We start from the raw sequence: 72089 nt of genomic DNA on the forward strand, positions 1-72089 counted from the left end.
GGCCAGAAGAGACCATTGTGATCATCTAGTCTGACCTCCTGTTTAACACAAGCCATACAATTTCCCTGAAATAATTCCTCCAGCATAGCTTTTAGAAAAACATCCAGTCTTGATTTAAAAATCATCAGTGATCTACCACAACCCGTGGTGAACTGTTAATTTTCTCTCTCTCTTAAAAATTCATGCATTATTTCCAGTCTGAATTTGTCTTGCTTGAAGTACCAGACATTGGATGGTGTTAGACCTTTCTCTGAGAGATTGTAGAGCCCATTAATAAAAAGTTCCCCATATAGGTACTTTATAGATTGTAATCAAGTCACCCCTTAACCTTCTCTTTGTTAAGCTAAATAGATAGACTCAAGGAGTGCAATCACTATAAGGCAGTGGTTCTCAAACTTTTGTGCCAGTGGCATCTTTCACATAGCAAACCTCAGAGTGCGACCCCACTTATAAATTAAAAACACTTTTTTAATATATTTAACACCATTATAAATATTGGAGGCAAAGTGGGGTTTGGGGTGGAGGCTAACAGCTCATGACCCCCATGTAATAACCTTGCGACTCCCTAAGGGGTCCTGATCCCAGTTTGAGAACCCCTGCTATAAGGCATGTTTTCTAATCCTTTAATCATTCATGTGGTTCTTCTTTGAACCCTTTCCAGTTTATCAATATCCTTCTTGAATTGTGGGCACCTGAACTGGACATGGTATTCCAGTAGTTTTTGCAATGATGGGTGGTGACAGGCATTAGCATTTTAATCACCGTGTCATCTAAACCTGAAGCCAGTTTACACTGGTGCTGCCACTATTGGAGGTGCACTGGAAGTAGTAACCAACTCATTTTAAGAAAACAATCATAGAAATGTAGGGATGGAAAGGACCTCTACAGGTCATCTGGTCCAGCTGCCCATGCTGAGGCAGGATTAAGTATACTTAGACCAACCCAGGAGGTGTTTGTCTAAACTTGTCTTAAAAACCTATACCCTTCCTCAGTAATCTGTTCATAGAATCATAGAACTTAAGATCAGAAGGGACCATTATGATCATCTAGTCTGACCTCCCGCAAGATGCAGGCCACAAAAGCTGACCCACCCATTCCTGAAATAATTCTCTCCCTTGACTCAGATGTTGAAGTCCCCAAATCCTGATTTAAAGACTCAAGTAGCAGATAATCCTCAGCAAGCGACCCCTGCCCCATGCTGCGGAGGAAGGCGAAAAACCTCCAGGGCCACTGCCAATCTACCCTGGAGGAAAATTCCTTCCCGACCCCAAATATGGCGATCAGCTGAACCCCGAGCATGTGGGCAAGACTCTCGAGCCAGACACTCAGGAAAAAGACTTTCAATATCCCAACATTGACCCTCGGTACTAATTACCAGTGGTGGCACGTTATTGACCTATTGACTAAATCACATTATCCTATCAAACCATTCCCTCCATAAACTTATCAAGCTTAATCTTAAAGCCAGAGAGGTCCTTCACCCCCACTGTTTCCCTCGGTAGGCTGTTCCAGAATTTCACTCCCCTGATGGTTAGAAACCTTCGTCTAATTTCAAGCCTAAACTTCCCGACTGCCAATATATATCCATTTGTTCTCGTGTCCACATTAGTACTGAGCTGAAATAATTCCTCTCCCTCCCTGGTATTTATCCCTCTGATATATTTAAAGAGAGCAATCATATCTCCTCTCAACCTTCTTTTGGTTAAGGAAAACAAACCGAGCTCCTCAAGTCTCCTTTCATACAACAGGTTTTCCATTCCTCGGATCATTCTAGTGGCCCTTCTTTGTACCCGTTCCAGTTTGAATTCATCCTTCTTAAACATGGGAGACCAAAACTGCACACAGTACTCCAAATGAGGTCTCACCAACGCCTTGTTAGAATATCAGGGTTGGAAGAGACCTCAGGAGGTCAACTAGTCCAACCCCCTCAAAGTAGGACCAATCCTCAGATAAATCATCCCAGCCAGGGCTTTGTCAAGCCTGACCTTAAAAACCACTAAGGAAGGAGATTCCACCACCTCCCTAGGTAACCCATTCCAGTGCTTCACCACCCTCCTTCCTAATATCCAACCTAAACCTCCCCTACTGCAACTTGAGACCATTACTCCTTGTTCTGTCATCTGGTACCACTGAGAACAGTCTAGATCCAGCCTCTTTGGAACCCCCTTTCAGGTAGTTGAAAGCAGCTATCAAATCCCTCCTTATTCTTCTCTTTTGCAGACTAAACAATCCCAGTTCCCTCAGCCTCTCCTCGTAACTCATGTGCTCCAGCCCCCTAATCATTTTTGTTCCAGTACTTGAAGTTAGAACATTTTGCCTTCTAGCTAATCTTAATCTCCCTTGCTGCAGATTAACCTGATTCCTTCTTGTCCTACCCTTGGTGCTCATGGAAAACAGATGACACTGTCCTCTTTATAAGCTTTTACATATTTGAAGACAGTTGTGTTCCCCCTCAGTCTTCTCTAGACTAAACATGCCCAATTCTTTCAACCTTTCCTCACAGGTCATATTTTCTAATGCTCTGATCATTTTTGTTGCTCTCTGGTCTCTCCAATTTGTCTACTTCTAAAGACTGTACAGAGTACACCAACTGAGACCTCACAAGGGTCAAGCAGAATAGAGCAATTGCCTCCCACGTCTTATATACAACATTCCTACTAATAGACCCCAGAATGACATTGGTCTTTTTTGCAATAGCAGCGCATTCTTCACCCATAATCATTGATTAAAAGTCTCCAAGTGATAGAGAATCCACCCTATCCGGGGGTTAGTTATTCTAATGGTTAATTCACCTCCCAATTAGACATTTGTATTTTATTTCTAGCATGAATTGGATAGCTTTAGCTCCCAGCTACTGCATTTCAGTCTGCCCTCTTCTGTCAGAAATATCCCCTGGGATGTGCTTATAGACTGTGATTAGGTTACCCTTATCTTTGATAAGTTACATAAAGTGAGCTCCTTCAGTCTCACTTTTCACCTTCTTCCTCCTATGCAATATCCCTCTGCTTATACATGAGCTTTCTGAGGGTATGCCTTCACTCAAGCCAACTCCTCTGGAGTTAAGCTAGCTTGAGTGAGAGCAGCTACAGTATGAAATAAAATTGGAGCTGCAGAGTGATTGGGTAGGTCTATATGGGAGCTCAAGTAGACATAAGTATATATAAGCTCAAGTAGACATACCCACACTAGTTCATGGTAAAAATAGCAATGTACAGTAACTCCTCACTTAACGTTGTAGTTATGTTCCTGAAAAATGTGACTTTATGTGAAATGATATTAAGTGAATCCAATTTCCCAATACGAATTAATGTAAATGGGGGGGTTAGGTTCCAGGGAAATTTTTTTCACCAGACAAAAGACATTATATACATAAACAGTATAAATTTTAAACAAACAATTTAATATTGTACACAGCAATGCATGAGTGTGAAGCTTGGTTGAGGTGGTGTAGCAAGAGGGTGGAATATTTCCCAGGGAGTGCCTTGCTGCTAAATGATGAACTAGCACTTGGCTGAGCCCTCAAGGGTTAATAGGCTGTTGTTCATGTAGCCTCACATTCTACAAGGCAGCATGGACTGAGGCAGGAAGGAGGAAACACAATAGATGCAGGGCAGTGGCTGCAAACACTTCCAATTAACAACTGAACATGATGATGAGCCCACGCTCTCCAGCTGGAGCGCCCCACTCCTTCCTCCTGACAGCATATGCACAGCTTCACAGGTGCTGACTTTCCAAAGTGCTGGGGGGGGGGGGGGGGGGGGTGAGATGTGCATTGCCCCTTTATGTATGCTGACCCCACTTCAAGTATACTGCTCTTTTAAGCAGATCAGACAGGAAGCTACAGCTTCCTCCTTTCTGTCCCTGAGCCGTGTCACCCTCTGCTTTGTGGAGAGGGAGTACAGAGTGGGGTGGGGGGGCAGGAGCAGGGGGACATCCTGATATCAGCACCCCTGTTTCTCCCTTCCCCAGCAAGCTGGAAGCTCCCGGGAGCATCTCCAAGGCAGAGGGCACAGCAGTTGGGGGAGGGACAGCTGAACTGCTGCTGGACAGTTGTGGAGCCACATACCTTACAGGGAATTTAGGGGAGCAGATGGGGGGGGGCGGGGAGGCTGCCATCCTGCCCCGCTTCTAATCCCACCAAGGAGGGGCTTCTCTTCCAGAGAATCCTGCAAGCAGTGGACAAAGGAGGCAGCTGCTAAACGATGTTATAAGGGGGAGTATTGCACAACTTTAAACACGCATGTTCCCTAATTGATCAGCAACGAAACAATGTTAACTGAGATGACTTTAAGTGAGGAGTTACTGTATCTGCACCTACTGAGGCTCTGGGGGAAGCCCACCCACAACCAACAGCCCCTCCCTAGCATAAGGGGAAGAGCTACCAGACCCAGGTTTCAACTGAATGTGGGGGACAACAAATGAAAAAACAGGGACAGGAGCGAGGGTCACAGAGTCAAAAGCAGGGCTCCAGAGGGGGACACCAAGAAGAGAACGCTAGACAGCACCCACTGCTTCTTAAGGCATCCAGGGAGCCAGTGGATATGGCCCAGAGGAACTCTGCCCAGAGATGTGACTTCAGGGACAATCTGAAATAGGTCCCGCAGTCACAGGCCACTTGCACATCTAGCTTTCTCCTCCTGGTATGGCTGACGCCAGGAGGAGGTTGATGTGAGGAGATCTCACGACTTTGTGGGGTCATAGGTGGGGTATACATATATCAGGAAATGAGGGGAAAGTGTAGTTACAATGTGAGGAGGAGGTTCTGGGAGAGACAGAACAGGGGCTGCAACCTGCGACTCAAGGTAGATGCTTGCCAGGATCTCCCCCTCAATGCTGAAGGAGCAGATGTTGGGAGGTGGTGAACCTCACGTGCTCAGGGCTCTGTGAAAGAGCTGCTAACTAATATGCCAGGCGGGCAGCGGGACCAGGATGGAATACAGACTGGCCCACCAGCATTCCTCACCTTCCATGGGTGGTAGGAGGTCCCGGCTATTGGGGCAAGAGACAAGGGTAAGGAAGTGATGGGTGTGGAGCAGCTGTTTCCTGGGTGCAGTTCACAGGTGTCACAGCCTTCTGAGGTGATGCAGCCAGGGAGGCTTCCAGGGACAGGGGCCTGATGGTGAGCTCTGGAGGGCCAGAAGTGAGGAGTGGACAGAGAGCACCCTCCCATAGGAAAGCACAAGAGACAGGTAGTAAGGCTGCCCTGACCTGGAGCATACACTGGGGGATGCGAGGGGTGGAGCCCAGGGGTCGACCCAGTCCCTCTGATTGTAGTCTCCTGGATCTCCAATACTGGTGATACTAGTCAGGACCAACCTCCAGTGCACCGAGGGGGACTCCACCACCTGTTATAAGGTAAGTCTAAGGGGGTCTAACTTATGCATTCTTTCAACCTCATATGGACAGGCTGTCTACATAGACACTGGCAGACAGAATACAGGAGAAAGGTGTGTGCCAAGCAGTGTTGCTGCAGCTGCATGGGCAGGGGTCTGGTTAGCCACCTCAAGCACAATCCCATCTGAAACCTTGGGTATGTATGTAGGGCAGCTAAACTGTCCTGCCACAGCTACACTGCTGTTTTTACCATGCTCAATCAGAGCAAGAGTTGCCACCTGTCCAGGATTGTCCATTTTTTGAAGTAGCTGTCCTGGGAAATCTGTATGTCTTCCCAAGACATTTAAAGTCCTGTTTTTTGTCACTCTTGTTCCCTGGCTCTTGGCCTGCCTTTCCCTTTGGGTTACCCCTCTGAACAAGGAACCACCCTTGGTTTGGTCTCTGGACAAGTCCCTGCCCTGTGGGTGGGAGGGAGCATGGCCCACCTCAGAATGGGGAGGTGGACATTGCCTGTGGGGGAGGCCAAGGCCCAGGCTAAGGAGACACAGGCAGTCTCAGACCTAGAATGAGGGGGGATGAAGGCCCATTGATGGCTCAGCAGGGGAACATGGGACTGGGCCCAGGTCTGTGGGACCCAGGGTAGGCTTGGCAGGGGAAAGTGGAGCCAGGTCTGGGCCAGCAGGGCCTATCAATGGCTTGGTGGGGGGAAAAGTACATCTGGGTACTGGTATGTGGGGCCCAGTGATGGCTTTGTGGAGGGAAGAGGAGCCACAGCCTGGTCTGCAGGACCCATGTCTGACTTTGCAGGGGAACAGGTGCCAGGGCCCCACTCAGCAAGGCCCATTGATGGCCAAGTGGGGGAAGATGGGGCCGTAGCCTGAACCCAGGCTGCTCCTCAGCACGTTGCCAGCCGCATGTGAAGTGCAGAGAGTCGCACCGAGCCTCCCCTGGCCCGCTGTGGTCAGGGCCAGCTCCAGGTTTTCTGCCACCCCAAGTGGCCAACCAAACAAAAAGCCGTGGCAGCGCAATTGTGCTGCTCCACTCTTTGGCAGCAGGTCCTTCGCTCTGAGAGGGACTGAGGGATCTGCCGCCAAATTGCTCCCGAAGACCCGGACATTCCACCCCTTGGTATTGGCCGCCCCAAACACCTGCTTTTTTAGCTGGTGCCTGGAGCCGGCTCTGGCTGTGGTGCCCTCCCCAGCACAGCCCCAGTCCCTGTTCGTGGCGTTCAGCTGCCACACTGGAGATCCTGCCCCTGCTCCTGGGCAGACGCCTCAGTGCGCAGTTGCTGAATGTTCTGCCAGGGTAGGCTTGGCAGGGGAAAGTGGAGCCAGGTCTGGGCCAGCAGGGCCTATCAATGGCTTGGTGGGGGGAAAGTACATCTGGGTATTGGTATGTGGGGCCCAGTGATGGCTTTGTGGAGGGAAGAGGAGCCACAGCCTGGTCTGCAGGACCCATGTCTGACTTTGCAGGGGAACAGGTGCCAGGGCCCCACTCAGCAAGGCCCATTGATGGCCAAGTGGGGGAAGATGGGGCCGTAGCCTGAACCCAGGCTGCTCCTCAGCACGTTGCCAGCCGCATGTAAAGTGCAGAGAGCGGCACCGAGCCTCCCCTGGCCCGCTGTGGTCAGGGCCAGCTCCAGGTAGGCTTGGCAGGGGAAAGTGGAGCCAGGGGTGGTCCCACCCCGTAGGGTCAGGCGCCGCCACCCTCGGGGACGGCCTGGGTGCGACCAGGTTCCAGCCGGCTGCGCTCCACAGCTCGGGAGTCCGGCTCGGGCCTCGGGCAGCCTCGTGAGGCGAGCACCTGGGGGTAGTGCCTGGATCGTAGCCCGGCGCTGGGAGCCCGCGTCAGGCAGCCCGACACGAAGGGTTTGACAGCTGCATTGCCCCATGTCCCTGCTGAGGCACCGTAGGCTAGCCAGCCTGGGTTTGGTCCTCGCCCTGAGAAGGGTCCGCACATCACCTCCCCGCCGAGCTGCCATCGTCCCATCTGTGAATCGCGTCCGTGTACACCCAAGCCAACCTAACCTGCCTCCTTCTGACTAACCAGAGAGCAGGATATCGCCTTGACTCTGCCTCCCGATCGACAGTTATTTTACCCAATCCCCCCTCCTTGCTTTGGCGTCTAATGACTGACAAATATCTTGACCAATGATCTGTTAAAATCTTTTCGATTGACGTTAATGTCCACCTTTCGCAGTTGAAGCGGTTCTTCTATCCTATGGAAAGTAAGAGTGATTTTGATTGATGGCTTTTTTCTTCTAACGGCAACAGAGCACTGCGGGAAATTTCTCCAGTGGAAGGAGAATAGGGCGGGCGTGGCAGCCCTGGCCACCAATGACTTGCGGGTGGGCGGAGCAGCGCGTCCAATGCGGTCGGGAGGCGGGGCTGGGCAGCTGCCGTTACCGTCTGTCGCAGAAGGCAGCAGCGGGCTGGTGGTGGGAGTGTGAGGTGAGAGTGGGACGTGGAGCTGCTGTCATGAGCTACTCAGGTGAGAGGAGGCTGGGGCCGGGCCCTCGGGGAGGGGGTCGGCTGGGTGCAAGATGGCGGCTGCTCCCGTTTGGGAGGGGGGTTCGGCGCTGCCCCTCCTCTCCTGTCCCTCACGGCGGCCTGCGGGGCCTACTCCGAGCTCTCCCCCCCCCCCTCCGCGCCCGGGGGGGGGCCTGGATGTGGGCGAAGGGTTGGCCCAGTCGCTCGGTCCTTACTGCGCACTGCCTCCTCCGTGGGGCTGAGGTGACGGTGGAAGGGGGCCTAACCGTCACTTTCCACCCGCCTCATAAGCATAGGGCTTGTGGGGTTCAGACCCCATCGCACAAACATGCCATAGACCTGCAGGGGGTGGCGGCTGCTGTTGCCGCCACTGACCCCGACCCCCTACCGCGTGGCACAGGGCTTGAGGGGATTGGTGCTGGCACTGATCCTGATACACTACCACAAACATGGCCTGGGGACTTGGGGTGGGGCTGGCCCTGATCCCGATCCCCTGTTGCATGCCATGGCATTCGGTGCCACTGCGCCCCCCCCCCCCCACTGTATTGCATGGCATGGTATGGGGGTTGGCACGGGCCCTAAGGGGGGAGGAGGCCCTGACCCCCTGCTGCATGGCACAGCACGGGGATCAGCACTGGCTCTGACCCTCTAGTGCATGGCATAGTATGGGCCTGCAGGGGGACAGGTATGGAGCCTGGTGGGGTGTTGGTGCAGAACCCGTTCTCCTACTGTACAGTGTGGGGCCTGGTGGGGCACTGACCCCATACCCCTACTGCATAGCATTACAGGGGGCTTGTTACTCCCCACACACACATTATCCCCACCACACAGTGTGTTATGGAGCTTGGGGAGGGGGGTGTCTGGCACTGACACATACACCCATACATACGTCATCTGCATTGTGAAGTACTGTGGGGAGAGCTGGCACTCACCACTCCACACACACCACACAATAGAATTGCCTGTGGCCTGCCGGGAGGTGGGGGGGAAATCTGCCACTGACACCCCTCACATACACCATCTTGCATTACATGGGTTTTGGACATACGGGAAGATATACAAGGGGCGGGGGACAGAGACACACCCACACCATTGCACAGGCTCTGGGGGGATTTAATAACCAGGAGGAGACATTGGCAGTACTGTTCTGCCATACATAACATTGAATGGGCCTCTGGTGAGTGGGTATAATAACTAGAGGAGGCGCTGACATGCTTTCCCCCTGTATGCAGCATTGAGGGAGGGGGAAACCCTGCACTGGTAATATTCTCTGTCAGTTGTGAGTTTTGGAGACAGTGAGAGTAAAGGTGGAATTGATTATACCCTTACCTTACCGTTACTGCATCGTCTTGTCAGTGGTGGATGGAGGAAGAAATTTACACTGCTTCCTGGCATACACTCACCATTGCTTGAAGGAATGGGGTATTAAAAGGGTGGAGAAGGTGATGGTGATATCTTCTCTCCTTTCTCCCTCACACCCTTGCATGGGCTTTGGAGGTTATGTAATAAACAAAGAGAAGAAGTTGGTACCAATATCCCTGGCTGATGAGCTGGGGCGGGGGGGGGGGCAATAAGCAGGATAAAGCTGGCACAGATTCTTCCCTTCCCCCTGCATCTTTCAACTGATGAGCTTGGGAGAGAGAAATTGAGATTTATACCCAGCCAGGTTGACAAGGCACATGGGATTCTGCATATGAGAGGGGCATCAGTCCCTGCTTCTCCTACCCTCTGTTGAAACAAAGGAAAGGGTAGCTCAAGATTGTGTAGTTGAAGTTGTCCTGTACAGAGTCTCAGGGATTAGGCTGGGAGCCCAGAATTTGTAGCTTTGCTGCTTTTTGCTGCAGGTTTGAGATTTTTTATTTTCTTCTTCCTCAGTGTGGTTGCAATTAACTGCCCTTATGTGCTGGGTTACATGTTTTGTATTAAATAAAATGAGAGAGGTTGGGGTGAGGCAGGGAAAGTACTAACCTTAGTGATGTAGGGTCTGTAACACAGAGCTCAGACTCAATAATACTGTACTGCTAAAAGACTATTAATCTAGTTATGAAATTTGCCTTATTCTGATATACTCAATTGTATTTGGAATGTTCAAAATGTTACCTTCCAATACTGCGATTTGGACAAATTAATATTATAATTGGGTTTGTAACTCCTGCATTGCCTGACACTTTTGTGTCTAAATATAAGGGGTTTGCCTTGATCAGTGGTGACAATCTCTCACTTACACCCATACCTCAACTGTGCACTGTGATAGCTGGCCACCGGATTGCTCCCTTTCTTCCCCAAGGTGGCAGCCTGTTCAGTGCTGTGCATGTATAGGAACGATTCTCAAACTTAGGGTCATGGAACTGCTATTGTTTTCTACAGACTCTAAGGCTTAATGTAAAAACTATTTCCATTTGTTATGGTTTTGAAGGACCTTCTGAATACAAATTGCTCCAGTTATTTGGTTTATTGAATCTATCTTATAGGGGAAAGTTGTACTTTCTTATGGAAAATGTTATGAAGAAATTTTGCTTGGTGTATTTTTAAATATGAAATGATTGACTGTAAAAACTGATTTCAGTCATACATAACATAACTAGAGGGTCATAGAATTTGTTGCTTCTGTATGTCAAGCTCATAACATGCACCTCCAGCTCATTGTATCCCTCTTTCTCCCCCACGAGTTCCCTGAATGCCACCCTCGCATCCCCCTCTATTTTAGTCTCTGCAACCCACCCTCGAACTGGGGGTTCTGTGTGTGTCCCCCTGCCTCTGTGGCTCTGGGTGCCCTCCCCTCTCCACCATATGCGAAGGAACTTGAAAAAGCAAACTGCTCACTCTTGCTGAAACCGAACAAAAGGTTCTGGGATGTGGCATTATAGAAGAAGTGGTTGGTTTGGGGGGGTCATCAGTGGATAAAAATTAAGAATCCCTATTAAGTAGTATGGTAAAGAGCTTTGATGTGGTGTGTATTGGAAGGAACTATAGAACTTTTGCTTGTCTGTTATACAGTTTGTAAGGAAAGTCTTATATTTGTGCTTTCATGTAGAAATAGGGTAAAAGTGATGTGACGCATGTAGCTCTCCTCAAAACGAGAATTCATTTTATATTGGTAGATGAAGGTTTTCAGGATGTAGTCCTTGACTGCAATCTTGTAGGCTGTTGCAAATATTAAGAGCTAATTAATCTGTACTTGACAAGAATCTAGTAAATGGTTTGACTACTAATAGATTTGAAACTTGAACAAAAATATATTGCTAGAGGCTTTCTCAGTTTTCATTTTTGTGGAATCTGAAGCATTAATCTGAGATCTGTGTTAATGCTTGTATGGATTATAGGATTACTTCGTAAGGAGGAGGTGGGGTAGGGGTAGAACATAGTAATGATTCAGTATACATATATTTTTATCATTGTTCGCCTAGAAAACACATTTATGTGGTGACAAGTATCAGTGGGGTAGCCGTGTTAGTCTGGATCTGTAAAAAGCGACAAAGAGTCCTGTGGCACCTTATAGACTAACAAATGTATTGGAGCATAAGCTTTCGTGTGTGAATATCCACTTGGTCAGATGCATGTGGTGGAAATTTCCAGAGGCAGGTTTAAATATGCAGGCAAGAATCAGTCTAGAGATGATGAGGTTAGTTCAGTCAGGGAGGATGAGGCCCTCTTCTCGCAGTTGAGGTGTGAACACCAAGGGAGGAGAAACTGCTTTTGTAGTTGACTAGCCATTCGCAGTCTTTGTTTAATCCTGAACTGATGGTGTCAAATTTGCAAATGAACTGAAGTTCAGCAGTTTCTCTTTGAAGTCTGGTACTGAAGTTTTGGTGGTTTTTTTTTGTTTGTTTTTTTGCTGTAGGATGGCTACCTTTAAATCTGCTATAGCTGTCCAGGGAGGTTGAAGTGTTCTCCTATAGGTTTTTGTATATTGCCATTCCTGATATGACTTTTGTGTCCACTTATCCTTTTACTTAGGGATTGTCCAGTTTGGACAATGTACGTAGCAGTGGGGCATTGCTGGCACATGATGGTGTATGTTACGTTGGTGGACGTGCAGGTGAATGAACCGGTGATGATGTGGCTGATCTGGTTAGGTCCTGTGATGGTGTCGCTGGTGTAAATATGTGGGCAGAGTTGGCATCGAGGTTCGTTGCATGGATTGGTTCCTGAGTTAGAGTTACTATGATCGGTGTGTGGTTGCTGGTGAGAATATGCTTCAGGTTGGCAGGTTGTCTGTGGCCGAGGACTGGCCTGCCTCCCAAGGCCTGTGAAAGCAATGGATCGCTGTCCAGGATTGGTTGTAGATCACTGATGATGTGTTGGAGAGGTTTTAGCTGAGGACTGTAGGTGATGGCCAGTGGAGTTCTGTTGGTTTCTTTCTTGGGCTTGTCTTGCAGCAGGAGGTTTCTGGGTATACGTCTGGCTCTGTTAATCTGTTTCATTATTTCCTCATGCGGGTATCGTAGTTTTGAGAATGCTTAGTGAAAATCTTATAGGTGTCAGTTACTATCTGAGGGGTTGGAGCAAATGCATTTGTACCTCAACGCTTGGCTGTAGATGATGGATCATGTGGTGTGTCTGGGATGGAAGCTGAAGGCATGAAGGTAGGCATAGCGGTCAGTAGGTTTTCGGTATAGGGTGGGGTGGTGTTAACGTGACTGACACTTATTTGTACCGTGGTGTCTAGGAAGTGGACCTCCTGTGTATATTTGTCCAGGCTGAGGTTGATGGTGGGGTGGAAGCTGTTGAAATCGTGGTGGAATTCTTCCAGAGGCTCCTTCCCATGGGTCCAGATGATGAAGATGTCATCAAAGTAGCGTAGGTAGAGAAAGGGCGTGAGTGGACGAGAGCTGAGGAAGCATTGTTCCAGGTCAGCCATAAAAATGTTGGCATATTGTGGGGCCATGCGGGTGCCCATAGCAGTGCCAGTGGTCTGGAGGTATATATATTGCACCAAATTTGAAATAATTGTGCATGAGGATTAAGTCACAGAGCTCAGCAACCAGTTGTGCTGTGGCATCATCAGGGATACTGTTCCTGACAGCTTGTATTACATCTGTGTGTGGGATGTTTGTGTGGAGAGCCTACACATCCATGGTGGCTGGGATGGTGTTTTCTGGAAGATCACCAATGCATTGTAGTTTTCTCAGGAAATCAGTGGTGTCACGGAGATAGCTGGGAGTGCTGGTGGCATAGGGTCTGAGTAGAGTCCACATATCTGGATTGTTTATACTGATAAACTATTTCAAACTGTAGCTCATAGAGGGATCATTCTGGCATGGGGTACTCTCCAGGCTTTTTTATATATTAATATTTTAAAATTCTCAACGCTTTCGGGGACCAAAAAAGTTGTTAAATGTCGAGGGAATTCCTTGCCATTCACAAATGAGAGGTGATTTTGGTCTACAAAAGATCTTGGTTTATTTCAGTTTGGTGTGTCCAAAGCCTGAATTGTTCTAATGTGATAATTACTCCCAAATGACAGAGCCTTCCAAAATATACTCAGCTTCATAATAGAGACAGACTAAGGGCTTGGCTACACTTACAAATTTGCAGTGCTGCAGCAGGGTGTGAAAACACACCCTCTGCAGCGCTGCAAATTGCGGCGCTACAAAGCGCCAGTGTAGTCAAAGCCCCAGCGCTGGGAGCCGCGCTCCCAGCGCTGTCCGTTATTCCCCACAGGGAAGTGGAGTACGGACAGCGCTGGGAGAGTTTTCTCCCAGCGCTGGCGCTTTGACTACACTTAGCGCTTCAAAGCGCTGCCGCGGTAGCGCTGCCGCAGCAGCGCTTTGAAATGCAAGTGTAGCCAAAGCCTAAAGCTCCATAAAAAAGAGCCAGGAGACTAGTAGCTTTTAGGGTACATCTACACTGCAATAAAACACCTGTGGCTGGCCTGGGTCAGCTGACATAGGCTCACAGGGTTCAGGCTGCAAGGGCTATAAAATTGTAATGTAGATGTCCAGGCTTGGGCTGGAGCCTGGGCTGTGGGACCCTGAGTGTAGACATACCCTAAGAGAACATGTGCACTCATTTGCTTTGCTATAACAGGTTCCTACAAAGAGCTTATGTTTTAATGTGGAACACATGATGAATGCTCTTGGACTCAGCCCAGCCGTCAGTGCAAAGCAAAAGGTGGCTAGGCATGAGCTCAAAATGAGTAGCCAGAAGAACTGAATTGCTTCTTGGAAGGAGTTACTGACATATGAGGGCAGAAGTCTATTGGGTGGAGTCCAGGGAAGAAACCCATGGTAGAAAGGAAATAGCGGATGAGTTTTGCTCTGTCCTTCTAGGTGGGGTAGTTTCTTCATATTGAAAACAGCATGGAGAGGCCTAATATTGAAGGTGTATATAATATACATAATATTTAGATAATATACATGCCTTCTGGAGAAGACTTAAAACCAAGGCCTTGATCGTTTGTGGTCATTTAAATGTTGCTGCACTTTTTGCCGAGGAAAGATGTTGGCTAAATTCCAATTTAGCTAATTTAATTCTTCTTACTTAAATTGCCCAAGGAGATCTAATAAGATAACTTATTCTTCCCTTTCCTTCTCTAAAGGCTTAGGTAACCCTTTCCATGTACAGATCTCAAAGTGCTGCAATGGATCTTCACAACAATCATGCAGTTGAATCCCCTTTTTACCCCAGCTGTCCATCCAGACTGTGGTTGAGATCTGGCAGTGAAAACCTGGTATTGAATGACTATAGAGACTGAAACATGCTGAATCTCTATCTAGAACTTGTCCATGATAGCTTCTGAATGAAAAGAAATAGCCAGGGAATTCTGCCCCATTGTGAGGCAAGCAGAGAAATCCCATTCTTTTCATGCAATGGAATAAAGAGAGTATCCAGCAATGGATGTTGGTGCCCTCTTGGAATGGATTCCGTCTAGTGTCCTGATTATAGTACACCTATAGACTTTTAACAACGCTTAACCCTGCCACTTGTTTTCCAGTTACAAAAGACATGGACATTTTCTGAAATCTTCATCCATAAGACTCCTCTTCCCATCAAGAAGAGGCAAGATAAAGTGAATTGCAAGCAAAAACATAATGTACCACATTGTGATCTCGTTTACACTGGTGGTGTAACTTTGAAGTAACTGACTTCATTCAAGTCATTCCAGATTTACACTGAGGTCAGAATCAAGCTCAATAGTTTTTGTTTTTAGACTCTGAAAAATTGTACTTTATTGCAGTCATGTGACCCACCATTCTAAAATAAATAAAAAGCTATTAACATATGGTTTTGTTTGTGTCTAATAAAGTGCATTACAATGCAATACACTGTATCAAAAATATACATGTGGGATTTTCAAAAGTGCTCAACATTGGTCTAACAGTTCCCCGTTAGAGCTTAATCATTGACTTCAACGGGATCAGAATTAGGCCAATGCAGAATACTTTAAAAAATTATGCCCTATATGTATATTTCGCCTAGAAGAGGGTCAGACTAAGAACCTGGAGACGTGAACTCAAGCTGCTGCATGAGATATATAGTGGCGGGGTGTAGTGGAAGGAAAGAGATAAGGTAGATGTTTACTTCACTTTTGGGAGGTCACCATATTGTTTGTCCAGCTCAAGGACAGTTTTGGCCTCTTTGCTGATTCTTGCAACCAGGGTGTTCATTATGGTGCTGGCTTTTGTGATGTGGAAACCTGTCCTGTGAGGAATAAAGCTCAGAACTACCAGCTCATTACTAAAATTATCCCGACCCCAGAGAGGGACAGAAACACAGCTTCATTTTTGTTATCTGCTAATGATGCATTCTGGTGAATATTAGATTTGAACTGGCAGCCTTTAGAGATGAAAGGTTCCATCTGCTATCGCCAGTCTTCTGCGTCACTCAGTCCTCTGATACATCAGCATGTTTAAACAACATCTAATGGGCCAAAATGTACAAAGCAATCAATAGCTATCAACCATGGTCACTAATGGCAGGAATATATTACCCCAACTCCACAGGCATTGGGCCAGATCCTCAGCTTGTGTAAATCAATGTCACCAATTTACACTAGTAGAGAACCTGGCCCATTATCCCTCTTACGGAAGAGAAAACTTGTACCCAGTACCTATTATATATAATAGCCTCAGTCTGTGTACAAAACTGCAATGGACCCCAATAGGACATGAAGTCTAGCATCATAAAGTTGTAACACAGGGTGGAATGCAGCTTGCATTTGTGGCTCTAACCTGAACTTATAACTCTTGGGCTTCACTCCTTTCCAATAAAGATGAATTCACTAAGGAAACAGAGCTCCTAATTCAGCTGCTATCCTTCCCCTGGTGCTTCATGGCTCCTAACACTCATAGAATCCTTTGCTGGGAATCCAGATTACATGGGCTGGCTGCAAGGCTAAGAGACTGTTCACACAATGCTCTGCAGTCCCACAGGGGAGATCAATCTTAGGTTTCAGAACTGACTAAAGCATGAAATAGAAGCATGTCAGTCAGCCTCTGGCAGGGCTAGAAATGCCGCACTATTGCTGATGTAGGAAAATGCTAAAACTAGTCAGGAGACTTGTGTATTCTAGGTTCTAAGAGGAGATGATAATGCCAATTTTAAAGAGCTTTTGGCTCATTTAGCAGATCCTCAAGGAAACCATTTTGAAGCACTTAGTGGAGAGGAAGGTGATCAGGAACCGTCAACATGGATTCCCCAAGGGCAAGTCATGCCTGACCAACCTGATTGCCTTCTATGAAGAGATAACTGGCTCTGTGGATATGGGGAAAGCAGTGAATGTGATATACCTTTACTTTAGCAAAGCTTTTGGTATGGTCTCCCACAGTATTCTTCCCAGCAAGTTAAAGTGTGGATTGGATAAATGGACTACAAGGTGGAAAGAGAGCTGGCTAGATTGTTGGGGCTCAACAGCTCAATGTCTAGTTGGCAGCGGTATCAAGCAGAGTGCTCCCGGGGTCGGTCCTGGGGCTGGTTTTGTTCAGCATAAGAATGGCCCTAATGGGTCAGACCAAAGGTCCATCTAGCCCAGTATCCTGTCTTCCAACAGTGGCCAGTGCCAGGTGCCCCAGAGGGAATGAACAGAACAGGTAATCATCAAGTTTTATCCATCCCGTCACTTGTTCCCAGCTTCTGGCAAACAGAGGCTAGGGACACCATTCCTGCCCATCCTGGCTAATAGCCATTGTTGGACCTATCCTTCATTAATTTATCTAGTTCTTTTCTGAGCCCTGTTATGGTCTTGGCCTTCACAACATCCTCTGGCAAGGAGTTCCACAGGTTGTGTATGATGTATGTTGTGTGAAGAAATACTTCCTTTTATTTGTTTTAAACCTGCTCATAACACATTAATAGTCAGAAGTAGTAAACAACACTTTTATCTATTTTCTCTACACCAGTCATGATTTTATAGACCTCAATCATATCTCCCCTTAGTCGTCTCTTTTCTGAACTGAAAAGTTCCAGTCTTCTTAATCTCTCCTCAAATGGAATCCGTTCCATACCTCTAACCGTCTTTACTAATGATCTGGATAATGGGATGGATTGCACCCTCAGCATGTTCTGAGGGTAGGGATAGGGTCCAGAGTGATCTAGACAAATTGGAGGATTGGGCCAAAAGAAATATGATGAGGTTCAGCAAGGACAAGTGCAGAGTCCTGCACTTAGGACAGAAGAATCCTATGCACTGCTACAGGCTGAGGACAGACTGGGTAAGCAGCAGTTCTGCAGACAAGGACGCGGGGATTACAGTGGATGAGAGCTCCGCTAATGGCATATTGGGCTGCATTAGTATGAGCATTGCCAGCAGATCGAGGGAAGTGATTATTCCCCTCTATTCGGCACTGGTAAGGCCACATCTGGAGTATTGTGTCCAGTTTTGGGATCCCCACTACAGAAAGGATGTGGACAAATTGGAGAGAGTCTAGCGGAGGGCAACGGAAATGATCAGGGGGCTGGGGCACATGACTTACGAGGAGAGGCTGAGGGAACTGGGCTTGTTTAGTCTGCAGAAGAGAAGAGTGAGGGAGGATTTGATAGCAGCCTTCAACTACATGAAGGGGGGTTCCAAAGAGAATGGATCTCAGCTATTCTCTGTGGTGGCAGATGACAGAACAAGAAGCAATGGTCTCAAGTTGCAGTTCGGGAGGTCTAGGTTGGATATTAGGAAACACTATTTCACGAGGAGGGTGGTGAAGCTCTGGAATGGGTTACCTAGGGAGATGGTGGAGGTTTTTAAGGGCCCGGCTTGATAAAGCCCTGGCTGGGATGATTTAGTTGGTGTTGGTCCAGCTTTGAGCAGGGGGGTTGGACTAGATGACCTCCTGAGGTCTCTTCCAATCCTAATCTGTGATTCTCTGATTTAAGATAAAGGCAGTTCACAAATTTTTTTGGTGACAAGTCTCTGAAACGCACGCTCTTTGTAGCAGATCCAGTGTAGTCCTACTCTGGGTCTGGATAGGAATTTGGGAGCCCACCTAGGGGATAATGGTCAGAAGGGACTATTATGATAGTCTAGTCTGACCTCCTGCACAACTCAGGCCACAGAATCTCTCCCACCTGCTCCTGTAACAAACCCCTAACCTATGTCTGAGCTATTGAAGTCCTCAAATCATGGTTTAAAGACTTCAAGGTGCAGAGAATCCTCCAGCAAGTGATCCGTGCCCCATGCCCACGGTGCAGAGGAAGGCGAAAACCCCCCCACAGCCTCTGCCAATCTGCCCTGGAGGAAAATTCCTTCCCGACCCCAAATATGGCGATCAGCTAAACCCTGAGCATGTGGGCAAGACTCACCAGCCCGACACCCAGAAAATAATTCTCTGTAGTAACTCAGATTCTACCCCATCTAACATCCCATCACAGGCCATTGGGCATATTTACTGCTAATAGTCAAAGATGAATTAATTGCCAAAATTAGGCTATCCCATCATACCATCCCCTCCATAAACTTATCAAGCTTAGTCTTGAAGCCAGATATGTCTTTTGCCTCCACTGCTCCCCTTGGAAGGTTGTTCCAGAACTTCACTCTTCTGATGGTTAGAAACCTTCATCTAATTTCAAGTCTAAACTTCCTAGTGTCCGGTTTATGATGTTATGCTTCCTGATGTCAGATTTGTGTCCATTTATTCTTTGGCCAAACCAGACACTCTCTATGCAAAAGAATAAATGGACACAAATCTGACATCAGGAATCATAACATTCAAAAACCAGTGGGAGAACACTTCAACCTCTCTAACCACTCAGTGACAGACTTGAAGGTGGCAATTTTGCAACAAAAAAAACTTCAAAAACAGACTCCAAAGAGAGACGACTGAACTCGAATTAATATGCAAATTAGATACAATTAACTTAGGTTTAAACAGACTGGGAATGGTTGGGTCATTACACTAATTGAATCTATTTCCCTATGTTAAGTTCTCCTCACACCTTCTCTGAGTCATCTCAATTATCACTTCAAAATTTTTTTTTCTCCTGCTGATGATAGCTCATCTCAATTGATTAGACTCTTCCTGTTGGTATGCATACTTCCACCTTTTCATGTTCTCTGTATGTATAAATATCTCCTGTCTGTGTTTTCCATTCTATGCATCCGAAGACGTGAGCTGTAGCTCACGAAAGCTCATGCTGAAATACATTTGTTAGTCTGTAAGGTGCCACAAGTACTCCTGTTCTTTTGGCGGCTCATAGTCATCCTGTGATCAACCAATACTCCGAGGTCCTTCTCCTCCTCTGTTACTTCCAACTGATGTGTCCCCAGTTTATAACGTCTGTTAGTCTATAAGGTGCCACAGGATTCTTTGTTGCTTTTACAGTTTATAACAAAAATTCTTATTAATCCCTAAATTCATGACCTTGCACTTTTCACTATTAAATTTCATCCTATTACTATTACTCCAGTTTACAAGGTCATCCAGGTCTTCCTGTATGATATTCCAGTCCTTCTCTCTATTGGCAATACCTCCCAGCTTTGTGTCATCCACAAACTTTATTAGCACATTCCCACTTTTTGTACCAAGGTCAGTAATAAAAAGATTGGTCCCAAACCCGATCCCTGAGGAACTCCACTAGTAACCTCCCTCCAGCCTGACAGTTCACCTTTCAGTATGACCCGTTGTAGTATCCCCTTTAACCAGTTCCTTATCCACCTTTCAGTTTTCATATTGATCCCTATCTTTTTCCAATTTTAGCTAATAATTCCCCATGTGGAACTGTATCAAATGCCTTACTGAAATCGAGGTAAATTAGATCCACTGCATTTCCTTTGTCTAAAAAATCTGTTACCTTCTCAAAGAAGATCAGGTTGGTTTGGCATGATCTCCCTTTTGTAAAACCATGTTGTATTTTGTCCCACTTACCATTGACCTCAATGTCCTTAACTACTTCAAAAAATGTTTCCAAGACCTTGCATACTACAGATGTCAAACTAACAGGCCTGTAGTTACCTGAGTCACTTTTTTTTCCCCTTTCTTAAAAATAGGAACTGTTAGCAAGTCTCCAGTCATACGATACAACCCCTGAGTTTACTGATTCCTTAAAAATTCTTGCTACTAGGCTTGCAATTTCATGTGCTAGTTCCTTTAATATACTTGGATGAAGATTATCTGGGCCCCCCGATTTAGTCCCTTAAAATGTTTAAGTTTGGCCTCTACCTCAGATGTGGTAATATCTACCTCCATATCCTCATTCCCATTTGTCATCCTACTATTATCCCTAAGCTCCTCATTACCCTCATTTAAACACTGAGGCAAAGTATTTGTTTAGATATTGGGCCATGCCTAGATTATCGTTAACCTCCACTCCATCCTCAGTGTATAGCGGTCCCACTTTTCTTTCTTTTATTTTCTTATTTATATGGCTATAGAACCTTTTACTATTGGTTTTAATTCCCTTTGCAAGGTCCAACTCTACATGGCTTTTGGCCTTTCTCACTTTATCCCTACATGTTCTGACCTCAGTAAAGTAGCTTTCCTTGCTGATCCCTCCCATCTTCCACTCCTTGTAGGCTTTTTGCTTTTTCTTAATCATTTTTCTGAGATGCTTGGTCTACAACTCTTGCCTATGAATTTTTTCCCCTTTCTTGGGATGCAGGCTTCTGATAGTTTCTGCAACTTGGACTTGAAGTAATTCCAAGCCTCCTCCGGCTTTAGATCCACAAATTCTTCAGTCTAATCCACTTCCCTAACTAATTTCCTTAATTCTTTAAAGTTAGCCCTTTTGAAATAAAAAACCCTAGTCACACATCTATTTTTGTTCATCCTTCCATTTAGTTTGAACTTAATTTTAGCGCATGATCGCTCAAACCAAGGTTGTCCCCTACAACCATTTCTTCTATGAGGTCCTCACTACTCACCAAAACCAAATCTAAAATGGCATCCCCTCTTGTTGGTTCAGCAACTACTTGGTGAAGGAATCCATCAGCTATCACATCCAGGAAAATCTGAGTCCTATTATTATTACTAGCACTTGTCCCCCAATCAATATCTGGGAATTTAAGTCTCCCATGATCACACAATTCCCATTAGTATTTACTTCATTAAAAACATTAGAGGTCTCTGTACATATCCAAATCAGATCCTGGTGGTCTATAGCACACCCCAAACACTATCCCAGGGGAGGCTCTAGTAGCTTTCTTCCCCAATGTGATTTTTGCCCAGACAGACTCTGTCTTATCCATTCCATCTCTTCTTATTTCTTTACAGTCTACCTCATCATTGATATACAACGCTACTCCACCACCTTTGCCTTTATTTCTGTCTTTCCTAACCAGCACGTACCCTTCAATACCTGTACTCTAGTCATGACTACTATTCCACCATGTTTTTGTTATCCCTATAATATCTGGTTTCACTTCCTGCACCAATAGCTCTAGTTCCTCCATTTTGTTACCTAGGCTCCTCGCATTAGTGTACAAACATCTTAATTTTTTATGTTTGTCTTCTCTCACATTCTTTCTGATTAGGCACAGACATTCTACCACCAGTATCACCTGTTAGACTAGTATCTACACTACTCTTCCTCCTTATGTCCAGTAAGTGACAAATAAGTTTGTGCTGTAAACCAGCCCCTAGTTAGGGCACAGGCAGTGGAGAGCATATCCCATCCCTAATACTGGATGACCAGATGCAAAGCAAGTTGCTAGTGAGTGATTCCTTCCCTTCCAGTCCAAGATGATGCTGTGATCTAGGCCTTGGGCAAATAAGTCTTTGTTCCAAGCTGCATCTTTCTGTAGATCTTGAAAGAGAAAACTCACCAGTTTCCATTTGGAAGGGTATCTTTGCAGTCACAAGTGCTAGAAATTTAAGCTTGAATTAAAACAACATTGTACAGAAACTGATGAGTAAGGACACTACTCTATTATCTAGAGCATGTTTCCTACTTGTTGTGGATATGGTACTCCTAAGGAATTCTGTGCCAAGAAAATTTCTGCACACAACAAATAAAATTTGCAGAATTTTAAAATATTAATAAATAAATGTGGAGGCTCCAGCATAACAGTGGTGAGCACAGATCACTGGCTGCACAGAGGTGGGAGATTACCCATGGAACAGGGACTCTGCAGTGAGGTTGTAGCTGATACAGCAGAAGGGCCTGCTGCAGAAACACCCTTGGGCTCTGCACCAAGCGCATGAGTTATGGGCAGGCAGGCTCAACCCAGCAGGGTCCAACTGTGGCGGGCTTAGTCTAGGGAGATCCAGATGTGGGGTAAGAGGGTTTTGTGTGGGGCACACTGAGTGCAGAAAGCTCAGTGGAGGATTTGGATGCACAAGGAAGGTCCCAGATGCAGGGACAATGGGACTCTGCAGGGGGGGCCCAGGTGGGGAAAGATGGGATTCAGCGAGGGGGGTCTGGGTGCAACTGGCTGGGACTTAGTGAGGGTCCAGGTATGGGGTTTCTCAGGGTGAGGGTTCGATGGACCTGTTTAGTAGAGGAGCCCCAGCTGCTGCTGCCACCACTAGCACCAGGATCCCTCCCACATCCGCTTCTCTTCCCTATCCTATCCCTTTGTTCACTGCCTCTCCCTCTCCGCACTGTCCCCTGCTCCTATCTCACTCCTACACCCCACTTCCCCTATCCAATCCTGTCCCCCTTTCTTCCCCACTGCCTCTCCTCCTCCTCCTCCCCCCCCACCACCCTTGCCATGACCCACCAGTGGCACTCACCATTGTATGGAAAACAGGATGGCTCCCAGCACACATAGAAGAGGGGTTTGACTGGCACCAGGACCCAGGAGACGGAGTCAGCTAGCAGGAGGGGCACCCTCCATCATCCAGGCAGCTCTGCACTCGCAGAAATGGGCAGTGGCATGTGACCCCACACAGCCCCCCATGCCATGCTTCTGTTTGGGGGGGCAATACCCCCCGTCCTCCCTAAATTACACTCATCGGGGGGCCCTTCCCCCCCCCCCCCCAGTGATTTACCTCTCTTCTGGCTGCTCCAGGCACCGGTTACCACATGCCTGTGCTGCTGAGGAGGGGCACATGACTGCTCTTGCAACTTCCCTTTGCTTCCCCATCCTTATCTGCAGAGGACATGAATTCTGTATGCTCAGTGGCACAGAATTCCTCCAGAGTAATATAGGTTTGTCAAACTCTGATCTCTTTTTAGGGGTATCCACTGTGATACAGTCAGGTTTATTTGGGTGCATTTGATGATCAGATCTTAAATAGAATAGATTCTCCTTCATGCCAGCTGTTCTAACTAGAGCGTACCATATAACAGGGGTAGACAACCTGATTTTCAGTGGCACTGTCACTGCCCGGGACCTGGCCACCGGTCCGGGGGGCTCTGCGTTTTAATTTAATTTTACATGAAGCTTCTTAAACATTTTAAAAACCTTATTTACTTTACATACAATAGTTTGGTTATATATTATAGAAAGGGACATTTTTAGAAGGTATTACTGGCATGCAAAACCTTAAATTAGAGTGAATAAATGAAGACTCAGCACACCACTTCTGAAAGTTACCGACCCCTGCCATATAATTTGGGTTTTGACCACCTTTTGGTCTTTTTCTAGGTTATGGCAACTGGAACTCTGGGACAAACAGAGGCAAGTATAGTAAAATCTTAATGCCATTTTTTCATGATAATGTTATCAGTCAGAAAAATGATTATAAAATTGAAGTTTTTCACAGCTCAAATCTGTTCCCCATGCCTGAATAATATCCTCTTAGGTCACATGCAACTCTATTTCGGTCAGCGTTGCAGAGCCCCTATAACTGTGACAGTCTTTACTATTCTGCCTTGTACATCAACAAAACCAGATATTTCTGTTCCAGAAGTCAGCAGTTTGTATCCTTCAGTCTTTCTGTCTTACATCACTTCTCTGTGAAATGGCACTGAACGTTATAAGTGCTGTCACAGCATGCTAGAAGACTGAATTTCTAGTTCTTGTGCCAGAGAGACATGAAAAATGTCACTGCGTCTGCATTTAGACCCAAACTTGAAACAGGCCTCCCTTTATAAATACTTGTCTTTTTCCAGAGGCCATGCTCACTGTGCTCAGACTAGAGTGCGATGTCCAGCTGTGTGGTAGAATCTCACTAATCTATACGCTTTATTAGCACAAGGAAGCCTCTCTCCACTCCGCAAAGACTGACTAGCAGAGCAGCATAGTACGTTTTTTATATCACTAACTGGTAGTTTAAACTGTAGTCAGTGTTGTACCAAGGATTTTATGACCTTTTCGCTATCTTCAGAGCTAGCTGGAAAACTTATTTTTGTAAAAACCAGAAAATATTCATGATTTCCCCCCCCCCCCCCATTTTTCAATCTAGTTGTTTTGGCAAAATATACAGTAAAATGAGCTTGCTAGCAGTGTCATTGTTTTACTACTTGTGTTTATAGTATCACTTAGGGTCCCCATCTAAGATCAGGGTCCTGTTATGCTAGGCACTGAACAAGTGTATTGCGATATAGTCCATGTCCTGAAGAATTTACAGTTTAAAAGGACAAGACAGAGGGAAGGTAAGAGAGATTAAGTGACTTCCTCAAACATAGCCATCAACTTCTCCTGGTGCCAGTGGATGCTCGACCCACCCTGACTCCACCCCTGCCCCGCCCCCATTCCAACCCCTTCCCCAAAGTCCCCACCTCAACTCCACCCCCTCCATGCCCCTATTGGACCACTTCCCCAAATCTCCACCCCAGCCCCGCCTTCTCTCCTGTGCACAGTGCATTCCCACTCTTTCCCCCCTCCCTCCCATAGCTTGTTACGCCATGAAACAGCTGTTTCGTGATGGCAAGCGCTGGGAGGAGAAGCGGGGTTGCGGTGCGCTCAGGGGGAGGAGGCGGAGGCGAGCTGGGGCGGGGAGCTGCCTGCACCCACCAATTTTTCCCCATGGGTGCTCCAGCCCTGGAGCACCCACGGAGTTGGTGCCTATGTCCCCAAAGACATTCTAGGTCAGTGGCATTTCAGGAATAGAACTGAGGTATCCTGACTCCTAGGTAAGTGCTCTGTCCACTAGCTCATGCTACTTCCTAATGCTATTAAATATTCATAAACTACAAAAGACATTAGAACAAAGTACATCTTGTGGTACTGTCTGTTTTACTTACTAAATCACAATTTGTTCACAATAGCTTTTTGACTCAGAAATTCAGATTAGCAAATCTCTGCTTTAATTTGCATGTTACTAAGAATCCTAGAACTACAGGGTTGGCAGTAGGACATGCTGATGGGTGAACTGAGCAAACCTAAAATGTAAGTTAAAAGGGAGAAAACAGCGTAGAACACTGATGCATTTTAGTCGGTTTTCTGTCCCTATCTGCTTTGTAAGTAGCATGCCGTGGGCTGCATTTGGGGAAGCTGTTCTCCATCACTCCTGAGATAACATACAACTGAGAGGGCCATTTCTCTCATTTACGTGTGGGCAAGAGAGGGAACAGAAGTGACATCAGTGATATTTGTGCTAGTCAAAGTTAGTGGGGGGGTTATTGTTCCATTTTTAGAATTGCACAAATTCTTATGTGTCTCTAGAAGAATAGACCCCAGACACAATGATGTCATCTAATTCGAACAAATCACTGTGATTTATAATGTGCACTGACTGCCTAGCTTAGAGGTATGAATTTTATGCTATGAAGTCAGAACATAACTGGGTATGGATACAGTACAACTTCATGTCAAACTGACATAGAGACAAGCCCACTTTGAACTAAACTAGGCTCGTCTTAAATACGTTATCTTATAATTTCTTCTCTCACAACCTACACTCTTTACACATGCCTAAATGTCCATGCCACACTAGCTGTTCTTTCTGAGGGTGACTGGATTATGTTTTCTCTCTGGAATCTGTTTTTATCAGGCTAATGGATTGCCATGGAAGCCGTTATGTATGCTACACTGCAGCCTGCCCTGACCATGAGTGAGAGCAAGAATGAAAACTGAGGCTAAATATTAGTTGGGGCAGATTATAGTAATAGTCTACATTGCTGGGATTTGATGTGAAGTTTCTCCCATGTGTGTTTTGACCTTCAAGTCCGGGTGTCAGATACAAGACACCTGCCAAGGTGTGTTAGTGTAAGGGGAAGAATGGGTTAAATGTAAATTAAAAGGGGCACTCTTGGGACTTCTGTGTCTGAACTTGGATAGAAATGTTCGCTCAGCTGCTTGACTGGAATTCTCAATGACACTTTCTCATTTCAGGATACGAGGGATATAGTTACGGCTATGGATACGGTCAAGATAACTCTGGCAATTATGGGTATGGTATGGCCACTTCAAACGCTTGGGAAATGCCTAATTCAGACACGGACCCTAACGCTTCCACTGGTGCTGATGCTGTTATAGCAAAAATGAACCAGCGCTTAGATATGGTGTCTCATCTAGAAACGGACACAATGCAAGGAGGACATTATGGCTCAGGTGGAGACAGGTGAGTCTAGAGATCAAGATGAAAAGATTCAGTACCAGACAGGTTAGTGTCTTTTCCTGAGGGAACCGCTACTCTAAACTTCTGCTGACTATTAGACTTGCCACCTCTCACTTCTTTCTCATTTTGACCTCATTCTCACTTTGTCTTCACATTTTGGTTTTCAAGAGGAACAGATAGATAAAGGGAATTGGTTTAGCTGGATTTTCCTTCTTTTTGTTTATATTTTTGAAATAAGTCATTTGTATCCCAGTTTGAGTAGTGAAGTCTTAATAGTCTGGTGACAGGTACTTGAATTGTGATGCAATCTTTACAGTAGTAGAAGGATATGTTTAACTTGGAAAAAAGAATCCTCTCACAGTTTTAAACTGGAGATGAATAAAGAAGGGATTCCTTAATATTTCTATATCTGGGAGCCTGCTGATGTATTTCATTTCTATAGCATTGCCACAAGATTCATTTGCCTGTGTCCCTCATTTGATTTTAAGCTTAATTGTTAATCTAGAAGTGACATTTTTGTTGCTGGTTGGGAATACAGTACAGATGTCCAGAAAAGATCAAGTGAGGTTTTGACCATGTTTTAAATCTGAAGTATATGCAGTACTAATAAGGACTGTTCACTTCACAAAGATTTTCTCATGTTAAATTTCAAAATTAGTTTCTATTCAAAATTTAATACTTCTACAACACTGCTGTTCATTCTAGGTTTATGTGAAATATTAAATCATCCCAGCAAATCTGTTTCTGAGTATTTTTACATCTGAGTATTTTGCTTATGTACAAGTATCAATTTGAACAATATCAGGTTTACATCTATGTAGAGGAGACATCTATGTTTTGTAGAGAACTTGAAGTTTGTGTGCTACTGTTCAAATACTAAGTATGCAGAGACATTTGTCAAAATAACTTTAAACTAAATTCCATATAATGTAAGCAAACCAGAACCTCTTCTCTAGAATGAAAGCATAGCTTGTTAGTAGTAAGAAATGTCCTGCAAGAGACTTTTATACATTATTCTTTTGTGTTGGAGTGCATTCTGGTTTGTTTGCAGTCAGCTATTGTTGCATCTGTACTTTGTTTTAACCAACCAAGTTTAAAACTATAAAAAGTTTATCACAAGAACTTGAGATGTTTACCAAAAGTATAATTCAATAGTAATGACTTTTGAATATTGCAAAATTGCTACGTGTTTATGGACTAGAGGACAAATGTACAGTAGGCTTCAGAGGAGCAAAGTTTTTAAGGAATTAGTCTTGCATCAAATAGATTTTGGTGGAGTATTCTGTTTAAAAGCACTCATGTAAAGTACATCAGAGTTGGGTTGTTTTTTTTTTTTTTTAAATCCATCCTGGGGGAAAAATATTTGATAATAGCAGCCTCTTTAATCTAGTAGACAATGCTAAACAAGCTGAAACTAGACACATCTTAGACTGAAATTGAGATGCAAACTTTCAACAGTGATGGTATTTAACCATTGGAACAACTTACCAAGGGTAAAACGTTTAAATCAAGATTAGATATTTTTTTAAAAGAGATGCTGTAGGGAAGTTCTTTGGCCTGTTATACTTGAGATAAAAGATGATTACACTGATATCTTCTGGCCTCATCTATGAATCTGTACCTCTCTTGTAGGGGGTGGAAAGGACTGTTGCAAGGCAGCAGATGAATAGTTTAATTGAGTAAACTCTTGGGTTCTAATTTAATAAAATGAGAACTTTGAATTTGATGTTCCAGCCCTTGTCCATTATTCAGACATCACACAATTGGGATCTTCTGCTCCAAGCCCCAAACATTGGGCAAGATACCATGCATAGTTCTGTCATGATAGATGATACTGGGCTCGTAACCCAGCCCTGTTAACAGATTCTAGCTCTTGCTGGAGAAAATATATCAAATATTCAGAGTGAATGTAGTAAACCATTTAAGGGACAAAAGGATGAAATTAGTGGTTTAGAAAACCTCAGTTTTTAGCCTTCAGTCTCATTGCCTAAAAAGCAGAGTGTGGGGAGGGCTATTCAGTTGCTGCAGTTGAAAGCTCTGGCTTACTGTAAATGGGCACTTGTATCTTTACCATCTGAGGATTTTTGGTGATTGCTAGTCTGGATGATTCTTCTCATATCAGTAGATGGAATGGCTTTTTGGGGGGGGGGGCGGGGGGGCTTTGGAGTTAGTGTTTCTTCCTCCAGCCATTGTTTCCTTCCAATTTCCTTGCTTTCAAAACCTTGCTATAGAGCATAACTACTGGAGGTTGTGCCCCAGTGGTCAGTGCTAGTTTGACATTTTGTGTTCTTGCTTCCTTGTGTAATGTGTGAACCTGTTTGTGTTCTGTCTTGGTGGGTGTAGATTTCCCTCACACTATGGCTCATCTGGTAAAGTAGCATGTGATCATGAAGAGTGTGGAGCCTCCCCTTAAACTTTGATATATCATCTTTGCTGCAAATTGAGTCTGTCAGCCACTGCATAAGATGTACAGAGGCACTACTTTAGATATTACAGAATTTAAGTCTAAAACTCCTTTGCAGGTTTTGTATTTTTCTTCTGAAACTGTCCTGGTTTAAAAACTGGTTTTGTGGAAACTACAGTGACCAGTAATAACTCTAAAGTCATGTCTACATGGGAAAGTTGACTGGGTAAAAACCCTTCCCAAGAGACACAAGCTAAATCAAGAAAAGGCACTCTTATACCAGAATAAATGCCCACATGAGGAGGTTTTACCAGTATGACTGTTGGCTTAAATTCACACCATGCATCATACACAGAAACTTTGTTGTGTAGACAAGGCCTAAATTAAGCCGTTCCTCCTAACAATTCAGAATAGAGTGGGGGAAGAGAAGCAGGACTATTACTTTGTGGCCTAACTAGCTCTGCATTTGTTCTTAACTATTTAGATTGTTCAGTTTGACTTAAGCATAGCTAAATAGAGGGCAGGTGGTGAATGTATTAAATTGAAATCTGAATGTCTGCACAGTTGAAAATCCACAGCTACTGCTAACTGAGGTACCTTTGCTCAGCTTGGGAACTTCTCTTTTTAAAAAAGATCAGTGTGTGACACAGTAATTTTAACAGAAATTTGAAGATTAGTTTGGTGTGGCCTTCCTGGCACTTTAGGCATATGTAAATCTGACTAGGTATCTGTGGTCCTTCAGTGATGGACTGAGGTTGAACTGAATCCCTGCCGCTCCTTGCCATTCTATTTATGCCCTTCTCCCACTGCTGTATCTCACGGAAAAACTCCCATGTTGAGTGAAACCTCAGAGCCTTTTTTGATATAAATGAGACGAACATTTTTGTTTAATCTTTCTCCTGCCATTTCTCGGCAGGCTGTAATGTGGTGCCTTATATGCTACTGACTGGATTCCTTGCTTGCTGTGTGACTCTTGCAGGTATAATACATATGAGTCCTACGACTCAAGGTCTTCACTGAACGACCGTGATCTATACAGATCCGGCTATGATTACAGTGAAGCTGAACATGACACCGAAAATGCCTATGAAGGTTGCTATGACAGCTTCTATGGGAACCACAGGGACCAGTACCAGAACAGAGCACGGGACAACTTTGGCCAACGGGGTCAGAACTGGGCCAGAGACGGGCGAAATAACAGACCCATGGCATCTTCATATTCCGGGCACATGGGCGGACAGTGGAATGAGCTACCACAGCCAATGGGAGGGCGGGGCCATGGCCCTCACGGCTCCTCTAGGCTCCCATCCCTCTTCTCCCACAACATTATCCCAGAACTCAGCATGTTCCAGGGAATGCGAGGTTTCTCTGGAAACATGCGCTTTGGAGGAGGCGGCATGAAACAACGAATGAGGAGAAACTGGAAAATGTGGGACGCAGACTTTAAAGTAAGTACCTGTGCAATCCCCTCCCACCCATTTACCTCATATAGAGACTGTTCACTTCCCAACAAACTGCACTGTCCAGCTCTGAGTGCAAAGGGCCCTATTCTCTGAAATACCATACTTAGTTTCCACAGTGTAATTTGTACTTCTGTGCATTATTTGCTTGGCATCGTGGTGTTTTCTAAATGGTTTGAAGAGGCCACATTCATTCATAGTGCAGTCTTAGCATCCAGAATGTTTAACCTTGATGCTCTTATTGTAAGGCTAGGAAAGTAAATGTGCTATAGTTTTGTGGTTTAATCTGATATGCTGAAGGAAGGTTGCTGTGAAGGACTGTGGCAAATGTTATCTGTCTTGACTGACTTTGCCTGTCAGAAGCATAACTGTGTTTTCTAGGAAGTTTAGTTCAATATAAAGCCCTTTTAAGGTGGCTTCATGCAGACTTATTTGCTGCTGGCAGGAGATGGTGTCAGCATGTACATTTGGGGACTGATATTTTCCTTTCTAGTCACAGAAAAAGAAAATCAAGAAGGACCCTACCTCTAAGAAGAGAAAACCAACTGACAGCACTGATGAACCTGATAGCAAGGCAGCAAAAACTGATGGCTCTGACAACTCCGACTCTGAGAATGGTAAGAACCTATTTGGTGACTCCTAATGAGTTAGCTCTTAGTCATGTGACATTATCAGAGTGCCTTTGTTTCAGGTAGTAATTGGCTCTGACATAACAATTTTACCACCAAATTAAATATTCAAGAGAAATTGAAAATACCATTCTTTGCTGAGCTACCCAGCTGTTACTTTTTGTATGGTGACCATTTGTGATGTGCTTTTCAGAGGAAGGGACTGAAGGAGAAGCAGCAGAGAAGGAGGGCTCCAAAGCTGTAAGTGAAACTGACACTTGTAATTCACAGTAAAGACCATAATGCTTGAGGGAAGTGGATGAGTGGCCATGTAACTAGAGTTGAGGGCAGAATGTTGTGGTGGCAGCATTAAAAACCAAATGAATGTTCCTGCAGTGAGAGTGGGAACTACTTCTTACCTTTCAGTGGTAGAGAGCTGGGATTGGTGAGGAGGAGGGTGATTGGATCCTCATGTAAGAAAGCTTGAAGGTTGTAAATCCTCCCGAGATTACTTATTTTGTATTGCAGTAATACCTGCAGGCCCCAAGAGAGATTGATTGGAGCACTGTACATGTGCATAGCAAGACACAGGCTCCAAAGAGCTGAAAATACGTGACTAGAGAATTTATGAAAATGACTAGGAATAGGAGGAGGAAACCTAGAAATCAACAGTGTGTAGTACTGTTGCCAAACCGCAGGCTAAATGTGTTCCTCAGACAGGGAACCCTGCTATCTGAAGTCAGGAGGGAGTCTCTTTGGGGAGCAGGATGGTTAAGAGATGTAAAACTAGTGTGCACTCAGTTTCTCCAAGACAAAAGTTATAGCTAGGGATTGCTGATAACCTCTTGAAATTGTATTTTAGGAGGGTGAAGATGAAGAAGGAAAAGATTCTGAGAAAGGTGAGTCTGAATGTAATTCTTTAAAAACATTCTTGTGAAATGAGCCAAGAACTTCTTCATCAAGGGATGTGCTAAGGCTCTTCAGACCTTACACTTCTGTACAGCATAAACCTTCTGCCAATAAAGGACTCTGCTGTGGAGGAAATGGCTCCAAGTAATAGTCTGTTGACTGACTTGGTTCAGGCACAGTCTTCCTCCTTTTGTTCTCTGAGGTGTAGCTTGTACACAAATCTAAAGGTGGTGGATTATGATGATCTGAGTTAAAGCTCTAATCTTTCAGCACTCTAGAGCTTGCACTGGTTTCTGTACACAGTACATAATCCCTAATGGACATCTGTCTGTTGGCACGCTGTTAGGCCTAGAATACTAGGGGATGTTACGGGTCATGATTGAGGTGCTTTAGGAAACATAGGGAAATCCAGCACAGCATCTGGTGACTGCCTGGCTTCTAGCCAGTGCTATAGGTCTCATGTGAGATTTATAGTGTGTCTCTCTGCTATGAAGAAGAGGGGTCCCATGGACAAGGTAGGGTGATTAGTGGTTATAGTGCTAGCCTGGAACTTGGGAAACTTGGGTTCAAATCTTTGCTTTGCCACAGGCATGTGACCTTGGGTAAGTGTTTGTTTCTCTTACTCTGTTCCTCATTTGTAATACAGGAATAAAGTATTTCACTGTCTGATAGGGGTGTTAAAGATTGTGAGGCACTCAGATGCTATAGGAATGGGGTTCTATAAGTACCTTAAAGAAATACTAGTTGGTTAGAGGTTTCAGAGGGGTAGCCATGTTTAGTCTGTATCAGCAAAAACAACGAGGAGTCCTTGTGGCACCTTAGAGACTAAAATACTTATTTGGGCATAAGCTTTTGTGGGCTATAACCCATTTCATCAGATGCATGGAGTGGAAAATACAGTAGACAGGTATAAATACACAGCCCATGAAAAGATGGGAGTTGCCTTACTGAGTGGGGGGTCAGTGCTAATGAGGCCAATTCAATTAGGGTGGATGTGGCCACATCTACCATGATTGAATTGGCCTCATTAGCATTACAAAAAGTAATTTTCCCTTCTTGTCAACTGTTGGAAATGGGCCACATCCACCCTAATTGAATTGGCCTCGTTAGCACTGACCCCCCCCACCCACCACACGCTGTGGTAAGGCAACTCCCATCTTTTCATGGGCTGTGTATTTATACCTGCCTACTGTATTTTCCACTCCATGCATCTGATGAAGTGGGTTATAGCCCACAAAAGCTTATGCCCAAATAAATGTGTTAGTCTCTAAGGTGTCACAAAGACTCCTCATTGTTTTAGTTGGTTAGAGTCCATGGGATAGTTTGATGTGCCAACACTGTTGTAGCAGCTGGGGAGGGGGTTGCTTAGAGAAGCATGGTGACCTCTCACCAGAGGAAGAACCTATCTAAATAGAAACCTGATAGCACAGTATCTAACTTGCAATTGCTATCAGTGGAATGTGATGGCAGCAGTATAAAAACCATATAAGAAGCCTTGGCTGGGAAACCAAAGGGGTTCTCGGGTACCATTCCAGTATAACAGTGGAAGCTACTTCCCTGTTTTGAAAAAATTGGGATTTTTTAATAGGAGGAATTCAGTTCTTATTTCACTGCCAACCTTCATCTCTTGTGTGCCATGTGCACAGAAGCCAAAGGGGTGAGAGTGGTTGCCTCTTAAAACTGTCTAAAATGGGCCATCTTTTCCCCATAAAACCAGGGGCATTATATCACTATCAGAAATGATAGTTTAGGAAACTGTATCAGAAGAGGTATTCTCACCATCCTGCCCAAGCTCAGCCTTTCTGAAGTCTGGGCCAGAGAGTGATGGGACATCAGTTAATAGACTAGCAATGCTCCTTTTAATTGGCCAACAGCAGGAATTGTTAAGGGAGCAGCTCTTTCCAACACTTCACTATAACTGTCATCTCTGAGCTATATGGGTCAGTCAGGTTGGCTACTAAACTTGTCTAGGTGAATCCTCTTAATCAGTTGGTGTCCACAAATAGTGCCCTGAAACACAACCTGCTTTATACATCTAGGTGCTTTAACAATTCAAGAAGAGATCAGTCAAATCAAGCGCAAATTGCAGGCAGGCAAGAAAACTCAAGAGAGGCAGAAAAAGAGGCATCGGGATCGCATGGTAGAAAGGTACCTCTTCCTCTTCCAGTGACACAGTATACATCCTGTCTGAGAATTCTGGAAGGATTGCCTAATGTTTAGAACATGGGCCTTGGCATCTGGGTTCTGGCTTTTGTCCCTGGCTCTGCCACTGACTTTTTTGTAAAAACCCGGAGTAGTTACCTGAACTTCTCTGTATCAGTCTCTCCATCTGTAAAATTGGCTTAACACCTCATAGGGAGCTGGTAAGGCAAAAGTACAAATGACTGTTAGCTAATTATAAAATGGAGAACTCTAATCAATACCTCCTCCTCTGTGAATGATGCTGCTGAGACCACTGTTGGAATATTGTGTCCAGTTCTGGTGTCCAGTTCTTCTTTTTTTTAAAAAAAAAAAAAACAAAAAAAAAAACTAGACAATTGGGAAGAGTTCAGAGAAATGTCAAAAGAATAATTCACAGACTGGAAACCTGCCTTACAGTGTGGCTTAGCCTTATATTTGATAAACTAAATAGGTGGACTGAGAGAGTCCTCTCTAAGCCCTTAGTTACCTACACAGGGAGCTCTCTGACCATAGGGCTCTTTAATCTAATAGACCAAGGCATAATGAGATCCAGTGGCTGGAAGCTGAAACTTGAGAAGTTCACATGAAGTAAGTTGCACAACTTTAACATTGAAGATAATTAACCATTGGAGCAACTTACAGGCTGTGATGGATTCTACATTATGGAAAAAAAAATCTTTAAATCAAGACAGACATCCTTCTTAAAATCCTCTCTAGCTGTCCCATAAATTTATTGGGGTTGGTGTAGGAATTACTGCAATTCTTTGCCCTTGGTTATACAAGATGTCAGACTAATTGCTGCTAATGGTCCCTTCTGGCCTTAAAATCTGTATTAAAACCTGTAGGAAGGATGTGACCATTCAACCCAGGTATAAGACTTGTCCTCTTGAATGAGCTATACTCTTTTTTTTAATTGTACCCCTAAGTACTAGTAGGAAATGACTAGTATCCTCAAGCTGATGAGCCTGGAATGGAACCCTGGGGCTTGGGGTTTGATTTCTCACTTGGTTCTAACTTTCTCTTGGTAGGATTCAGTTTGTTTGTTCACTGTGCAAATATCGGACCTTCTATGAGGATGAGATGAATGTTCATCTGGAAAGCAAATTCCACAAGGAGCATTTCAAATTTGTTGGAACAAAACTGCCACAGCAGACAGCTGATTTCCTCCAGGTGAATCTTTTGGTTAAGTTTCCCATTACTTCAGGCTAAACAGTGCACCTTTATTTCATGTTGGTTGTCAGAGACCTACAAAAACAAACACACACAAACGTTGATAGTTGGATGTGAATGGATAGTTCAAATAGTCAAGACTATGAAAACTTAGGTGTGAAACTACTACTACAGGTGTGATTAGAGCACAGGACTGGACATCAGGATCTTAGTTCTTATTCCCAGCTCTATGCCAGCTGCACTGTGACTTTGATTATATTACTTACCCTCTGCACTTTAGTCCTTGACTACCTTCAAGAGAACAGTTAGAGCTGGGTTAAGGGGCTGCAAAGGTCTTGAAATGCCCTGATGAAAGGCACAACTGCAGTGTAGAATAAGTACAATACATGCTGTGCTTTGCATTTTTGAATTCACATTTAATGGTCGGACGTACAGCTGAAGTTAATACCAAATATTTTTGTACAATACAGGATTATGTTGCTAACAAAACAAAGAAAACTGAAGAACGCCGTAAAGCAATTGAAGACATTAATGCAGTTATTCAACAGATCTATAAAGACCAAGATCTTACCCAAGGTAAGAGCAAGTCTCCCTGCATCTTCATGGTTTGTTTTTTTGTGAAGCTACCTTAATGTGCAACTTCCCTCAGAAAATGGGAAAAACAAAAGCCATTATGAAGTTCCTATTTTGTGGTGGTCTGAGTTTTTAAAATGTGCACAGTTCACAAGTAAAGCATGGTTAAAGCTATCCTGAGATCTGAGAATCAAACTAGATTATTTCCTTTCTTTTGTTACCAGTAAAGGTTTAGCAAAGCACATTATGTTCTTGGAACCTGTACAACCTAATTGTTGTTGCCAGTCAGTCCCACTAAGACTGATAAACAGGAAGAAATAGAGGTTTCTCTACAGTGCCAACAGGAGTAAAGTATTCTTGTTACTTAAATCATCTGATCCTATTAAAAAATGGAGTGTCCTGTTGAGGCACCTTTTATTGCATAGTAAACTTCCAGAATGGAACCATGCTTTTAAAAGCTTCTCATGGAAAACTGAAATATTGATCAGAAGCACGTGTATGTAGCTGGTGGTTCTTCAACAGTACTACTTTGTGCAAGATGGGAAGTCTTTTCCTGTATTTATGCTCTAATATTTACCTTGCATACTGTTGTAATTTGCTTTTATTTTGGAGAGCTCTAAATTCACACAAGAATAATCAGCAGATGAATATACGGGAGCCTTATTTCTCATGTTAGAGCAGGGGTCGGCAACCTTTCAGAAGTGGTGTGCCGGCTCTTCATTTATTCACTCTAATTTAAGGTTTTGCGTGCCAGTAATACATTTTAACGTTTTTAGAAGGTCTTTCTATAAGTCTATAATATATAACTAAACTATTGTTGTATGCAAGGTTTTCAAAATGTTTAAGAAGCTTCATTTAAAATTGCTGATCTTATGCCGCCAGCCTGCTCAGCTCTCTGCCAGCCGGGGCCCCAGACCTGGGGGTGGTCGGGTGTGGTGTTAGGGCAGAAGGCTGGGTGTGGGCAGGGGGGTTCAGGGATTAGGGCAGAGGGCTGGGGTGTAGGGCAGAAGGCTTGGGGGTGTGTGGGGGGGGGGGTCAGGGCAGTGGGAGTGTATGGGGGTGCAGGGCCGAAGGCTGGGGGATTCAGGAGTCAGGGCAGAGGGCTGGAGTGCTCTGCTCGTGGGGGTGCTCCCAGGCCCCTGCCATGAGCGGCTCATGGCAGGGGGCTGGAAGGGAGATGCCCTGTTCCACCCCCTTCCCCAAGGCCCCGTCCCTACCTCTTCTCTGCCTCCTCTATGGAGCAGCGAGCACGCTGCCACTCTTCCCCTCGCAAGGGCTATCAGCTGATCAGTGCAGGGAACGAGAGGAGGAGGGACAGGAAAGCAGAACGCTGGGGGAAGAAGCAGGGGAGGGGGAAAGCTTGGCTGCTGCAGGACCAAGCTTCTGCCTCCTGCCCCCGCAGGGGAGAGCAGTGGGTGGGGGGCTGAGTGGGGCTGGGACTGGGGCAGGGTGCCACTCAAAATCGGCTTGAGTGCCGTTTTTGGCACGCATCCTGTATGTTGCTGACCCCTGTGTTAGAGTAAAATATAGACATTAGTTAAATGGAAAGTCATAAACTCTTTCTAGGAGAGATGGCACTGAGGTGTGTCAATAGCAGGTAACGTAGTACACTGGCACTCAACCTTTCCAGACTACTGTATCCCTTTCAGGAGTTTGCTACAAAACATCTGTTAGTCTATAAGGTGCCACAGGATTCTTTGCTGCTTCTACAGAACCAGACTAACACGGCTACCCCTCTGATACTTCAGGAGTCTGATTTGTCTCGTGTACTCCCAAAGTTTCACCTCACTTTAAAAACTACTTACTTACAAAATCAGACGTTTAAAAAAAAGTGTCATGGGACACTATTACTGAAAAATTGCTTACTTTCTCATTTTTACCATATCATAAAATCAATTGGAATATAAATATTATACTTACATGTCAGTGTATAGAGTACAGAGCAGTATAAACAAGTCATTGTATGTACTGACTTTGCTAGTGCTTTTTATAAAACTAGGCAACTATCTAGATGAGTTGATGGTACCCCCTGGAAGACCTCTGCATACCCCCAGGGCTACACATGCACCTGGTTGAGAACCACTGATGTAGTACACAATTGTGTCCTACAAGCTAGCTTGGAGATCAACTAGCTGGAAACATTTTGCATGCTATAGTCAAAGCACTGATGCAGCAGTGACCACCAGCATTCATCTTTGAGGTGTACAGCCATACTCTGGGCCTCAGGTCTGTTAGACTATGGCTATGCAATGCTCCCCCTCATCCTTATTGATCAAGACTGAGCATCACGTTGTAGGAAACCAGTCTCCAGGGGTGCATGAATATATTAAAGATAAGTGAACTCACAGAAAAAGCTGCAAAACTCCCTGAAGTGTGATGTGGCCACCACAACTCAAGTTAGATGAACAAAGCTCTTGTCTCTCCTCAGATATTGGCATGGAACACTTTATTAAAAAGGTGGAGGCTGCTCACTGTGCTGCATGTGACCTCTTCATCCCAATGCAGTATGGAATTATCCAGAAGCACCTGAAGTCCCTTGACCACAACCACAACCGCAGAGTAAGCGTGCAGCTGGTTAAATTTGTGTGTATATATAAATGCCAATGTACCACTACAGCTGGCTGTGCAGATATGGAGATCAGCTTATCCCTGCATGGTAAATCCAGGTTGCAGGGTTTTGTTTTGCTTAATAAAACAAGCTGCTGAATGCTAAAAACTGGATATGATTGCAGTCATACAGCCTATGAGCTATATGGGAAAATGGAACCTAAAACCAGGACTAGCCTTAAAGCTTTCTGCAGTAGTGGTCTCTATATGGTAACAGCTCATAGTTGTGATACTGCAATGGTGGTGGTCTATTATTGTAGAATACTGATCTTCACTCTTGTAAGAGGTCAGCAGAAAAGTAATCTCTTCATATTGTGAGGAACAGCGGTGTAACATGCTAGCAGGATCCCATATCTCCTGCAACCCACTGGCTGTAGAATCCATCCTCTGATGATTTGATTCTTCTGGTTTTTAAAGAGAACCTCACATGTATAAATAGCCTTCCTAAATCTAAAACAGATAATCTGAGCCGATGGCTCTGAATTGTCCCATACATCTAAAGAAGGTGTTGATTCTGAAGCCCAATGACTATTTAAATATTAGCACTAAAGCACATTAGCAATGAAATGGCTACCAATTAATGCAGTGCCCGATATTGAGGGTGCAATGGGGTAGCTGAGTGCCTTGGAAGCCACTGGCAGCAGCAGAGTTGTTCAGGTGCTCCATGTCCCTCCACTATGCTTTTTTTAGAATGCTCATGTTACCTCTACCCCCTGCCCACAAGAGGATTGAAAGATGAGATTCCCTCCCCAGGGCCAAAAAAGCCACACTTGGCACCAAGGGAAAGATGGGATGTAGTCACACATGCCCATTACCTCTAAAGCTGTGCATTGTCAATACAAATTCTGGAGTATGCTGAAAACTAAATTTGGTGAGGTGGTAGATGGTGGCAGATAGGAAACTTGGTTGTGTCACACATCTAGAGTCATTCAGCATGTCTGCAATAACTGAAACGTGTGGCTAGAACAGCAGTTCTCAAACTTGAGCAACCTGAGGACCCCCATTTTGATTTAAAATATTTTGCAGAAGGCCCCCCCCCCCAGCCGGCTTCTAATTTTCCCTGGGGGTGCACAACCCCTGCTCAGCCCAAGGCCCCAACCTTGCCCCACCTCCTTCCGCCGCCTCCTCCCCTGAGCGTGCCCCATCCCCACTCCTCCCCCTCCCTCCCAGCGCCTCCAGCACGCCGCTGAACAGCTGTTCCGTGGCATGCAGGAGGCACTGGGAGGGAGGGGGAGGATTTGCTCAGTGGCCCCAGATATGACTCACAGACCCCCTGGAGTACCCTCTCGGACTTCAGTTTGAGAACCACTGGGCTAGAAGCAACTACTGAAGTGTTACATGACTCAGTTCAAAACTTAACTCTGGTTTCTTTAAATACTCCTGTTCCCTTTAGGCCATGATGGAGCAGTCCAAGAAATCATCTTTAGTAGTTGCAAGAAGCATTCTCAATAACAAACTAATCAGCAAGAAATTGGAGCGGTATTTGAAGGTAAATACCTGCAAAGCAGCTTTGAGTTGGATTGAGCAGTGCAGCTTCTGCACTGCAGAATTTTTGGACTAGCTGCATTTTGCTGACTAAGTTTCTTGCTAGCTAATTCTCAGGCTGAAGTTCCAAAGTACTTTCCCAATTCAATGTCGGATCCCTAAGGGTTGGCTGAGTGGTGTTCAAGGACTTTCATAGTATGTATGACTAGCTTCCTCATCTCTACTTTGTCCCACCTTTAATGTTGCTCCTAATTCCTGAATGAACAGGGGTAGGCTGTTCCTTTAAGATTTTCCGTTTCATCATCATCCTCATCATCATGTTCCTATTAAGCCTCTGACGTTTAGGGCACTCTTCCACTCCTGTCTGTTTCTGGCAAGTCTTTCAATGGTTTCCCAGCTGTGCCCCAGGTTTTTTCAGGTCGGATTCCACAACTCTTTGCCATGTTGTTTTTGAGTGGCCTCATTTTCATTTGCCTTCAGGTGTCCATCTTATTGCTACTCTTGTGATGGAATCAGTTTCTGTCTGAAGCACATGACTCGTCCATCTCCAACCCCTCGTGGCAATGATGGTGCCCAGATCCTCTTGGCTGCACTGTGTCAATAGATCTTGGTTTGAGATTGTTCTGAGACAAAAGATGCAGAGGATTTTTCTGAGGCAGGTTGTATGGAATGAAGGCAGTTTGGACATGTCATACTTTCTCATTTTGCAGCATTCTGCACTATAAAGTAGTACTGAAAGTACGCAGCTCTGATAAATCTTGAGTTTGATTTTGATTTCCAGACTGTATTTAAGCTCCTGAAGGTGTTCCTGGCGTTATTGATTTTGTTCCAGATGTCCTGGCTTGTTCCACCATCCTGGCTGATGGTGCAGCCCAAGTATGTGAATGTTTCTATATTGGTGAGAACATAATCCTCTAGCCGTTACTGGTGATGGTGAGGCAACATTAAAGGTCATGATATCTGTCTCGTTGCGGTTGATTTTCAGTCCAGTTTGCTGGCTGAATGCGTTGAGTCGAGTTGTTTGTTCTTGTATATGGTGTTGGGTATGTGATAGGAGAGCGACATCCTCTGCAAAGTCCAGGTCTTCAAGGGATGAGAAATGTGTCCATTTTCAGTTGAATGGAATAGAATTTAGGCAGTTTTATAGTCTGGGTCACTTGCAAAAATGTAGCATTGTTAGCCTATTACTGTTGGTATTAGTGTCAGTTTGAGTACTCAAGATAGTATATACTTTCAAGAGCTGCTAATTTGACTTCCCTTGGTGCTGTAAACTGTTGGCTAGTGTTGAAATGGATTTCTGGGTAAGAAGCTCAAGTTTAAAGCTAGATGTTTGATGCATACCCTCTCCCATAGTCCAGACTACCTTTTGTGCATTAAGATGGGGCCAGGAGGATAGAAGTAAGGAGCAGTGCTTACTAGCAGCAGGCCTGCTCTCTCTCTCAGAAGAGTGATATTTAATATTATAAAGGTAAACAACTTAACCACCTTCGTGCTGTCCCTGTGGGTGTTCTACTTCAAGTGTCAGTGCATTCCAGTGCCATTGATTGGAGCTTTTTTTATAGCAGTGCCTGGTTGGGGTGTGCATGCACAGTAGCTGTCTTGTGGTGCCGTTGGCACTTCATCTAGGGCGCACACAGTCCGACCCCTACAGTTCCTTCTCAACCATCCTTGGTCAGAGATGGAGCTCTCCAGCAACACTGAAGTAGTAATCTAACATCTTTTCTAGAATTTCTAACTGCATCTTAACTAAATAATTAGTTAAATTAGTGTTAGTTAACTTTCAGTTACTCCTGTTTGATAGATCATTCTTAAAAAAAAAAAAAATGCCCTCCCGTTTTTCCCATCCTATGAGGGACATCATATGCCTAGATCCCGAGGTTTCAAGAGATGTACTTCATGCAAGGAAGCAATGCCGATTTCAGATGGGCACTCACAATGCGTCCGCTGTTTAGGTGAGTCTCACATACCCCGAAAGTGCGCTCACTGCAGCAACATCAAAACTCAAGCGAGGAGAAAGGTATCTCTGACTTAGTCATTTTAATGGAGAAATCGCTAACGTCCACCTCAGATCCCAGACAACCCTCGACAAAGGACTCTCTGAGTACATCCTTGGTGGACTGAGTAAGTGCCAATTCCTCTACAAAATCAAGGACAAGGGCCATGTCCTCCCCAAGCAGAGAACAGTTTAAAAAAAAAAAAATGGTTTCCAGGGAGATATCTACCCTGAGTGCCAACCTCAGGCAGAGTGCACAGGCACCTCCTCCGTACCAGGACCTCTGCCAGCAGGGGAAAGGAGTCAAGTGGTAGGCACAAAATAGCCTCCTCCTCCACAGCACCGACTACTCCTACAGAGGACATCGTGCCACAGCCTTCGCCACTGGCAATGTCTGGACCAACTTCATCAGAACCGTCCACAGAGATATCAAGTACGACACCACCAGCACTGACTAAGGCTATGCAGAAAACATCTGCACTGACTTAGCTACTATTTAAAGTGTTGGCACGGAAAGAAACAGCACCCTAAACAATGGCATTGTGTCCTCTTACACATAAGGCAGACATGGAAGTAACCTCTACTCCCAGATTGCCTCTGTTTGGCACCAGCAGCTCACCGGTACCAACTGCACCAGACCAACCAGATTCCCCTACTGCTTTACCATTTTCCAGTGAAGATGAGGAGGACCTTGAGGAGGAAGTCTTCTCATCAGGCACCGGATACCAATGTCCTACACAAGAATCAGAGAGCAGCTTACCAGGGGCATGCATCCTTGGCTCACCATCCCTGGATGTGCCCTCCTATGCCATTCCCTATACAATGGCCACAATGGGATCCGTGGGAAGCCTGCAAGTCTCCTTTCTCCAAACTTCCCACTCCTCACAGGAGACATATAAGCTAAACAACAAAACCATTACCAGAGGCATCAGAGGAGACTGGAGATGATCCACAGAACAAGATACCTCACTTGCTCACAATTCATCATCCTCTCTGGATGATCGGTGATGCTTCCACTGTCACAGGTGACTTTTTAAACATTTTCAAGAATTGTTCAGGTGAATGGCACACCAGCAGAATAGTCTGCTGGAGGAGGTAACTGAGACCCAATACCAGCTCTTAAAAATCTTACACACCTCTTCTATGGTAAAGAGAGCCCTGCCAATAAATGATGCCTTGATGGAAACGGTGGGGCAAACACCCACCACTATTCTTCCGACCTGCAGACAAAGTATTATGTACCTAATAAAGGAATGGACTTTCTTTTTTCACACCCACAGCCCAACTTCTTAGTGGTGGATGCTGCCAGCCAGGGGTAAACAACTCCAATCCCGATCCACACCTCAAAACAAGGATTGGAAGAGAATAGATCTGTTTGGGCGGAAAGTCTATTCTTCAGCAATTCTGCACAGCCAACTACGCAACGTTGCTAGCGAAATATGACCACGATAATTACTTTAAACTGAACGAGTTCCTCAATGAAACCTCTGAAGACAAGAGGGAATAATTCCAAGCAATTGTTGATAAGGAACAGTTCATAGCCAGAACAACGCTCCAAACATCCCATGATGTCGCTGACACAGCTGCACACACAATAGGAATAGTAATACGAAGAGCATTGTGGCTACGTTCTTTATGTATCCTGTGAGAACTCCAAACTAAGATAGACCTCCCCTTTGATTAGGGTCAAGCTGTTCTCTGCCAAGACGGATGAAGTCCTACATTCCATGAAGGATTCACGAGTGATATTGAGAACCCTCGGCATTTACACACACCCAAACAGACAGAGGAGATGCCAACCATACTCCCGCAACAGACCATACATCGCAACAACAGAGGCCATATGACAACCAGAGACAGATGGCAGCCACAAAGACATTGTCCTTCCCAGTCTCAGTCCGTGGCATCCCAAAAACCACCAGAAATGTTGGTCGAGAGTCTGGCTGACCTTCCCCAACAACTAGCACCAGTACTACCAGCAACCCAGACCTTTGGTCATCAGCTACGACCATTCTATCATATGTGGGCCTCCATCTTCACAGACTACTGGGTATTAGAGATCATTCAAACAGGTTATGCCATCCCTTTTATCTCCATTCCACCTACCCGTCCTCCTTCCCTCTCCCTGTCCCTCTTTAGGGACCTTTCTCACAAGCACCTTCTATGACAAGAAATAAAGCATCTTCTACGACTGGGTGCCATGGAACAAATTCCAAAACAGCACAGGGGAAAGGGATTTTATTCCCATTATTTCCTGACTCAGAAGAAAAACGGTGCATGGAGACCCATATTAGATCTCAGAAAACTCAACAAGTTTGTCCGTACCCACAGATTCAGAATGGTCACACTGAACTCAATTATCCCAGTGATGGAAAAGGGGGACTGGTTCTCAGCCCTCGACCTACAAGATGCATATTTTCTTATCACCATCTATCCCGCACACAGAAGGTTTCTACAAGTCACAGTAGGGAAAGACCACTTCCAATACAGAGTGCTACCTTTTCAGACTTTCAAGAACCTTGAGAGTTTTTACCAAAACCCTAGCAGTAGTTGCATCACGTTTGTGCCAACAAGGAATATTGATCTTCATACCTAGATGACTGCCTACTGAAATGACCTACTCAAGCAGAAACAGTAAATATTACCCAAAGGACTATAACCCTCTTTCACACCCTAGGGTTGCAAATAAACTAACTGAAATCTACTCTAAACCCAGTGCAACAATTGGACTTCGTTGGAGCATACCTGGAGTCCATAGAGGCCAAGGCATCATTACCAGTTACCAAATTCGCAGCACTGACCACTCTCATATCAGTGGTCACAAACAGCCGAGAGGTATCAGCACATACTTTCCTTCAACTGCTGGGACATACAGAGGCCACCACCTTCGTAGTAAAAACATGCTCGACTATACATGCGCTGCCTACAGGGATGTCTGAAAGCACAGACTGTACAAATCCTAAAACTAACACCAAAAGTCCAACACTCATTACAGTGGTGGACAAGTCCATAAAATTTATGTGCGGGGATCCCATTCCAGCAGAATTCACCATCCATACTGATCACAACAGATCAGCTGGGGCATCCACCTAAACCAACATACAATCCAAGGGAAGTGGTCTCCCATGGAGACTCAATTACACACAGTTCACAATGCATGCAACCATTTCCTCCCAAAAATCCAGAACAAAACAATAAGTCATGATGACAACACTGCATGTATGTTTTACGTAAACCAACAGTGGGAGCTTGATCTCATTTCCTATGCATAGAAGCCATAAAACTACGGAACTGGTCCATAAAACACATCACCATTACAGCATCATGTCTCCCAGCTTGGCAGAACACAGCGGCGGACACGTTAAGCAGAGAGTTTTTTCCCAAGAACACGAATGTGAACTGAATGACATCATACAACACATTCCACACGTGGGGGTTCCCACACATCGACTTATTTGCAGTAGCATGAAATGCCAAATGCCCAAAGTTCTGCTCATGAGCAAGACTGGGAACACAATCCCTAGTGGGTGCTTTCCTCATCAGATGGAACGAATCTCTCCTATATGTATTCCTACCTTTAATTTCCAGAGTAATACACAAGATACAAACGGCGAAGCCAAGATCATACTTATAGCCCCAATGTGGCCCAGACAGACATGGTTCCCATACCTGATCTGCACACCATACACGCTCTTGCTGTGACGGGCTCTCCTCTCACAAGACGAAGGTCAAGTACTCCATCAAAACCTGGAAAAATTTGATCTGAAGGCATGGTTCCAACACGAAGAATTAACCTGCTTGAAACAGGTAAAACAGATTTTACTCAGCAGAAAGACATCCACTTGTGCAACTTACCTACAGAAATGGAAGAGGTTCTCCATATGGTGCCAAAACAAACGCATAACTCCACTTACAGCACCACTTCATTTGATCTTGGAGTGCATATTGGAACTAAAGCAATCAGGACTCTCCACAAGTACGGTTAAAGTACATCTAGCAGCCATAACTGCTTTCCATCATAAGATTGATGGTGTCTCATTATTCACACATCCGATCACAAAACATTTCCTCATGGGAATACAGAACATGCACTCGGGAATACAGAACCCCACACCAGCATGGGATCTAAGCCTGCTCCTTAGAGGCTTTACCAAAATACCATTTGAACCCACTTGCGACTTGTACTCTACTACACCTCTCAATGAAAGTTGCATTCCTGGTCGCGATTATTTCTGCACGACAAATTTGTAAAATAGAGGCTGAAAGACAAAGTGACCACACCCAAAATTTGTCCCCAAGGTTTCATCATCCTTTCAGTTGTCAGTTCAACCAGTCAGTTCACTTACCCTAAACCACATGAGACTGCACAAGAGACCATCCTCCACATTCTAGATGTTAGACATGCATTAGCATTCTACCTAGATAGAACGAAACCACTCTGAAGACTTCGTCTCCACGGCTGAAAGGTCAAAGGGATCCGCAATATCAAAATGATGACTTTCAAAATGGATTTCAAATTGCATCCATCTGTGCTATCAACAGCAAAAAAGAGAATCCCAGACAGAGATCGGAGCCCATTTGAACAGATCAATGTGGACCTCAGTCTTTTTAAATAATTTATCAATCACAGAGATATGTTGGGCCATCGCTTGGGCGTCTGAACACACATTCATTAATCGCTATGCAATAATCCAAACTCAGATGCAGTACTAGGCCTAACAGTGCTAGCATCAACTATGAATACAACTTGGAAGCCCTTCCATCCACAGTAGGGCACTGCTTTACAGTCACCTGAAGTGGACCACCCACAGGGTCAGCACCCGAAGAAGTAGCTCCACTGCCGCCACCCTCCCCTCTATTTCAGAGTTTGCATTAAAGACTCAACGGTAGAAAAGAAACTGAAGGGGTCAGACTGTGTGCACACTAGATGAGGTGCCAACAGTGCCACGAGACCGCTACTGCACATGCATGTCCCGACCAGGCACTGCTACCGAAACTCTCCGATCAATGGCACCGGAACTCACCAACATCTGAAGTGGAGCACCTACAGGGACGCACATCTCAAACTTTTTAAGTACTGCATAAGGTGAGTAACCCTCTCCTTTTTAGGTTGGGGCCTATGATCCACATAAACACACAAACTTGTCATTGATGCCAAGGCAATTGTTGGTCCATGGGTTGGGACTGTCTGGAAAGTCCAGGGCTAGTACCAAAAAGTCACCACTTGTCTCTGCGTTTAGTGACCATTCTGAAGGCTAATACCTTGCCAAGCATGAGGGCTAGGAACTAATAGTATGCACGTCATTAGAAAGCCTGGCTTTCCACTTGTGATAGCATTTGTCTATAGCTTTGCTGATCTGTGGTGTTCATGGTTTGAGCATGTCTTTCTGTTAGTACTTAAAATGCCTCTATCATTGGCATTCTAATAAGGCTTGTATCTTCCTGTCTTCAGTTACAGCTTGGTTTTTAGTAGTTCTTCTCCAAACTGTCAGTTAGCATTGGTGCTGAACAACATTGGGTAGCTTGGAATCTCATCTTTAGATTGGTATCCAAGTCTACTATGGATAGACTTCTTGAATGTTGGTTGCTTAAATCACGTCAGAATTGGAAATGGGTTGCAAGACTAAGCTTTTGGCTGTCTGAAATCTCCAATATAGGCATTGGTGTAGCTGCACCACCACATACACCTATTGTAGTTTTGCTTGTCCACACTAAGCTGCAGTGTGTGCCACTGCAGCTCACCCTGCTTTGAGAAGAGGTGATTTGCACCAATGCAAACACTGGTTTATAACAGTTTTGCCGGTTTGTATCAGTACAGTGACACTGCTGTCTGTAACTGGTATGAATTCTCAGTATAGACGAGGCCTGGTAAAAACCTTCTAAAATAGGGGATGGGAGAGTATCATTTTACATTTGACACAGAATAAATCTCCAATAGCTCAGCTTTGTCAGGAGGACTCCCAGAATCTGAACATCCCCTGTTACTGACATTACAAACAGCTCTGCTTTCAATAGACCAAGTATACCAAGTCTTTTTTACTTTTCTTGTAATTTCGTTGGTCTGAAAGCAGTCTGCTCATATCAGCAGAAGCATGGCACTCCAATAGTTTATTGGACCTTGCTGGGAGAAGGAACAACAGGGGAGCTACAAGTAATGTCCACATAATATAAAATTAACTCTCAGTAACAAGGCAAACCTCATGGGTACCTTCACCACACACTGCTATAAAGTTCACTAACTTACAGCTGGCCAGGATTAAACCCTCTGGTTATGTACAAATACTTTCAGGTACAGGGAACTTCCAAGTGCTGGTCCCAGCCTAGTGATCAGAAATATTCATGCCCTGAAGGAGGATCTCATGTACCTGGCATTTGTGTGAAATTAAGTGAGAAGGTCTTAGCTAATATCTGCCGCGAATCTGTCCAGCTTCAACATAACCCTGTTTTGACTTACAGGGCGAGAATCCCTTCACAGATGATCCAGAAGAGAAAGAGGAGCATGAGGAAGGAGAGAGTGGAACGAGTGGAAATGCTGAAGGAGCAGATGGAAACAAAATTGATGAAGAAAACCAAGATGAGGAAAGCCGAGACCACGAGGAGAACCCAGAAGCAACTGAGAATCATGGGGAGCAAGAGGAGATTCAGGCAGAAGTAGAAGCAGGCTACACAGAGGAGAAAAATTCACAAGTTGCAGAGGAAACCCTCACTGCTGAGGAGGAAGAGCAACTGCTGGAAGGAAGTGAGGAAGAAAGCAAAGGAGTTACTGCAGCAGAAGAGGATGAGCCCTTGGAGTAGACTCTGGATGAGAAAGCTGACCTGTTTAAGACCCAGCATTAAGTTTTTTAAAGCATAACTATCTGTGAAACTTCATAGTATGTTTTTGGTTATCATTCTACTAAACTTTCACCTAGTTATGGCAGTTGAAAGCCTCTATCTGTAAAGTGTTTTTGGAAATAGATTTTTTTTTTACCAAACCTTCATTTTAGTAGCTAGGTTTTGTGCAGTCCAAGTTTTTAGATGGCTTTGTACTAGAAGAATTTCCTTTGAGCATGTGTACAAAACAAATTGTGCTTAATGCACTACGTACTAAATCACAATCCGGCAGATTAAACCTCTTACTATTGTTCCTGTAAAACTTTTATATATTTAAAAAAAGTGGGTTGTCCTTTAGCCAGCCTTCCTGGAAGCAAAAGGAGTCTCAAATCCAGGGTTTAAAAATCTACAGTGTATGCTGTAAAATTCTGCATAATTTCCATGTGACTGTAGTACTCTTCCCAATGTTTTACTCTTCCTTTTTAATGCAAAGCAAAAATAAGTGGTGTCAACATTGTATTGTTTGTAAAATGCTTTCACTTAAAGGTGAATGTTTTCGGTGGGTGGAGATAAAGCACTACACTGATATTACCCCTCTGTGTGCGCCTTAATTTCTGAAGGTGGAGGTGAGTAGTATGTATCCTGGTGATGCTCGTAATAGGTGGAGATCTTGAAATGCAGTCCTCCTAAACTGAAGCAATGCTGTGCAATAGCTGTGGTCTGCTGCACTGAGATCTGAGCTCCACTCAATTTTGCTGCTGATTTGGAAAAAGTCACTTCTCTTTTGTTTGTTCTCATCTATAAGGTTAATATAACCCTTCTGAGATCTCCAACTGAATTGTGCCTTGTGAATATTCACAAATATTTCCTAAAGTTGTCATTGACTTTTTAATTCTGAGTATATTTGTCAAGCTCACAAATCAAAAGTTTAACACTTCCATGATATTTCAAAGCGTGCCCCTGCAGGAAACTGAACCAATTTTGTAGAGACAAATCTGTGCTGGCTTATGCGCCATCATGGATGCATGTGTAGAAAAGGGGGGCACATCTCTGCTGGATGGCAGGGCACCATTTTGGGACAAGCTGCCTTGGGCTTCTTTAATGGCTCCAACATCTGTTGAACTTCCCTGGAATATAGAGTGCTGGTAGCTGTAGCTGATCAGTTTTCTTTATAAACCTGACTTCTTCCTCCCTACTTGCATTAATTCCACCATAACGTGGAAGTTAGCCTAGTTATCGGTATACAGTAGAACTGCACAGCTTCTAAACTATAGGTGTTCATCTATGTAGAATTTTCTGTCATGATCTTGCAACACAGTGTTAATATGACAAGCAGCTTGTTCAACCTGTTCTAGTGTAAATGTTGAGGCACAGGGTCAAATTTCAAAATGTTTACTACGGTGGTCTGAAGTAGGGACACCAGTATGGCATAGTAGTCACTACTGTCCTCTTAAATGTGGCCTGATACCAGAGGCCACTTTAAGCCTGATCAGTAGGGGTTGTTTTATTTATTTATTTTTTTCTGGGATAGTTCACCATGCAGTGATCGGAAGCTTGTGGCGTATTGCCATTTTGAACAAGGCCTCTAAGACTGTGCTTACATGCATATACCTACGTTGGCTTCAGGAATTTGACTTTAAGGTATTAATTATGAAGAGAAAGGAATTAGGAGGTTGACTACAGTAAGTTACTGAAAAAACTATACTAAAGTGGGATTTTGTCAAATCCATAGAAATTTACTGGATTAAAAGGTTGCTAAGATTACTTTTTAGAAAAAATATATGTATAAATGAGTTAAAGCATATGAATATTCATATACCCCAATTATGTTAGAATACATCAAATGGCATTTTAAATAACTGTTTCTGTTTCTCCCTACCTCATTCTAGGCACCAGAACTCTTCTTACACCCATCTTTATTCATACGGATTTCTTATTTCTAGCTCTCCTAGAACCACCACTGATATCCTACAACTCACCCTCCAGTTCACCCATCCCCTAGCACTCAAAGGCAAGTAAGATAACATCTTGCTTCTTACCATCCATATAAAAATTGGACTCAACTCTTTCATGCAGCTCCCTGATTTGGCTGAGACTATATTAGTCTCTGTTGACAATGTTTGTCTTGCATCTGAAGAAGTGGGTATTCACCCACGAAAGCTCATGCTGCAAAACGTCTGTTAGTCTATAAGGTGCCACAGGATTCTTTGTTGTGTTTACAATTGTTGATCTTCACTCCCTGCCATCCCCCACAAACACACCAGTTCTTCCTCTTTCTGGAGCTCAGCAAGTATCTGCAGACTTCTTCTTCCTGGCTCTGCAATAGATGTTATAGTCATCCATCACAATAGGAAAGGCCAAGGCCAATTTTTGTAAACAAGTGAAGTTTTGGGAATTTGCCTGTGCCTCAAATTCTAATGGCATTTTTAAGTAGGTAAAGCTAGAAGTACTATACTGAAGATGGGTTTTCTGGCTAGTGACCTAATCTTGGGGTGATACTCAAAGGTTTAAAAAAAAAACAACCACACTTTTAAAAAAAGTATATTTAGTGGGATCTTGCAAAAAATCTATAAGCTGTAGTCACATTAAAAAAAAAAAAAAAAAGAATTTGGTCCTCTTAACTTTACACCTGCTACTTAGAACAATACCAGTTAGAAGCAGGTATTACTTCTCTGTTTTGCTCTTTAAATTTTTTAAAAGTTGTGTTCCCTAAATACATCAGCATGAAGCAGACATTTATAACTGTTGCTGTTCCTCCCTATAGCAGTTAATGCAGCAGCCTGCATAGGTGTTTGGGTGATGGACTGTGCCCAGCATGATAGTAGCTGTATGTGTGAGAGAGAGCCATCAAACATGCTGTAGACTAGGGTACAATTTCCCGAGTGAAGAACTGACTGGCTAAACAGCAGTTCTGCAGAAAAGGACCTACCCCCTTTCTGAACCATTCTAATGGCTATTGCCAGCTCCAGGGGGCAGACTTAAGGTTGTGCTGTGGGGGTGGCATGTATCTTGGTATTTCCCGATTTTTCAGACGTTTAAATTTAGCTGCTCTCCAGCTAAAGGGTATGTGTCAGTGCTGGACAACCTTAACTCTGTGTTAATTAAGTTTTTGGAGAATTTAATTCCTGTGGTTTTAAAAAAATAAAAAAACCAAAACCACACCATCCCCATGTTGCTCAGCTCTCCTCCTCCACTGCCTCTGTCTCCTTGGCAGTCATTACCCTGGCCCCAGAATGCACTGGCTGCATGTCACAGAAAATAGATTCTGTCAAACTAACTTGATATCTTTGAGATTACAAGTTAGGTTAATAAAGGTAATGGTGGTGTTTGTAATATATTTAGACTTTTGTAAGGCATTCGGTACTTCACAATATTTTGATTAAAAAATGTGAATGATAGAAAAATAACATGGCCCACATTAAATGGATTAAACAAAGGCTAACTGATCTCAAAATATAATTGTAAATGAGGAATCATCGAGTGAGTGTTTCTGGTGAGGTACCACAGCGATCCATTCTTGGCTCTATGCCATTTAACTTTTTTTTTTTTTTTTCAATGACCTGAAAGTAAACACAAAATTACTATGATAAAGTTTGCAAAGGACACACAACCTTGAGAGTGGTAAATAATGAAGAGCACAGGTCCAAGATACAAAAGAAACTGGATCATTTGATAAGCTGGGCACAAGCAAACTATGCATTTTAATACAGCTAAATGTAAATGTGTACATGTAGGAACAAAGAATGTAGGCCATACTCACAGGATGGGGGGGACTATCCCAACCCCAGCTGTCATGATCCTGTCCCCATGACAGTGATTGCTCTGATCAGTTTTTGAACTCCACTGCCCAAGGGTCAGAGACTTCCATACCCCCCACTTTAAACCACCCTTCCCTCATGTTTTAAATGCCTTTTCCTGATTGCCTGCCTTGATGAGTACACCTAGCAGCTCACCTTTGTTGTGTACATCTGACCATGCTGGTTCCATACATGCAGCTCCTTTGTGGAGCAAGCAAAAAGTTGTCTCTCCACAGTGTAAGAAGAGCCACAAGGCAGTGTGAGCCCAGAAATGGAACAGCTGTTGAAATATCAACACTGCAGATTTCACAAGGGGTGCTGGAACAGGGGCATGTGAAAATGATGGAACTTCACCAGGCATACCACAAAGCAAGAGAAGTCAACAAGAAACCTTGGGCTGCAGACCTGCCACTTTTACAACAAACTGCATGCCATACTTGGCCGTGACCCCACCAGCACTCCGAGGACCACTGTGGACAGCTTCAGAGGAGCCCAAGGCAGAGACCCCTACCACAAACAGCAAGAGGGCAGGGGGAGTGCAGCAGGGGGACTCAACCTATGCCATGAACCAGGAACTGTTTGAAACTCTGATGGAGTCAAGCCAGGTGAGCGCAGATGAGCCCGCTAATGAGCAAGAAGAGAGCTTGGGTAAGTGTGTACATGCATTGTTCCTTACAAAGGTTTTTTTGGTTTGTTTTTTTCCCCCCCGAAACCTCATCTCCCTTCCTGCCCCATTTAAATGTGTCTCCCATCCCATCCACAAGTTTATAGAAGAGAGACATTGAGTTCTAATTGCTTTAATGTTACAAAATACGTTAGGAAATAAATTCAAAAAGAATTCTGTAGCAGTCCAGTTACACATTGCACATCATATCAGTGTTCTGTGCTCAGGCAGAGGTAGAACAAACAGGTAGAGTCAGCATCCACCTTTCTTTTTTTTTTTTCTTGTTGGGCTCGGCAGGGGGTGGGGAATGCAGAATACTTTGTTTATCTGACTAGGGATGTCTCTTTAAGCCTCTTGAGACATCTTGATGAAACTTTCATGGACATACTCCACAGTCCTCTTATGAAGGTTGCTAGGGATCGCAGTCTTGTTTCTTTCACTGCTCTAGGAGACCTTCCCATGACACTCTGCAATGAGTTTGGCTGACACTGTTACAGTAAACAGGCTAGTGGCATGTGATCTCAGGTGGCTTCAGCATGCCAGTAGCAGTTGGATTCTGTGTGCCTTTGTCACCCTTAGGAGTGAGATATCAGCTAAAATCACCATTGCCTGTGAAAATAAAGCTAATATTCACTGTACTTTCCCTATATCAGTCCCCAGGGAGCAGGCCCTAAAGGTTATAGCTTCCTTGCAACAGAATCCGCCCCCCCCCCCCCCAGGCCACACTCACCATGGTTTAAGCTGCAGAGCGGTGCTGTCATGAGGCACTGCAAAGCTCAAGTGCCAATAAGCATTTCTTATTAAAAGGATTTATGGGAATAATGTAAGGGAGTTTTGAGACTTATCTTTCCCTTTTTGTTGTGACTGTAAATCTAATGGTGCATTTGTCTGTTTTAATTAGCAACTTCTGGCATGGTGGCCTTGAGGGGTGCCCCCTCCATGCTGAGTGAACATCTGACACTGATCAGGAAGAGAAAGAAGAGGACTAGGGAGGATATGTTCTGCAGGATATTCCATCCTTTACAGCCCAGTGAACAAGGACTTGGAGGACCCATCTAAATGCGGCCATGCAGAAAGACTGAGAATGGAGAGAGCAGTTGCTGCAGGAGAAGCAGAAGAACCAAGAGGTGCATATGGAGATGATAGGTTTCCTCAGGCACCAAACTCAAATGTTGCAAAGCATTATTGACTTACATACCCAAAGACCCTGGACTCAGTAGCCTTTCCAGTCTTTGGAGAACTCCATGGTTGCTGCTCCCTACATCCCGCAACATACCATGTGGGATCAAGGTATACATTCTTTTTTGAGTGATTGCTCATGTGTATTCCACAATAGGTGTGCATGCTCGCCACGTGCACCGGTGTTGGAAGTTTTTCCCCTAGCAGTACTTGTAGGGGAGTGCCCCAGCAACCCATGGAATGACCACCTCCATGGTGTGGTATAAGGGGCGCTGCACGCTCCCCCCACCCTCAGTTCCTTCTTGCCGCCAGTGAAGGTGCTTCGAAACTGCTCTGCTCTAGCTTTGCTGTAGCTTGTCCCCAGAACTCTTGTTCGTTCAGCATATGTGACCTGTAGTTAGTACTCAGTTAGTTATAATTAAGTTCAGCTAGTGCGCCCAGGCCGGGGCATGCCCCAGGTTTTAAGTCGTGCAACACTTGTAGGTGCCCGATGCCAGTTAGTGATCCGCACACGGACTGTCTACGCTGTTTGGGTGAAACTCATCTCAGCGATCACTGTAAGATTTGCAAGTCGTTTAAGCCTTGGACCGAGAGAGAGAGAGAGAGACATTAGGCTCCGGGCTATCCTGATGGAGTCAGTGTTGATCCTGACTCCAGCGCGCTGCTCTGAATCGGCACCAAGCACTGTGATGTTGGTGCACAGCGACCCCTCAGCGCCATTACTAGTCGGCACCGCTCCCTGTCCACGGGGCATGTCAAGAAGGCTAAGAAAAGGCCTTCTCCAATGCAGCACTGGAGTAAATCTGGGGCAGAGACTAGACCTGTGTTGGGCAGTCCTCGATCCCCATCGGCCTGTAGATCTCCAACTCAAGTCAAGCAGAGTAGCCCGGCCCAGTTGGAGCAGGCTTCCCCAGATGTCCAGATGCCCTCCACGCCGGAGGCCCTGCAGGTGGCCTGGGACATCATGTCCATGCCAGTACCAGGAGCACCGCCAATGTTGGCCCCATGCTCTAGAGGCAAGCCGCCGCTGGGATCTCCTCAGTCGCCCCTGACTCGGTACCAGTCTCAGTCAAGGGAATGTTCTCATTCGGCGCTCGGCAACCATTTCATGCGCAGTCAATGTGGGTCACCGTCAACTCCCACCAGGTTGTCCGGCTGGGTTCTGTCTGACCGAGACTCCAGGCACCGCTCCACCTGGAGAAGCGAACACCAATGGGACCGTGGCAGACACGGCCGAAGGTCCTTGTCTCGGAGGGGCTTTCATAGCCGGTTGCGACACAAACATTGACACCGTTCCTGTTCATTGTCCCACACCAGGACCCCGCCACAGCACCACTTCCGCAGCCCTGGGCATCAATCACTGGCGAGTCGCTGTCACAGATCTGCCCATTGGAGCCGATCGCTGAGCAGCTGTTACCGACGGTTGCGGTCCTCCATGTCAAGGTTGTGGTGTCAGTCTCAGGGTCAGCACTGCTCCCAGTGCCACCGCTTCCAGTGCCACCGCTCCTCCCAGTCCAGGGATGGTGGTAGGTCATACGTCAGCTCGGCCTCCCTTCATAGCCGTCCATCGATGGCTCAGGCCGAACAGCCCGCTCCGCCGGTGCCACAGCAGGTGCAGTGGCACCGGGCCCCATGGCCAGTGCAATGGTATCAGTGGGCATCGTGGCCCCCAGTGCAGCACCCAGTGGGTATTTACTTGGTGGCTGAAGCCTCAGAAGGGCCTTTGGCCTCCCTCTCCCAACGTCAGAGGAAGGAGTCGGTGGGACGTACATCCTCGGCACCATGCCCAAAACCGACCAAGTGGTGGATCCTCCGGTGCTGGTGGACATGCAAAGTCCCCGCCCTCCCCTGATGAGGCAATTACAGTCCCTCTGTCCCGCAGGAGGACTCTAAGGCCCACCAAGAACTATTAAAAAGGGTGGCATCAAGCCTCACCTCCAGGCAGAGGATCTGGACCCTACAGCGCCTGAGGTAGGCTGCTACCACCAACATACGCTTTGTAAATACCCTGCTTGAGGAGAGTCTCGTGAGAGGGGTCCCCCAGGAGGGACGGGGGCGGAGGGTGGTTGGGCAGGGTGGAGGTAAACTGGAGGGTATAACCCCAGGAGATGGTGTTGAGGACCCATCGGTCCAAAGTCAGCCACAACCACTCCTGGAGGAAAGCACACAACCGGTTGGAGAAGGGAACCTTTATTGTGGGTGGATCCTGTTTAACGTACTGTCTGCTTTGGTACCACGCAGGGTGGCCTTGCCTCTCCACAAAGGGGTGGCGAAAATTTCAAATGCCCTGTGGCAAACCCCAGCCTCATCGGCCCCCATCTCTAAGAGAACAGAATGCAAGTATTTTGTGCCTGCCAAGGGACATGAATACCTATACACCCACCCTGCCCCTAACTCCCTGGTGATCGAGTTGGTCAACCACAGGGAGCAGCAGGGCCAACCAGCCCCTACACTGAAAAATAAAGATTCAAGGAGGCTGGACTCATTTGGAAGGAAAAAAAAAATTTGTCCTCGAGCTTCTAGTTACAGATGACAAACCATCAGGCTCTTCTGGGCCAAGTTCGAGGACTCCCTCCAGGAGCGTGACAGGAAGGAATTCAAAGCGCTGGTGGAGGAGGGTACAGCGGCTGCCAGGGCAACCCTGCAGGCAGTGTCGGGTGTGGCGGACACAGCTGTGCGGTCCATGGCCTCTGCGGTGTTCATGAGGACGTTGTGACTTTTACTCTCTGGGCTGTCCAGTGAGGCGCAGACCTCCTTGCAAAACCTTCTGTTTAATGGCAAAGCTCTGTTTGCAGAACAAATAGATATAAAACTGCAAGGCCTGAAAGACTCCCGCATGACACTTCAGACTCTGGGTCGCTATGTTCTGGCTAAACCTAAGTTTAAGCCACAGCAGGGTCCCACCCAGGCCGCCCACTCTAAATATGAGCCTACTTATAAAAAGTCATGGGACTATAAGAAACGCCTTCAGAGGTAGTCTTGGCCTGACCCCTAGCCTGTGTCCTCCAAGAGCAAACAGGCAGGGAAACAGCAGTTTTGATGGGATGCCCGGGGGTGCCCTGCCAGTTCTTATCAGGGATCCACCCACAATAAAGGTTCCCTTCTCCAACCGGTTGTGTGCTTTCCTCCAGGAGTGGTTGTGGCTGACTTTGGACTGATGAGTCCTCAACACCATCTCCTGGGGTTATACCCTCCAGTTTACCTCCACCCTGCCCAACCACCCTCGGCCCCCGTCCCTCCTGGGGGACCCCTCTCACGAGGCTCTCCTCAAGCAGGGTATTTACAAAGTGTATGTTGGTGGTAGCAGCCTACCTCAACAACTGGCTGGTCAAGGGCAGCTCCTGGTCACAGGTGTGGGATCACATGGTGCTCCTTCTGTCCATGTGTGCCACTTTGGGCCTGCTGGTAAACAATGCTAAGTCCACATTGGTCCCGGTACAATGCATAGAGTTTATCGGGGCGGTCCTGGACGCCTCGTCGGCCAGAGCCTGCCTCCCACAGGACAGGCTCAAGACCCCAAAAGGGCTCATCAACGTGGTCACAAGGTTTCCAGTGACAACAGCCAGAGCATGCCTCTAGCTCTTGGGTCATATGTCAGCGTGCACATATGTGGTCCACCACACCAGACTTAGGATGAGGCCCCTCCAGCTCTGATTGGCCCTGGCATTCTTCAAGGCCAGAGACAGGATGGACAAAGTCCTCACTGTGCCTGAACCGGTGATCACCTCCCTAAGATCATGATCCTCCCCAGGGATCATGCTCCACATAGTCCTGTTCAGAGGCAGAGCGCTGTAGATAGAGCTGGTGTCCGATGCATTGGACCTGGGGTGGGGAGCCATGTGGGGGACGTTCAGACCCAAGGTCTGTGGTCTGCACCCTACTTGGCCATCCACATAAACGTCAAGGAGCTCAGGGCAGTGCAGCTGGCATGCATGGCCTTCCAATAGCACCTAGAAGGCCAGGTGGTCAGGGTTCTCATGGACAACAGAGCCTGAATGTTTTACATCAACAGGCAATGTGGGGTCCAATCCTCTGTCTTCTGCCAGGAAGCCCTCAGGTTGTGGGACTTCAGTATAGCCCACAACATTTGCTTACCGGCCTACTACCTTTCAGGAGCCCGGAACTCGTGGGTGGATCGCTTAAACAGGGACTTCTCCTCTCAGCACGAGTGGTCCCTTCACCCAGAGGTGGTGTACAGACTTTTTTCCAAGAGTGGGGAACTCCCCAGGTAGACCTGTTTGTGACCCGGCAGAACCGTCGCTCTCCCTGGTTCTGCTCCCTGGGGAGGCTGGGATGGGGCACTATCTCCAGTGCCTTCCTCCTGTCCTGGTTTGGCCGGTTTCTCTATGCTTTCCCCCTGTTCCCACTGATGGGCAAGATCCTGGAAAAGATGAAGACAGATCGGGCCCGGGTCCTACTGATTGCCCTGGCATGGCCCAGGCAGCATTGGTACAGGACCCTCATGGGCCTGGCGGTCGCCCCGCTGAGGCCATTGCCATCCCACCCGGACCTGCTCTCCCAGGACCAGGGGCGCCTCCACCCCAACCTAGCAGCACTCCACCTCACGGCGTGGCTGCTCATTGGTTAGGCCGGGAGGAGAGGACGTGCTCGGAAGGGGTTCAGCGCATCCTCTTAGAACGCAGGCGACCCTCCACGTGCCGGGCCTACTTGGCAAAGTGGTCTCAGTTCTCCCAATGGACGGATGAGCGGGGCATTTCCCCCTTGGCTGCCCCAATGCAGCTCATTCTGAACTACCTCCTTCACCTTAGAGCCCAGGGCCTGGCACCCTCATCCATCAAGGTGCACTTGGTGGCCATATCAGCCTTCCACCTGCCAGTGCAGGGCCAAACAATATTCTCCCATTCAATGACTGGCTGATTCCATAAGGGATTGAATCATCGCTTCACATACTTCAGGCCCCCAGTCCCACAGTGGGACCTTAACCTGGTGCTGGCCTGCCTTACGGGCCCCCCATTTGAGCTGCTAGCTACATGCTCCAGGTTGCACCTGTCATGGAAAGTAGCCTTCCTGGTGGTGATCATGTCAGTTAGGCGGGTCTTGGAACTCAGGGCCCTGACCTCCAAGCCCCTATACATGGTGTTACATAAGGATAAGGTCCAGCTCCGCCCACATTCTTCATTCCTCCCAAAGGTGGTCTCTGTCTACCACATGGGTAAAGATGTTTTCCTTCCGGTCCTCTGCCGCAAACCCCATGCATCCAGTGAGGAGTGCCACCTCCACATGCTGGATGTGCAATGGGCTCTGGCTTTCTACCATGAGTTGACAAAACCGTTCAGAAAACCCTCGCTGCTGTTCATCACCTCGGCCAAACGCAGGAAGGGTCGGCTGATCTCCACTCAGCGGCTCTCCAATTGGATCACATTGTGCATCGGTACCTGTTATGACCAGGCGGGAATCCCCCCGCCGTCAATTGTGAGGGCACACTCTACTAGGGTGCAGGCCTCGTTGGCTGCCTTTCTGGCCCATGTCCCCATCCAGGACATTTGTCGGGCTGCTACATGGTCTTCAGTTCACACTTTCACCTCGCATTATGCGATTGTCTCCAAACCAGGGAGGATGATGGGTTCCGCAGGGCTGTACTCCGTCCCTGGAGTCTGTGACCTTCTACCTACTTCCAACAGATATAGCTTGGAATCACCTATTGTGTTCTTTGAGAGGTGTTGGTAAAAGCTTTTTAACTTGTATATGATAGTTTGCACTTTAATTTTGTTCCCTGCTTCTTTGCACACAATCAAGTAGGCAACCCTCTTCCCCTCATGTATTAATTTACACCAAGAATTACAGAATACATAGCAGGAGGCAAAGGACCCCCCCCCCCCATATTTATTAGTTTACACCAACCATTACAGAATTTATAGTAGGAGGCAAAATTAATCTCGGAAAGTGTGCACAACAAACACTTTCATAAAAGCATCAGACACTACTGTGGCTGACTGTTGAAATGGTCTTTTACAGCCTTCCTCAGCTGCCGAGCTCTATAATTGGCCTTTCTAATAGCCTTTGGTATGTCCAGTGGTGAGCTGCAGCCGGTTCGCACCGGATCGCGCGAATCGGTTGTTAAATTTAGAAACCCTTTTAGAACCGGTTGTAAAGGGCTTCTAAATTTAACAAAGGTTCCAGCAGCTCCCTGCCCTGCCCCGCCCTGCCCCCAGTCCCAGCTCACCTGGCTCCAGCTTTGTCTCCTCCTCTGAAGGCTCTCCCTCCAGGCTTCCCGCCAATCAGCTGATTGGTGGGAAGCCTGGGAGGGCTGAGAAGGAAGCAGCAGCAGCTTCCTGCAGGTAAGCTGGGTGGGGTGGGGGGAGGCGCGGCTCTGGGCCGGACCCCGACGCCGACCCGGACCCGACTCTGGCCGGGCGGGCGGCGCGGCTCGGACTGCTGGCGGCGCGGCGCAGCTCGGTCCCCAGGCGGGCGGCGCGGCTCCGGGCCGACTCTGGCCAGGCGGGTGGGCTGGCAGGCTGCGCGGCTCCGGGCTGGACCCCGACGCCAACCCTGACCCTGGCCCTGACTCTGGCTGGCGGGCAGCACGTCTCTGCGCCGGACCCCAACTCCGGCTGGGCGGTGAGGCTCCGGGCCGGACCCAGACGCCGACCTGGACCCCGACTGCAGCCCAGCGCCTGTGGCTCCCAGCCCCGACTCTGGGTGGCACGGCTCCCATCTCCAAGCAGCAGGGTAAGGGGGACAGGGAGCAGGTAGAGGGTGGGGGTGGATTAGGGTTGGGACTGGGGGTGGTCAGAGGGCAGGGAACAGGGGAATTGAATGGGGGCAAGGGTCCTGGGGGGCAGTCAGTAAGGACCAGGGGTTGGATGGGGCGGTGGAAGGCAGTCAGGGGCAGGGGTTCCAGGGGCAGTCGGGAAAGAGAGAAGGGGTGGTAGGATGGGGGGGGTCCCGGGGCTATTAGGAATAAGAGGAGGGGTGGCAGGGGGCAGTTAAGGGACAGGGAAGGGGGTGGATAGGGCAGGGGTCCTGGGGGGCAGGGCAGGGGTCCCTGGGGGGTGGGGGGGTCACCCTCGTGGGGTGAGGAGGAGGGAACCGGTTGTTAATATTTTGGCAGCTCATCACGGGGTATGTCTACACTATAATATAAGCCCAGGGTTCAAACTAAGACTCAAGCCTAACCCTCCTTTTGTCTAAACACAAATCACACTAACCCAGGGGTTGGTCCCAGGACCCAACGGGTGGAAGGTCTGAGCCTGAGTCAAGCTGGAGCCTTGGGTTCAAACCCTGTTGCTTTGCATTATAGTCCCATTAGACTCATGCTCTGTGAGGTCCATCAGCAGTATCCCACAATCCCACAGGCTGTCTTTTTGTCATCTGAACAGTCAAGTTTCGTGGACAGTCAAGTTTTCCCACACGGCAATGTGAACAAAGGGATAGAGTGGCCACATTTTTGGAGGGCGCTAGGAAGACTAGGATATGCAGACTTAGGCCCACATAATGAAGTATAGATGCTGGAGCCCCAGGTTGGGACCAGCTGTGGTTTCAACAATTCCTAACCTGGGGTTACAAATGAGGGTAGACTGGGGTCCCCAGTGTGATGCCTGTGGGCACCGTGACACCCCCCGGGGCGTCTAAGTGCACCCACATACTGGCCAGTGGATGACCATCCGCCGAAATGCCGCCAAGCTGTGTCATCCAAAGGTGTTGCCGCTGAAATGCCGAATTTCGGTGGTGACGTCTCTGGATGACGCTACTTGGCAGCATTTTGGCGGCAACGCCTATTGCCATTGCTGCTTGTTGGCGGAATTTCAGCGGATGCTCATCCGCCGCCATGATCCTCCGTGGCTCATCGTCTTGTGCGCGCGAGACAAATAAGGTTGGGGACCACTGGTGTAGACGTTCAAGCCCTAGGTTAACAGACCCAGAGTCTTTGAACTTGAGTTCTACTTACTCTGGGCTTACTTTAAAACGTAGTCATACCCTTTGTGTTTACCTGTTCAAATTCAGCAGACAGTCCACCTTGCCCCTCCACACTAGTAGCAGCTTTACCCCCTTTGCCTCATAGATATTATTCAGTACTCAACTTGCAGCTATAACCATGGGAGTGTCTTTCTTGCTGAGATTCAATTTAGTGAAGAGACAGTGCCAACAACCCTGCTGAGTCGGTAGTTGAATATTCCATTGGTGCTGTTGAGGTGACCAGTGTACAGCTTTATGAGCCAAGGAGGCCAAAGAGGTAGGCTGTGTCCCCCAGGATCACTCCTGGCATTTCATCATTGCCAGTGGCAATCCACCAACTGGGAAAGAATGTCCCTGCTTGCAGCTTTTTGAAAATACCCTTGCTCTTAAAGATGCATGCATCTCGCACCATCCCTGACCGGCCCACGACGATATCAGTGAAATGTCCCCTGTGACCCAGTAGTGTTTGCATAACCACAGAAAATTATTGCTTTATGTAGGGGTACTTGTGGCAAGATGAGATGGTGCCAAAATAGGGATAAGGTGTGCTATCTATTGACTCACCACAGTTTAGGAATCCCATTGTTGCATTGCCATTCACTATTTCCCAGACATTTCCAAGAGTCTTGTGTAGAAGGAAACACTAATAACCTTATACACTTGGATTACAATGGCTCATATTCTGGCGTTGCCAACTCTAAGCTGTGTGGATTTTCAAACTGTAAACTGATTGCTGACTGATAGCAATCTGGCTTTCCAAGCTTCTAGAGCATGATCACTTGTCATTTCTCCACTGTCAATGCAGCTTGCATTCTGATGTCCCTGCACTGGAGGTCTGGGACAAGCTCAGCACAGATTTAGGAACGTGGCCTTTCACATCTGGAAGAGCTGCAGCCACTGCTTGCCAACCCAAAACTGCATTGCAATGCAATCCCACCAAACAGTGCTTGTTTCTCACACCCAGAAGTAGTGATCCACCATGTAGAGCTGTTCTGTGAACGCTAGTAACAAGCCAGCATTTTTTTTTCACTTAGTCCGTCAGATTCCAGTTATTGTGCTCCAAAAGCTCCACATCTTCCTCATCACAATTCCAATTGTATTACTCCTTCAAGCTGTGCAAATACAGGAGAATCATGCATCCTGTATTAGCAATACTCATGAATAAGGCTAAGATTTTTGTCAGGGATATTTTTAGTAGAAGTCATGGCCAGGTCCCCAACAATACGACTTCTACTAAAAATATCACTGACAAAATAGGGAGGTGGGTTCAGTGGGTGCTCAGTGGTGGCTGAGCAGTTCTGGGGAGCCCCTGCCACCAGCAGCAGGGAGCTCCAGGGGCTTCCCTGCCACCTGCAGAGAGTAGGAACACCAGGGTCCCTGGCCGCCGGTGGGGGTTGGGCTGCTGTGGGATCCCTTTGCCCCCACTGTGGCTGGGAGCTGCAGGGTCCCCCTGCTTGGATCTGCAGATCTCCCTTCTGCAGCTGGGCAGCTGCAGGGTCCCCCCACCAGGGCAGGGGCTGTGAGCTGTGGGGGGACTGGATGGGAGCTCCAGCCCCGAGGCAGAAAATGTCACAGAGATGAATGGAAGTCATGGATTCTGAGACCTCCATGACATAATCATAGCCTTAATCATGGTAATTGTGCTGAGCTCTACAGCTCCATATGTCTGTCAGAGATATGGCACAGGCCAAAAGCACCGTAGGAGGCTGTGGGAGGAGTTATGGGATAGAGAAAGTGGCATGGTGGTGTGACGTTGCAGTCTATATGGTTTTATAAAAATATGCTAATGAGTGAATATAATGTAACTGGAATATGCTTCATGCAAAAGGTCTCTTGTAAGGTATCATTACAAAGCTTATAATCTACTGAGTGTGATAATCCTATTTGTATAAATGTAACACTCCTGTATCTGAAACTAGAAATATGAAATATAACTCTGAGGGCCTATTGTAATTATGCAAAGTGTGGGCCATTAATGGTGGTTTGGAATCTTGATGACTCACATTAACCATGACAATTGACTGCAGATGGGTGTGTTTTACTTGCAAGTCTTCCTGTATACCTGTGTGCTGGCAAGTGGGCAATGAAGTCTTGCAGTGACATGTTATCATATCACCGGAACTGGAATCCATCTTTAACCTAGTGTCTTTCCATTGAGAAGGAGGGGGTGGGAACCCAGAGAGGGACAAAGGATTCCCGCCTTATGCAAAAGATATATAAAGGGGTGGAACAGAACAAAGGGAGGAGAGGAGCCATCATGAAGAATCCCCTAGCTACCACCTGAGCTGGAACAACAGCTGTACCTGGGGAAAGAATTGTGCCCAGGCCTGGAAGGTGTCCAGTCTGAGGAAAAACACTTGCTGAAGCATCTCTGAGGGTGAGATTATCTGTATTCAGTTTAATTAGACATAGATTTGCACATTTTATTTTATTTTGATTGGTGACTTACTTTGTTCTGTCTGTTACTACTTGGAACCACTTAAATCCTACTTTCTGTATTTAATAAAATCACTTTTTACTTATTAATTAACCCAGAGTGTGTATTAATACCTGGGGGAGCAAACAGCTGCGCATATCTCTCTATCAGTGTTATAGAGGGTGAACAATTTATGAGTTTACCCTGCATAAGCTTTATACAGGGTAAAATGGATTTATTTGTGTTTAGACCCCATTGGGAGTTGGGCATCTGAGTGCTAAAGACAAGCACACTTCTATGATTAGACTAAATTAGATTAGGCCCCCATGAGGCCTTGCAAACCCTTCCCAAAACACTCTGTGCTAGATGATGGCAAGTTGCACAGTGCGATAGCTACCCACAGCACACTGTTCCCTGCAGCAAAGCAAGCACTGCAAACACAAGGAGTATAGTGTGGACATAAAAAAGTGATTTAATTTCTGTGGTGGCTGTATGTCTAAGTAGACCTAACTTACATTATTTTGTAGTGTAGACTTGTCCTACGTCTGTGACATGAAACCCAGTATAGTGGGCATGGGGCTGGGCTGATATGGCAGGGACTAGCTGATACATTGATAATGAAACGAGAGGCCAGTGCAAGCGTCTGAGCCAAGATGAATGTGTGCTCTGATGAGCTAGATTTGCTGAACTCAGGCTGAGCAACATGAGGCATGATGCACCAGATCTGTGCTGGACACTGAGAATAGACATGTTCAATTCACCTACGAGGCGCTGAATGGCACTGGGGAGCTGAGAATCAGTATGCTTGGTGCTTAGCACTGGCATCAAAGCACTAAGACAAAGAAGTTGGATGAGAGAATCCATTGAGATGAATGGAGCAGTTCACACATCTCAGAGCTAATATTTCAAACTGTGTTGTCTTTCATCTGAGAACATTCCATAGTGATGAATGGACTGCTTCACACCTCTGGGAGTCTCCTATGCTGCAGAGGTCTATGCAGGGCTCCTTCCCAATGCACTAGGGCCAGATTTGGGATGGGGATTCTGAATCTCCACTCTCTTTCCATTTGCTATCTCCACCTGGTACATGGACTCCTCAGCCCCACCAGCTTCCTCCCTCCAACCTTACCAAGGGCATGGAGGGGCCAGGAAGAAGCAGGACCTGATAGCTGAGGTATGGGGAGGTGTGCCCAGATTTGCAACAGGGATTTGGGTGGTGGTCTTGATGCAAATGTAGGGCTATTTGATCAAGGAATCCCTGAGATATTACCCCCACCCACACATCTTTTTAAAAAGTACTCTATACCGTGCTTCCCCCCGCCCCCCACTGTCTGTAGTAGTTTATGCCCTCCCTCCCTCCCATTACATAAGTACATATACGGCGGTGGTGCTTCACTTGAATCAATTTTGGATTCTTTGTTTTTCACTTGAGTTGCTTTTTTTTTTTCTGTTGCATGAATGGGCTAATGATCTATTCTAAAAAGAGCAAAACTGCGAGTGTGGTCCATGCTTACAATTAAATTCCCCCCACAACAGAAGGGATGTGGACAAATTGGAGAGAGTCCAGCAGAGGCAACGAAAATGATTAGGGGGCTGGGGCACATGATTTACAAGGAGAGGCTGAGATAATTGGGCTTATTTAGTCTGCAGAAGAGAAGAGTGAGAGGGGATTTGATAGCAGCCTTCAGCTACCTGAAGGGAAGTTCCAAAGAGGCTGGAGCTAGACTGTTCTCAGTGGTGGCCAGGGGCGGCTCTATGAATTGCGCCGCCCCAAACAGGGCGGCACGCCGCGGGGGGCGCTCTGGCGCTAGCCGGTCCCGCGGCTCCGGTGGACCTCCTGCAGACGTGCCTGCGGAGGGTCCGTTGGTCCCACGGCTTCGGTGGAGCATGCCTGCGGGAGGTCCACCAGAGCCGCCTGCCATCCTCCCGTGACACGCCGCCCCAAGCTCTCGCTTGGCGAGCTGGGGTCTGGAGCCAGCCCTGGTGGTGGCTTGAGACCATTGCTTGGTCTCAAGTTGCAGTGGGGGAGGTCTAGGTTGGATATCAGGAAAAACTATTTCACTAGGAGGGTGGTGAAGCACTAGAATGGGTTACCTAGGGAGGTGGTGGAATTTCCATCCTTTTTCCATCCAGGTTTTTAAGGCCTGGCTTGACAAAGCCTTGGCTGGGTTGATTTAGTTGGTGTTGGTCCTGCTTTGAGCAGGGGATTGGACTAGATGACCTCCTGAGGTCTCTTCCAACCCTAATATTCTATGATTCTATGAAATGTGCATACCATGTCGTAGCAAATGGATTAACATACAGATGACAATGACTTTGTATAATGCTGTGCATGCTTAACAGAAATCTATCAAAAATGCACAGTGCCAGCTGAGGACCTATGCCTGGAGGAATCAGCTTTACTAGTTTATTAATTTCTGTGGGTAAAATGTACGCTATACGTTTTTTCTCCTAAAGCTGTTCACACACCCCCCAGAATACATTCCACACGCCCCCAGTTTGAGAACTTCTGCTCTATAATCCATATACATATTGAAATTGCCTTAAAAAGAGGTGTGTTACAGTAGAGCTGGATAAAATTTGTGGTACAAATTTGGGTTTATTTGATCAAAGGGTTCCCAATATATTGCCTACCACAAAATGAGCTTTTTAAAATTTTCAACACACTCTCAAATCCATGCACATAGTGAGATTAGCTTGAATGCTAGTATGCCACAACAAAGGTAGAGGTGTACATTGTATTGAAAATTTGGGGTCATTAGGTCAAGGGTCTTCTCAGATACAGTTTCCCAATAAGAAGTTGAATGTAATATTCACATTGGTCTAAAACCCACATGCATAGTGAGATTGTCTTGAAAACTGGTATTCTGCAACAGTCTCTGGGGTAGACTTTAGCTGGATGGTGGGGAGAACACCCATTGAAATGAATGGGTCAACTCATACCTCTTTGGGCTATTGGTGTCTGGCTATATTAATTTCAAATAACTGTTCTGATTTAACTGAGAACATCCCATTGGGATGAACAGGCCACACAACACACTTCTACAATTTCTCACCTATGCTGTAGAGAGATGTGGAGAGCCCCTACCCCCTAAACTAGCTCCTGAAATAGAGTAGGGAGTCATGGTTTCCCCTGCCTGCCTCCAGCTGACAGATGGTCTCCTCACAGCGGATCGAGTACCATGTTCCCTTCTCCCCAAGGCCCCTCCAGCACTACTGGGACATGTACTGGCCAGGAGGAGTACTTGCCCCAGATCCCTAAGTGGCCTCCTTAAGGATTGAACTCACAACCCTGGGTTTAGCAGGCCAATGCTCAAACCACTGAGCTATCCCTCCCCCTGAGGGAGTGCTGAAACTGTCTGGGGATGCCACCCAGAAGCATAGCACAAGTTTTGAAATACAGACATACATACATATCTATAACCCATAATACAAAGGTGATACAAACACATAAATGAGATTATCATATTTGGCAAATTTTAACATTTTTGCAGATATCTTACATGGCATATCTGGCATAACTCATTGTAATTTTACAATATTGACATTCATAATATCCTTGTGTCCCCCAGATTCCATACAGCATCAAAGGGCTTGGCTACACTTGAAAGTTGCAGCGCTGGTGGAGGCTTTCCAGCGCTGCAATTAGTAACCGTCCACAACTGCAAGGCACATCCAGCGCTGCAACTCCCTGGCTGCAGCGCTGGCTGAACACCTGGTCTGGTTGGGGTGTAGCGATTGCAGCGCTGGTGATCCAGCACTGCTTGTCAAGTGTGGACACACACCAGCGCTGTTATTGGCCTCCAGGGTATTAGCAGATATCCCAGAATGCTTTTATAAATTACTCTCTTTGTTTTGTTATGCAGCCTCTCTTTGTTTTGTTGTGAACTCGGAGCTCCATAGCTCCGTTGATCCCGGAACTGCTTATCTAAAAAACAAACACAGCTCCTGTTTGCTGTGATCAATCTGTACCTGGCTCTGAACAATCAAATAATGAGGCAGGCAGGGAGTGCAAACAGCGGGGAGTCCATTGGATGCAGGCTGTTTGCAATTAAGAGTTAAGACTAAGGGATCGGAAACATTTTCTGATTTTTCAAGGCAGGAAGCTAAACACACAGTGTTGGCTCCAAAAATCCACTCTCTCTCTCTCCCCCCGCTCCCTGTCACACTACACCACCCCCCTCCCCCCTCTTTTGAAAAGCACGTTGCTGCCACTTGAACGCTGGGATAGCTGCCCATAATGCATCACTCCCAACAGCGCTGCAAATGTGGCCACACACCAGCGCTGGTAGCTGTGAGTGTGGCCACACACCAGCGCTGTCCCTACACAGCTGCACGACCAGCGCTGTAACTCCCAGCGCTGCAACTTTCAAGTGTAGCCAAGCCCACAGTGACAATGGATGCAGCTCAGTGAATAGTGGGACTTTCCATTACCCCCTCAGCTGGACAAAGATACTCCCTCTGAGGGCTTGGCTACACTGGAGAGTTGCAGCACTGGTGGTGGATTTACAGCGCTGCAACTTACACACTGTCCACACTTGGAAGGCACATACAGCGCTGCATCTCCCTGGCTGCAGCGCTGGCTGTACTCCTGCTCTGCCTCGGGTATAACTATTGCAGCACTGGTGATGCAGCGCTGCTCTGCCAGTGTGGCCACCAAAAGTGCTGTTATTGGCCTCCAGAGGTATTTGGAGGTATCCCAGAATGCCTGTTCAGCCACTCTGCTCATCAGTTCGAACTCTACTGCCCTGGCCTCAGGTGACCCGCCCTTTAAATGCCCCGGGAATTTTAAAAATCCCCTTCCTGTTTGCTCAGCCAGGAGTGGAGTGCAATCAGTGAATCTTTCCAGGTGACCATGCCTCCACACGGCAAATGAGCCCCAGCATGGAGCAATGGCAAGTTGCTGGACCTCATCAGTGTTTGCGGGGAGGAAGCTGTGCAGTCCCAGCTGCGCTCCAGCCGTAGAAATTATGATACCTTTGGCCAGGTATCAAAGGCCATGCTGGAAAGGGGCCATGACCGGGACATGGTGCAGTGCAGGGTTAAAGTGAAGGAGCTGCGGAGTGCCTATTGCAAAGCCTGCGAGGGAAACCACTACTCTGGCGCTGCCCCCACGACCTGCCGTTTTTACAAGGAGCTGGACGTGATACTTGGGGGTGACCCCACTGCCAATCCGACGACCACGATGGACACTTCAGAGCGGGGAGGGGGGAGGAGGAGAAAGAGGGGGAGGGGGAGGAGGAAAACGAGAGTGAGGGTACTGGGGTGGAGGGAGACACCCAGGAGGCATGCAGCCAGGAGCTCTTCTCAAGCCAGGAGGAAGGTAGCCAGTCGCAGCAGCCGGTACTCGGTGAAGGAGAAGCAGAGGAGCAGGTTACCGGTAAGCAGCTTTTATTTTCAGGATGGAAATGTTTCGGGAGAGGAGGGGGCGTTAGGGCTGCATGCATGCATGCCTAGATGTGGAATAGCCCATTGATGTGGTCTATCACGTCACAGTAATTGGCCTCGGTAATCTCTTCAGAAGTTTCAGCCAGAGCGTGGGCAATGCGCCTGCACAAGTTTATAGGGAGAGCCACTGTGGTCCTTGTCCCAGTCAGGCTAACGCATCCACGCCACTGTGCCGCGAGGGGTGGGGGGACCATTGCTGCACACAGGCAAGCTGCATAGGGGCCAGGGTGGAATCCGCATTGCTGTAGAAGACCTTCCCGCTCTTCCCTGGTGACCCGCAGCAGCGAGATATCTTCCAGGATTAACTCCTGTGGAAAATGTTGGGAGAGTGTTCAGTGCAGATGCCCCCGAAGCTGTTTGCTGTTCCCAACGCACAGAAACCCCTGCACAACCCTGAAGCAATCAGTCCCCCTTACTCACCATTTTGTGGCTCCTGTGGGTTATGTGCGCTCTGTTTGGTATGGGAAAAGTATGCTAAAGTGAAGACTGTAAACTCCTTCACTGTGTGGGAATAACTGTCTGGATGAGATTATAAACAATGCTCCCTCTGTTAACTGTTGCCATTTTTGCCTTTTGAAAAGTGTCCTTGACTACTGGACCGCCAGTATCATCGACTGCTCAGAGGCTACAAAACCTCAGGAAGAAGCCATGAAAAAGCAAAGAAGACATGCTGAAAGTAGTTATGGATCAGGCTGCCAGAGAGAGTAAGAAAGAGCAGGACTGGAGGAAAAAACTGCAGGACTGGAGGGAAAGGGAAAGCAGGATCCGCCAGAGAAACGCAGCGGCTAAGAAGAAAAGCACAAAGCAGCTGATAAGCATCCTGGCGCGCCAAGCGGACTCTATCCAGTCACTCGTAGCCATGCAGGCAGAGCACTACCGTGCCAGCCCCCGTTCCTCGTCCCAAAGCTCTTTCCCTTGTGTCCCAATGTCAGCTCCAAACCCCCTTCCCCAGCATCCAGGTTCTTACCACCACCAGCTGCCCCCAACACCTGTACGTTCACCAACCAGCTCTGAGAACTATGACCCTTACCCTCTGCACTCAACCCCCATCACCATGCAGTATTTTCATCCTGAAGTGCAGCACTTATTGCACAGCACTCCAGACAGGACATATTCAAACCTGTGACTGTACAGTCCACCACCCCACCCCCCTGCCCTTTTAGGTTCCCAAAATGTTGTGTGTCTGTCAATAAAGTTATTTTATTTTCAATAAATGAATTCTTGGCTTTGAAAACAGTCTTTATTATTGCAGAAATTGAAAGATACCATAGCCCAGGAAAGAAACAGGCACTGCAAATCATTTTAGGAAAAACAGATTCCTACTAACATTGTAACCACTGCACTTCACTCCCGTGCAAGGCAACAAACATTACTGTTGGCTTTCAGCCTCAAATTCCTCCCTCAGGGCATCCCTAATCCTTGTAGCCCTTTGCTGGGCCTCTCTAGTAGCCCTGCTCTCTGGCTGTGTAAATTCAGCCTCCAGGCGTTGAACCTCGGCGGTCCATGCCTGACTGAATGTTTCACCCTTCCCTTCACAAATATTATGGAGGGTACAGCACGCGGCTATAACCGCAGGGACGCTGCTTTCCCCCAAGTCTAGCTTCCCATACAGAGATCGCCAGCGCCCTTTTAAATGGCCAAAAGCACACTCCACAGTCATTCGGCACTGGCTCAGCCTGTAGTTGAACCGGTCCTTGCTCCTGTCAAGCTTCCCTATATACGGTTTCATGAGCCAAGGCATTAACGGGTAAGCGGGGTCTCCAAGGATCACAATGGGCATTTCGACATCCCCTACTGTGATCTTCCGGTCTGGGAAAAAAGTCCCAG

The 72089-nt window shown here is 46.3% G+C and overlaps 1 protein-coding gene across 6 annotated transcripts; it reads left to right on the forward strand.

Annotated features, from left to right (window-relative positions):
• Positions 1–7621: 7621 nt before the first annotated feature.
• AKAP8L (A-kinase anchoring protein 8 like) lies at positions 7622–49432 on the forward strand. Of its 6 annotated transcripts, XM_039514322.1 has the most exons (14): positions 7686–7824; positions 14761–14943; positions 23782–23814; positions 26413–26641; positions 30022–30490; positions 30996–31119; positions 31325–31371; positions 31973–32009; positions 34059–34167; positions 35229–35370; positions 35841–35946; positions 38372–38502; positions 39944–40039; positions 48485–49432. In XM_039514322.1, exons 4-14 carry the CDS (start codon positions 26478–26480, stop codon positions 48821–48823), a joined length of 1764 nt encoding a protein of 587 aa, XP_039370256.1. In that variant the 5' UTR covers positions 7686–7824; positions 14761–14943; positions 23782–23814; positions 26413–26477; the 3' UTR covers positions 48824–49432. The 6 variants fall into 6 exon arrangements, with proteins under 6 accessions (XP_039370254.1, XP_039370252.1, XP_039370253.1 ...); XM_039514318.1 differs by lacking the exon at positions 14761–14943 and having other exon boundaries at positions 7630–7824; XM_039514324.1 differs by lacking the exon at positions 23782–23814.
• The last annotated feature ends 22657 nt before the right edge of the window (positions 49433–72089 follow it).

The sequence above is a fragment of the Mauremys reevesii genome, linkage group 25, assembly GCF_016161935.1.
Source record: "Mauremys reevesii isolate NIE-2019 linkage group 25, ASM1616193v1, whole genome shotgun sequence".
Lineage (NCBI taxonomy): Eukaryota > Metazoa > Chordata > Testudines > Geoemydidae > Mauremys > Mauremys reevesii.

Coding starts and splice junctions, on each gene's coding strand:
- AKAP8L (XM_039514318.1), top strand. CDS start 7,671: ATGACTTGCGGGTGGGCGGAGCAGCGCGTCCAATGCGGTCGGGAGGCG. Junction 26,642..30,021: donor TATGGCTCAGGTGGAGACAG/GTGAGTCTAGAG, acceptor TGACTCTTGCAG/GTATAATACATATGAGTCCT. Junction 30,491..30,995: donor TGTGGGACGCAGACTTTAAA/GTAAGTACCTGT, acceptor TTTCCTTTCTAG/TCACAGAAAAAGAAAATCAA.